A 72,089-nucleotide genomic window follows, 5' to 3' on the forward strand; every position below is an offset into this window, starting at 1 on the left:
ACTGTCATGAAGCTGCTAATCATATTCCGAGATTATTCCACACAATGTACTTACTGCCTACATCCATCGCTGAAATAACAACATTATATCAAGAGCTTAAACATAGCCGTAGCCGTGATGTAGATGATCTAGAAATCAAACCAATCAAATAGGTCATAGATTTAATTGCGCCAGCTCTTACACACATATATAACGTCTCTCTTTCGACGGGGATTTTTCCAAACAACATGCAGGTAGCAAGAGTTTCAGTAATCTACAAGAATGGTGACAAAAATTGTTTAGGTAATTATCGCCCTGTGTCAATCTTGCCTGTATTCTCTAAGGGACTCGAGAAAGTGATTAATTCTCGCATTGAGAAATTTACTAGAAAATATAACCTCTTAACGGACTACCAATTTGGTTTCAAAAAGGGACGCTGCACCGAGATAGCACTTCTAGCTCAGAAGGAAGAAATATTAAACAATTTTGAAAACAAGTTAATGACATTGGGTATACTTTAAGACTATAGCAAAGCCTTCGATCGAGTCAACCATCCAATATTGTTAGATAAATTAGAGCATTATGGGTTTCGTGGCACAACACTACAACTTATTAAATCTTACTTGAGTGCGCGCCACCAATACGTCGAACTAAATAAGCATAAATCTCACCTACGGTCTATTGAATTTGGAGTTCCACAGGGTAGCATACAGGGACCAATTCTCTTTCTTTTCTATATTAATGACATTGTAAAAATATATGAGGATTGTAGATATGTTATTTATGCCGATGATTGCTCGGTGCTCGTTAAGGGAAAAAACATTGATATTGTAAGACAAAAGGGAAGTGCGTTCTGTCACATCTTGCAGATTTGGTGCCAGAACAATGGGCTCATTCTTAATAAGTGTGTGTTGTTTCGCACCCCAGGTACCTTAGCAAATATAGACGACCATATTGCTCTCGGGCCATTCAAAATTAAAATAGAAAAGTTTGTTAAAATTCTAGGTGTCATTTTTTTCAGAAAACATGTCTTGGAATGAACATGTGAAAACTTTATTACCAAAATTATGTAGGGCCGCTGGTGTATTAAGCCAGAACCGTCACACTTTTCCAGTCAGCATTAAAAATATGTTATATTTTGCACTTTTTAGCTCTCACTTACATTACTGCATGCTAATATGGGGAAACACGACAGCATCGAACTTGCAGAAACTCTTCCTTATTCAGAAAAAAGCACTTAGATCAATAGAAAATTCCTCGTTCTTAGAACACACAGAACCACTCTTTCACAAAGATAAAATTCTAAAAATCCACAATATATACAAATACAAATTATTAAGAACCTATAAAAACGCTACATTAGGTAGGGCGGAACTATTCCAAGAATTATCAAATCTCAGGAAAAGAACAATTTCCTACCCATTCCGGTATCAACCGCCATACTACGTTCCCTCCTCGCGCACCCATTATGGGAAAGAAAAACTTGACTACGCCCTAGCAACTACACTAAATGAGCTAGACCGGAAAAGTGTGGGCGTTCTGGCCCTTACTAACAAAACCTTATTTGACCTGTTTGTTTGACTGTATTGTAACTGCTTATGCTTCTAATTGTTCTTGTAATTGTCATTTGGGATCGGACTGTCTGATCGTTTATTTGCTGATATGTTTATATAACTGAATCAAGATAACAAATCGTCGTGTCACTGCTGCTGTACGGGTGGCTAGAGCTTAGTCAAGCTGCACAGATGCAACTTTTTTCTCTATCCCCCAATTTTCGCAGTAACAATGTATTGTCTGCGGCGAAAATAAAACTTGACTTTATTGATTGATTGAACAAAAGTAGCGGGGAAAATTCTCCAACATAATCATTCACCGAAAATGTGGATGGATTCTATGCGGCTGTGTTTAAAAGAACTGTCGCAATAGCTATAGACGGACAACCGAGAAAAAAAACGGACTGCAATAATTTTTATCAAAATTAGAAAGAAGATTAGCACTTTATAGGTTTTTACGGAGCAAAAAGTCTCTTCAAGAATCCGGACGGTCACATTCTATTGTTCTAAGTGCCAAAGAAGCGGCGGATTCACTAGGTGATATCGCGAAAAGCCTTCAGGCACGCTTTTCTTCGCAGTGTCCTCGACCTAAGAGGTTTTAAAGTTCAACATTAGAGTTTGTAGAAGTTACCATGACAGAATTATCCAATGTCCTCTTAACTACTCATAAATTAGCCCCTGGGCTGGACCATATTAAAATTGCCATGATTAAACTATTGTTTTATTGTTTTACTCTTTCCATAATGAACGTTTATTCTTTTTAATATAATTAACTGTTCACAACAATATACATGGATTCAGACCTCTTGAAAATTACAAATATTGTGCTTTTACTTAAATATCAGAACCTTGGATATGCCTTGGACAACATTCGGCCAATTGCTCTCCCATCAAATCTAGTCAAAATAATAGAAAAAGTAATCCATGCCCGGCTCAATGAATTTACTTGTCAGGGTATTAGGTGCTCTAGATAAATAGGATTTAAGCCTCAATGTTCCATATAGTCAGCTCATCTTGATTTAGAAAGCTGAATTCGACTCGCAGGACGATCAGGAGAGGTGTCAGCATAGGTAACTTTAGATATTGCAAAAAACATATGACAGTGCCAAACATGGAATTTTAATTTCTAGATTAGTAAACTGTGCCGTTCCAGATCATTCAGTGGTCTGGATACAAGAGTTCTTCACTGGTGGACAATTATTTTGTTTCAAGGATGGGATGACATCGGGTACATATAAACCGACGTGAGGCGTACCACAGGGATAAGTTTTTTCACCGATTTTTTATATCTTCTTATCTTCTGTCTCAGTTAATCAGGATGTGCGACTCTATCTCTATGCTGATGATATTACATTCTTCTCCTCATCATGGGATATCAATACGTTATACGAAATTTTGCAATCATATTTGTCTGAACTCTAGCCCTGGCTGGATGGACTGTCTTTTTGTCTTCACGTCAAGAAATGCTCGTTACTTGTGTTTCCATTGTCAACTCCCGTTTTTATTTCTATTAATTATCGAAGCAACACGATACCCCAAGTTGGCGCTTTGAAGTACTTAGGGATAACATTTGACGGTAAGCTAAACTGGCAGCCCTCAGTCGAAGCAAATGCTAGTAAAGGAGAACGTGCAGTGGGATTGTTGCGCTCATTCAGTAATGAAAACACGGGTATGCGGAGGGCTAAGTTACTGATAATCTCTAAACGTCAACCACATTCTTGAATTCAACTGAGCTCTTTTTTTTCAGGAGTTGCAACATACAAGCTCTTTAATACTACTGGAAAGGCAAGTACTGCGTCTTTTTCGGGGGCTGCCAAGTTTTATGGCGAAAGATTTGCTTTATCTGGAGGATGGAATGATCCCGCTTGAGCCCAGATTTAAGCAACTGTTACGTCGCAACACCACTAAGGCGTTAATTGGACCTCTCCAACGAGTCAAACCACCACTAATCCATCAGCACCTATCCAGACGTCAACGCAGCGTGGACACGGACTCTTGACGGGTCCCACGAAAGGCTATCACCCCACTAGTACCTTGAAGACAAGGGGAAAATAACGACGGCGACCTTGAATTTCCAGGTTGCTTTCTTGCCCCATATTCAAAAACACCGGGCTTCGGCGGCGGAGTTACCGCGGAGTGTTGCGAGCATGGTCGTGGTATCGCAACGGAGTCGAGGATGGTGATTTGCTGCTGGACAGTCTTCAGATTCCCTAGTCGACTCGCCTAGGGATGACGACGGTATTATAAGCGGATACTTTTCGAGCAGGGGACAGAGGTTCCTAGTGTGAACTCAGACGTCTAACTTGCCCCTGCATGGAGTGGGCTTCCGTACTGGAGCCGTGTAATTAACTCAATAAACCCTTTTTTCCTACATTTTTTTCAACCTGACGCAGCAGTCGATGGGCTTGGGAAATTCATTGGCCTAGCGCCACCCTAAGCTGCAACACAACTTACTGTCATCATGACTTTCCTAAAGCTTTACGATGCATCCCCCTTCAGCTCGTGCATCCACTCCCCCCCCAGACACACACGTTTTCATCACTTCTACTGTTTCATTTTTCGGAACATGTTGGCGGAACTATTTTAGCTTGGTTGTTTTGGTTCAGGCGCTATTACCAAAACTTCAAGTCAGTCGACCTCATATAACTTCGCCCAAAAAATATTCGTTGAAGGTTAAGTTGACGTTTTATTATATTTTTTCAAAACACGCATAACGTCTTCGAGCGCATACTTGAAGGCTCCTTCAAGGTCATTTTAGTCAATTTACTTTTCCCCTTGTTTTTTCTAGGGACGCAATACAATTTTCGAGGACACCCGAGTTGGCATATTTTCCAATCAGCTTAACTGGTCTTTTGCGCTCTCTCTGACTGATTACATGAAAATATTTCTTACAAAATTTCTGGAAATTATCCTGGCCTCAGAAAACTGGCTATACAAAAATCTAAAGTAATAATTGTTACAGCTGTGCTTTAGGTCTCTACACATTTAACTTACAATAATCGGTCACACCTGCTGAGTATGTTTTCGACACTTCTTCCGGACTGCTTGACTGGGTCCGCGGGCAAAGTGGAACCTTTTTGAATGAATCAGCTGACTCACTCGCATCGTCACCGCCAAATGGTTCAGTCTTAAATGTTCTTAAAGATTTCTCTTTTATAAAAGGAGCTAGATTTAAATTTCTCACTAAATTGTAATGAATCATCCCTACTTTTCGCAGATGATTTTTGACATCTAAAATTTCGGTGGCACACGCGCAAATGCCTTTCACGCCAATGTGAGGTGACGTTATCAAGCTTCCGCTGTAGAATTCCCCGGCTAAATATTTACCTTCATAGATCTGGCTTATCTATAACTAAACCTTTGCTTTTTTTTTAATGAACCAGAAATTATTGATAATTTCTTTCTTTCTTGCCGCCGCTTCTCCCCTCTTCGCCGAATGTTCCTCATATTTACAACAGGCAATCTGGGTTTAGCACTTGCAACACCAAACACTGTCCTTTGGTGGCTGTCAATTAGGCACAAGCCATTTGTCGATGATTACTGCTCTACACAAGCTCATTGAAGCGTCCGGAAGGTTACGCTGCTGGGGTACCGACCGTGGGACACTTTATGTTAATTTTTTTCCTAACTTTATGTATGGGTCCTCTCAAAATTTGTGTTATTATTGAGTTGCTCAATGCTTAATTCTGGATGTTTGCCTTTACCCTTTTTGGTACGTTGTTGGGTGTACTTTGCAATCAATCCAGTGTGGGCAATTCCCTTCGTTGGTAAGCGCCGTGTTTTGAAGAAGAAGAAGAAGCAGCAGCAGCAAGCAGCAGCAGCAGCAGCAAGCAGCAGCAGCAGCAAGCAGCAGCAGTAGTAGTAGTAGTCCTCCACTACGGGCGTCATTTAACTCAGCCTTTTATTCTTACGCCGGCTTCCGCATACGGAATAGACCATTCTTTCTCAAAGAGTGTGTTGCAGTAAGAAACAATACATATTGTCAATGAGGATGAAAATGTTCTTCGATTACTCATGGAGTGATTTGTAGAAATTGCCGGAAGGAAATGTTACCTGTAGTGTAAGTTTCTTTTCCTTGAAAACTAAAAGTGAAAAAAAGTGATCTTCTCTCATTCCGTCAGTGCATAGTAGAGCTTTCCTGCCGACCACGTACACCACGCATATGCTACTACAGAAGCCGTTTTCTAAACCCGAAGATGCGGGATCAAATCCCGCCCTTGGTGGCCGCATTTCTATAGGGGCGAAATGCAAAAACATCCATGTACCATGCATTGGATGCTTGTTGAAAAACCCCATGGGGGTCAAAATGAATCCGGAGACCCCCATAATACGGCATGCGTCATAATTATATCGTGGTTTCGGCACGTAAAACTAGAGAACTTAATTTTTCGTACGAGCTCTTGCACCTACGTGTGCAATGCGCATATTCTCAGACAAGTAATGGGAGCCAATGATGGAATTACATGCAGCACTCATGAAATGATAAGCGTTGTGCGTATAGTGCAGCATGTAATAGCTCGTTGACTCGGTATTTAACTCGAAGGTAAATATGAACCCCCGACCACACAACAAAAATACAAGACGTTCCAGCTCCCATGTCTGCAGCGGAACCGTCTTGTATTTTCGCTTTCTTTTTGTGGTACAAGTTCGTTTTATACTTCGAATAATGATTACTCCCTACAGAACGAGCTTTCGTCAAACCCTTCACTACCCCAATTTCAGGCCTCATCAGTCGCATTTGCATTACAATATGCATGCAGCATCAATTCGCGCCTGCTCCCTCCGGTTCGTTCATCGCCAATCTTTACATATTGAGACATCTGCGTAATTTTCCTACTTTATGACATCGCTGTTCTCCTTCTGATTCTTCTTCATAATATTACTTACTATCAGTGCGAAATCTTAAGTTGACCAGAGTAGCGATCGACGCTTCTTGCGGCGACAAATACGCTTCGATTATAATTTCAGTGAAAGCTGGACATCTGTCGGCTTCGGCTCGCATATAGTGGGCGAGATAATCAGGCCCAATCTTTTCGGTGGCTTTGGTTTTCTGTCTACCGAGAGTCAAATTGAATTGACCGGACCACCGGCACGTGTCCGCATGCAGCTCTTCGTCAAATGCTCCGCATTAGGTCACCGAATGTTCTACAGGAAATCACGTAACTAGGCCAAATCATTGACGTAAATAAAAGGAGGATGCAAAGCGCGCTTCCTCAGTTGCCGTTGCTGAAATCAGTTGCTACGACAAGAAGTTGTCCCACTGGAAGTAGAGGTAGCTCTTACGCAGAAAAAGAAAAAAAATACAAAGAGGAAGAGGTGTCTGCAGTGAAATATTAAAAAAAAAAAGACATGGGGGCTTGTATGTTTCTTTTACTTGTCTGGAGCTCTGAAGCCGGTCAACCAAGCATTTTGGTTCCCGCCGGCCCGGTTTGACTCGATAAAAAAGATAATAAAGAAAAATAGGGCTTGTTCACTTAGGGAATGTTGTCCTGCTCGGCGATGATGCCTAGACTTGTTTCGGTGGTCCGAAGAAATAAATATATAAAAAGATAACTTCGGGAAATAATGAGGTCTTGTACGGAATGAGATGTTAATTTGCCGTAAATCAGGAGGAATAGCATTATGTCCATAAAAGAAAAGAACCAACAAACAAACAACTAACCCACCAAACAAACAAGCAACCAGACAAACAAGCGAGGAAACAAAACATACATTGTGTATATACGTTATCTACGCTCGCGGGTGCTAAAGGGAAGGAATAAGTTTTTATGACTTGTCAGAGCTGGTACAAAGACAACGAAGATTGAGAACGTGCGTGCTTGGCGCAGTCAAGGTGAGCGTGTTATGGTTTATCGTTTTGGAAGAAGCTGAAAACGTAGCAGATATAAGGAAGTATGCAGCAATAACACCTGAATTAAATTACTGCGGTGAAAGCGATTAGAGGATCCCTTTTTGTACATTACGTTTTCTTTTTCGCTCGCATTTTTCTCTTCAGAGGACACAAACAGAAAACTGTTATGAATTTTTTTATTTAGATAGCACACAAGCATAAAAATGAAAGGAGTACCGCCAGCCTGGTGGACAGCAGCTCGTTGCAAAATAAATATCGAAAAACATTCCTTTGGTATAACGAATGAAAGTACGCTTCCATGCAGGCAGATAATATAACGATGAGCTATAAGTGCAAAGTATTACAAAGTGTGGCTTCCATACGTATTATCTCAGTGAAAACTAATAGTGGAGCGTCGTGCTCCATTAGTAGTTTTCTAAAGAATAATTGTTCAAATAGCATAATAACAAGCGCAACATTTAACTTTTCGATCGGAGGAAAAGGTCACGGGTCGAATTAGCGAAGTTGTTCGTTCATAACTGCTCTTTGGTTTTTACCTGCCACCTTCGTTCATCATATATCCAGCATCAGAATTGGCTCAGGTTTTCTCTTACGAGCAATTATAATAATACGCTCAATTCTAATTTAATACTTGCCCTGGTTCTTTTCTTTCTTTTTATTCGTGAAGTTGCGTTGCTGATGTATGTAGAACTTATTTTTCAGCTATTTCCAACGTCTTTTTTGTTGCATTTGCATAACAGATCCACATCGCTCATTGAATATAGCTTTATTCGAATTGCTGTAGCGTCTGTGGATTTCATAAATGCCGCACACGGAATAGCGTCAAATGCATATGCGTGATATTACAGCTGTATTTTTTTCTAGCCTTGATAAGGGCGGCATGGGGCAGCTTAGCGTCGCTCACAACCAGCCTTCTGCGCACTCCTGATATAAAGGTTGATGCGACACTGGAGGAGCGCCTGCCACGGCTATGTGCCCTAGTCGGCATGATTTGTGTATATAACCACGAAACAGCGCGTTCCTCGCACTGCGTCGTCTTCCGAAGCGAAAGGCCCCACACATTTGCCAAGCACGAAGGAAAGTGAATGTGAAACGCGCTATGGGGGCGGTTACCGCCTGGTAAGCGAAGAACCCAGCGTATAACTATAAGCGGTGAAGTGAGGCCACTCGTCGCATGTAAGCACTCGAGCGGGCATCGCGTGTTCTTCGGAGCAACGACATCAGACGTCGACGCGTTATCGTAGTACACACTCCCTTCTTGTTCACGAACGATTCGCGGCATTTTTGTCTTTCCTTTCCCTTCCTTGGTTCAATTTTTTTTTTGTCGTGTCGTGCAAGCTCGAGTCGCTTCGCCTGCAGAAAAGAAGCGCGGAGAGGATGGCGCGTGAACGCCCGGGCGTTCTTCATAACGCAAGCGCTGCGTGTCGGCAAGGTCACGGTCTCGGCCTTTTCCATGCAAATATTGGATAACCTTTCTTCGCCTGGGAGACGTGACACTTCGACACACGCGCAGGTCTCCCTGTCTCGTTTCCTCCTCTTTCTTTATGCTCTTTCTTTTTTAAGCGTCTCTTCTCTCGCTCGCGACACGCGGCATTCACGCGAGGCACGCCGACACGAGGCGAACGCGACAGAACAGGAAAGGCTTCTCTGCCCTCCGCCCCCCCCCCACCCCCTCCTCCCGAGGAGCTGGGGATGGGGGCAGGCCAGCTGCAACCCGGCCGACCTACATCTCTGCGTCGCCGGCAACTGGCAGGGCGTGCGCCGGCTCGCGAGCGCGTCTTGATGTGAACGAACCGGCAGCCGCCACTGCGGTGAAGCCAGCCACCGCCAGCGCACGGGCGAAACCGAAACCAACGCGCGCTTTTTTTCTCTCTGCTACGAACTGCGCGCTGCATCGCGCACGTGCACCTACGCATGCGCCCTCAACTCACGCACGCCGGCGCACACAAACATGCTCCTCACGCTCACACCACGCACAGGCTTGCCGCTCCGGTTGCTCTCGCCTGTTGCTGCTTTTTCTCGCGGTGTGTGTGTGTGTGTGTGTGTGTGTGTGTGTGTGTGTGTGTTTGCGTGTAGGGGGAGGGGGGGATGCCTTTTGGTGTCCCAACGAGTCAGGAGATGCCAGCCATTTGTCGCGGTGAAACCATTAGATACTTATTCTGTGCCGCCTTGCTAAGAACTTTGTTTTTATTTCTTCTTTCCTTCCAACGGCGTATGATTCTACGTGATATTCTGTTTTATTGATTGTTCCTTTTCTCTCGTTCCTTTTGGGGTCTCGCTCCGCTTTCTCGCTCAGGACTTCATGTCGTTTTTTTCTCGCTCTTGAGGCGCAGCTTTGTTGACAACATCGAGGGTGTAAACCACCGACGGATAGCCTTGTGGACGCGCGCGCAAAAGCACGCCACGTACCATCGTCATGACCCCCCTCCCAGGGTTCACGTGGCTCGAGGAGTGCGAGGGTAGCATGTGGCACACGGCGACAACCGTGCGTACCGTGTCGAGTTCACGACGCTTCCCTGGATGGCGCGAAGCGAGAAAGTTAATATTAGAGAGGAAACTAAGTGCGAGAATCGTCACACCGCTTAAAAAATAATATTAAACTACTAGTAATAACAACTAAAAAATTCGAAGGCACCTAAGCACTTCTTGTGAGGTGTCAGTGCGAAAGCATTAATGCCCAATTAAATGGCGCTGAGCGGTCGTTCGAGTTTTGCGCTGCCAGTAGTGTACCATAGCGGTACGTGCTGCCCGAGCCAGCAAGCAGCAGCAGCATGCGAAAGCATTAATGTATAGACGCCGCTGAGCGGCCTTTCTAGTTGTGAACTCGCGGGCAAGCGAGCGGGTTGAGGCGATTGGCGCGTTTCGATTTGGCCTTATCGAGGCGCAGTTAGAACGCAAGCGAGAGCTTGCGCAGACAAGGAACGCGGGCATAACACAAGCCTCTAAGAGTGAGGGTGACATGGCGTCGTGGCGATGCCCTCTCCCCTAACGCAACACCTGGCGCGCTATTGCGGCTGCAGGTGTTCCCAGTCGTCCACTCTGTTCCATCCAGGCGAGCTCTTACCATGGCGTCACAGCCAATCGGAACTCCGTAGAAGCGCGCTCGTGACGTGACGTCGAGGCCAGGGGCAATGGGAGCTTAGGTGCCGTTTTGCTGCTATAGACGACAGACGCGAGGCTTTTTCGCTCAATGAGTCCTTTCACGCTTTCGCATCAAAACTGTTTTATCCAGTTTTCTGGAACTATTTGACTTTGAATGAATGAATGAATGAATGAATGAATGAATTCTGCGATATTACGTGACAGAACCACGAGTTGGTAATGAGGCGCGCCGTATTGGGGGACCCCGGATTAATTTTGACCATCAAGGGATCTTTAACGTGCCCCCAATACGCGGGACACGGGCGCTTTACATTTCGCCTCCACCGAAATGGGCCGCCGCGACCGGAATTTGATTCGGCGACCTCGTGCTTAGCAGCGCAGCACCATAGCCTCTAAGCCACCGCGGCAGGTCTTTGACTTTGTTTGCTTCCTGAAGTAGACCGCCCCAATTTTCTATGTGGTAATTCGGGAATCTTCTCTGGAAATATTTGTTTTCTGTTTCGGAAATGAAAAAAAAAAAACAGAACAAATAACTTGTTTGCTATGTCTTGTGTGGCTAAGTGAAAACGCGTGGCCAGCATCAGCTGTGCTTTCATCGTCTCATAAACCGAGATTACTACGAAAAAAAAAACGACAGCAAAAAAGAAACATTGCCGTTTTCTTTTCAAGAGCACGTTCGGCGACTTGTCCATTAATTACAAGACGGCCGCTGTCGTCAAGAGGTGTCTGCAAGTAGAAAAATTAAGACAGTAATAGGTAGTCGGTATCTCCAATAACGCATTCACATGCATTGACACCTGTCGCCGAGGAGTAAACCAAAAATAAGAAAGAAAGAAAGAAAGAAAGAGAGAAAGAAAGAAAGAAAGAAAGAAAGAAAGAAAGAAAGAAAGAAAGGAAGAAAGAAAGAAACACTTGGAATGTGACAGCAATGCATTTCCCTACAGGTCGTCGTGAATTGGTGTTGTAATTTGTCCTCTCGTTTAAACATAATAAAAGAAACAAAGAAAGAAATAAATGTTTGCCGTGAGAAGCGCGGCGATGTCTCCCTGTACGTTGGGCTCGTCCGTTACGTCGCTCACAACGGGCTCGGGGCCGTGCAGGAAGGCCGACGCTACGCACACGCGCGCGTTCTCTTTCTCTTTGTCTCTCTCGTTCCAGCGCTGGCCGACGGCCACAGCGAAGCACCTGCCTGTGGCTTGGCGCGCACGGCCGCCCGCTCCAAGCGAAGTAGTAGTAGTAGTAGTAGTAGTAGCAGCAGCGAGTGGCGGCGTCGGGAACGAGAGAGTTTTCGATAAACGAGCTTGCCCTAAATCTGAAGCGCCGCAGCGGCCGCCTCTCCGCCGTGAAGCATGCACGCAGCATCCCCTTCCACCAGAGCGGAGTCGGAGGAGGGGGAGGCAAGTTTTCTTTTTTTAGCCGCCCAGCATCTTTCTTTGACGAGTTTTATTTTCTTGGCTTCTCTCACACTTTGTAATTTGCTTTACCGCCCCCCCCCCTGCTTCTCCTCCCCCCTCCTGCCTCAGGGTGCCGTAGCTGCGCCGCAGCAGAGAAATTCGCCTTCCCTGGCGTTCTCGCCCGGTATGAAACGGGCGCGTATCGTCCTATTTCGGAGCAGAACAAGAGAGCTTGCAACCACCGCTCATCGCTCCTCCGTGCTCAGCGCTCTTCGTTGTCGTGTGCTCCTCGACTCACCCCGGTGCGGCAACGTCCGAAACCAGGCGCACCGCTGCGCCATCGCTGTACGGCTCTCCCATCCCACCGGCATCCTCGCTTGCCTGCACAGCCGTAGTCGCGACACGACAGCCGAGCAACGTGTGCCTGCTCACACTGCGAGCCGCCTTTCCTACCCAGCTTTGGAAAAAAGGACGCTTACTTCTGCTTCAGCAGCGTGGGTTGGAGCAGCTATAACTACCGGGACTTGTACGCACTCCGCCATAGACAGACTAGATCGCCTTCTGTTTTCGCCGTGACTGTGCTTCCCTTTGCTGGTACCGTTTCTACGAATACTGCTCCCTGTTCCACCTTATCAAGCAGACGGGCAACGTTGCACTTCGAAACAACATGAAGGTGAGCGATCTCTTTCTGTGGTTCGAGTGTGTGTCGCAGTCACCATGATTTTTGCCTAAGTTTGAAATACATGTAGATTGAGGAAAGAGGCGTCAAAATACGGTTGAAGCCCAAGAGCGCGCGGACAATGACGTATGATGCTCTACTCTTGTTTTCGAGCCACTGAAACATGTTTCTACGGCGTCTGAACCTCCTGGTAATGTTTAAGAAACTAAGAAACATTTTTCACTGGCGTTATTTACGAGTAATCTCTCGTACTTTCTCTAGCGACGAGGAATTGTGTGGCATGCCCACAGCTGCATTTGTCTTTGGCGTTCCTAGCGCACACGCATTCAAATTGGTGTAATAAAGAGTCGGTCCTTAAACTGTCGAACTAAGCAGGCCGTCTAGCTCAGCAAACGGTGTTTGCAAGCGCCTCTGTAAGCCAGAACGACTGCTTACACGCTAACGAGGATCTAAACAGAAATCAAGGCATTAAGTTATACACATCATGTTGCTGGGTGTTACTACCAATTAACTGACGGCATGTCATTTCAATAGAGACGTTTATTTACGATTTTTTTTTGAGGAACGACATAATCCATGTCAACCTCTCTGTGTGGGTCTTATACACTGCTGTGTTAGACGGACGAGAGATGATGCACCTTCCACCGAACTTGTTTCTCACGGTAAAGGTAAAAAAAAAAAAGAACACACACACACACACAGATAAAGCATCAGAATTAACAAATAGCTTACGTTGATGAGTCACCAATTATATTCTATGAAGTGAGGTTACTGTTTCATGCTCTTGTAAAGTAGTCCTAAAGTGCGTATATTTGCAAACAGCATTGCAAACTGAAACTTTGCTGTACGTGTACAAACAGCCATCGGCTTTGCACTTGGTAATGTACTACGGGCACATTTTTCTTAAGTAAGGTTGTTTTTTATGTTAGTATCATGAGTGTGAAGAGTGAAGAAAAAGTACGAAAGATGCAAAAACTGTAGTTCCGGCTAATGCATTGTTTCTGAGTGAGCGCAAACGAAAGCGAACGCACCTGCACAGGCAGGTGTAGCTTGCGTGTAGGTGCGCCGCTGTCGTTCACTTGTCAAGGATTGCTGTTCTGTTCTTTCGCTAGAAACTCACACTAACAACCCCTGCAAATACATTATTCATGAGTTAGTCTTTGAAATATAGAGTCCCTTATGTCGTGAATCCATAGAGGTGATCCGTTCTGTCGTACTAGGAACCAATACAGAAAGCATGCACGCATGTGTGAAGCACCATCCCTATGAGACGCCGTTGTAACCCCAGGGCTGCTGGAGGATTACCCCTCAAGGACTTTACCGTTGATGTCCTTGTCGTCGTTCGCTACCGGTCAGACTTCCCAGAGAAATCTTTTCTATGATGTGAATGCTGGGGCCCTATAACGTAAAACTATTCCAATACATTTCTATTCCAATTTCCTGACGTCAAATTTGCGTAACCACCGACGCAAGCACCGGGCGGTCACCCGCAGGGTTGTCTGAACAGACCACTCAAACGCTCTCCTCGTTCATAGGAGGTCCCTTTTGTTTGCTTGAAAAACGAATAACATTGCCTACACTGAGCGGCTTGTCGTATCTAATTGGCTGACAAGATGCAAGGAGAACGCTCAAGTGGAGAGGGATTCGATGGGGCCGAGCCACTGCACTGAAAATCGATAACCGTATGAAGAGGGTGGTGCCGGCGCCTGCGATTGGTCGGCTTTCCCTTACTTAGCTTGTGGTGGCTGGTCGAAAATCGCGGCGGCATGCAACGGAAGCTTAAGAATGACGCTAAAACTGACTCCCAGCAAAGAAGAGTTGGCAGAATGAGGTAGTAAACGTGCCAAAAGTGCTTAAAAACGTTACACGGTCACGCAAGAAGTTTTATTATGTGCAAATACACCCATGCTCTCCGGCAGGTGCGAGTAGCCAGCGTCTCAGCGATCGGCGGCAGCCATCTTTTATTCCTTTCGGAACGGTGCAGCCTGTGGCTATTCCGAAAAAATTCTGTTTTGTTCGGCATATTAATGCATATTTATCGCGTACACGTCACTTTGACGCGGTGAGTTTGTATGGTTTTGTGACGTCGCGTGACAGGCAGATGAAGTGGGTGCAGCCCGAAAACTTTTTACCAATAACCGAGGGCTAATGGCGAAAAGGGGTTGAATCAGAAATAACTGTTTTTCTTTTTCAGTCAAATCATGCATAATCAGAGTATACACATCATATCAGATGGGGAGGTATTGCGGTTTTCGTGTCGTCGCGTGACAGACAGGTGGAGTCGGGGTGGTCGGAAAAAGTTTTCGACCAATCGCGGAGGACTGATAGCAGAATTGGAATAGAAAAGTTTGGAATAGTTTTACGTTATAGCGCCCCTGCCCTTCATTTTTTTGCATCGCGTCGTGTCTATGTAAACGTTGGCTTTATAAGCTACTGCTAACATTCACTATAAGATGACGCTAAGGTATTATTAAGCAAAAGAAATTCCGGCAGCTAGGTTGTTCTGCAGCACACGTTTTTTGTCACGAAGAAAGAGCGACAGTTCAGCTCAATTCAGCACAACTGAACGCATTGAGTGGCATTTCAAGTGGCTCTTAAGTTGAACGTCTTGATAGCGAACAATAGTTTCACTGCAAGTCAGCGTTTTGTAGGGCTTTCGTGTAGACAGGCTTCGTAGGTAGCTGCTGTCGTGTGTACACACCCCACTTAAGGCACCTATCTAAAGGGTGCCTCAGCTAACGTTAGCCAAGTTGTTCACCTAAAAAAAAAGATTTAAAATACACGGTGCAAGATAAAGTCATAAGACCTACGAGGTTCAGTCGCCAGTGGTCTGAGAACCGAACACCGTAGGTCTTAAAAATCTATGTTGTACCATTTTATTTTTATAGTTTTTTTATGAACAGCGTTGATAACGTTGACTGGGACACACGGTATATTCTTCGACGTTCATAATAACGTTCAGGAGAAACTGATAAGCAATGACGGTTGACATATTGACGGTCACCTGTGTGCCGACTGAGGGTGGCTCTAAGAAAACCTGAAACTAAAAGAAAGAAAAAACGAAAAAGAACCCCCTGACATTCGCAAGAATAGTTGTCATTGACCGGTCGCTTTCACTAACATTTCGTTGTTACCCTTGGTCGCCACCTGTTCTAAGAAAAGCTCTAGCGAAAGAACTGCTTTTCAATACGAGCCTAGGGCCTGTATTCGCAGCACTTGCATAACGCTAGTTGAGTTTACTCAATGGCTGGTGGGTGATGAAATGCCCATCACTGATGCTAGCGACCGGCGCAATAACGAGACGATCACCACAGCGATGACCACACGCAGACGAGACTCACGGGAGAAAAAAAGTTTGCAAATGCGGGTCATTGTCATTCAGAACTCTTATAAGAACACTGCTTAAAAGTGGAGCTGCAAGCCGCGGAGAGAAGGACCTTCTTCTTGCCTCTTCACTATTTTCTTTTCTGTCAGTCGGGACATCTACCAATATATTAGCACATACTTCACAAACGGCTGAAAATATAAATGCATATAATTGCATTTGAGCTCATCTATGGCAGTCAAAGGATGCAAGCGATATCCTTCTTAATACGGTTTTTAGCTTTCAGCGTTTAGTTACTGTTGCGTCTCTTAACGAAGCGTTAACGGCAACAGAGTGCCACAGGGCGAGTGAATGCTTCAAAGAGGGAATACACGTCCCATCGCCGGTGCGAAGGAAACATGAGGTGTGCGTGATCGAGCCTATGCGGAGGCGAGCGAGATAACATGTCAAAGAGCGTAATAGGCCACTCAGCCAACGGGAAAAGTCAGGTGGATGGGCAAACTATTTCAACAAACACCTATCAACGACAAAAAAACAAACGCACAAATAATCTCAGCTAGGAAAAGAAAGGGGGAGAGCCGGGTGAGGCGTTAATCGGGGCCGGGAATCCTGAGCGCGCGCGGAGCTGCACGTGCCGCGGCGCCAGGCGGTCTGCTCCGCGGGCGAGGCAGCATCGCAATCAGGAGCATCGGCACGCCGAGTGCCCCGAAGGTTAGTTGCGTCGGCAAGCTATGCGGGCCGCCCGAAAAAAAATCGCGCCTTCCCTCCGCCGGACCAACGACCTCAAAGGAGCTCAATGGCATTCGACGTCCCCCCCCCCCCCCCCCCCCCCTTTCCCGCAACCATGCACGTAGCCAGCTGTGGCGTGCTGCTCCCGTGTATGCTATAGAGAAAAGAGCTGGGTACCTCGGGGCACCCCTGGCTCCGTTATGCGAACGTCGCGTCTCGAGATGGCCGCGCAGGAGGAGGGCATCCTCCCGCTTGCCTGGTGCGCGGGCGCCGAGCAACGAGGCGAGTGAAATGCCGGGCTGCCGGCGTACGACGCTACGGCCGCGCGACCGGTGCTCGCGGCTCCAGCGTGCGTTTACGAGGAAGGAACAGAGGCAGCAGGCATCCCCAGTTCTCACTACCAATTAGTGACCCTAGTGCAAACCCTAGCGACCGATGTCGTGTATATAAGGCTATTGCCTCTGACGTATAGTATAGCACGTATTTCTGCTTAACTAGATAAGTTATACTTAGGACCAGGCAGGGGCAACCTTTGTTGAGAAGGCTCCCTGATAGCAATCACTTGCAACCATCGCCTCTTCTATATCACATGGTGCTTAATGCAGCAAGAAAAAAAAATAGAAACGTCGAAGAAAAGGAAAGAAAGAAGTGCCGCTATTCTCCTTTCTTTTTTTTTTCGAAGCTAGGTGAAGCGCGCGAACATGAAAACATTTCATAAGACTACTAATAGCTTCCGTTCATTTAAACGTAGTGTCCTGTCGGTGTGTTTGTACGTGAGCTTCTACACTGCAAAATCAGATAGACGGCTTTTGTTCTAAAGTATTCTCTTAAACAAGAAGTGAACCGTATCGGTATAATTTAACGAATAATTTCAGTCTATTATATTTCTCTTTCTTATAATTGATCCCTCTCGATGCCCTATCCTAGCAATAACGTAGGCAGGGCGCCACTCGGACCATTAACGAAGCGAGAAAAGAATTTTTCACAGAATTTTTAGATTATCAATTCTATTTCTAGCGTGTTTAGGGGTAACGTAAGTTAGTTACACCCCTGAGGTTGTTGCATTGTGTTACGACTTGAATGCCTTTACGCAGCTTGACTTCCACAGCTATATTTACGGTTATGGCTAAAATTTATCCTCCTTCTTTTTTTCTCCGAAGGCGAAAGCGCAACAGCACGAGCCAGATGTATATGTTCTTCTATTCCATACAAATCGGGGGCGATGTCATAATGGTAAAACTAAGCATAATTAAGGATATTTTCTTCAGCATAAGTCGCAAAACAAGGAGGGGCAATAAGATGGGGCGGGGTGGGGGAGGGGTAGGCGAGGTAAGTCAACGTTCAACCGGGCTATTGTAAAACGTCTTGTTGCAGCACCTGCTTCCTTTTCGCTGTCAGACCGGCGTGTTCTTATGCTACGATGTGCATCCTCATAAACAGGGTTTCCGAGCTCACGATGAAGCTTTGACGACCTCATCGAACGGCGAAATTTCGCTTCTGTCTTCCGCGTAACAAAGGAGATTTTGACTTTCGCTAGTGACACCGTTCTCAACTTTTCAAGGTTTACTTAGGCATAAGACTGTGTGTTCGTGGACGTTTCTCGCGCTTGTTCTGTGTTTCCGTCGCTTCGCAACTCATGTCGTCCCTATCACCCGCAGTACAGCGTGCCGAGACGTGCTGCTGGGAAATACTCTTCAGCTTCCATTAACGAGCGTCTTTCTCTGTCTGTCATGAAACAACGCGGCGCTGTTTGTTTTGGTTCCTCTGATAATAGAGCTCAAAGTGCGTTGCGTGCACCGCTGACCGCAGTGGCTGCAGTTGTGCCTCTTCACCTATGCGAGAGATGCGTGGGGTGTCTGTACGTTCGTCGCTGAATGCAGCACGTGCTCAGAACGGGAGGTGTCTGGGGGGGGGGGGGGGTGGAGGAGGGGCTGAGATCGCGGGCGGCGGTCACTACATGCTGCAAGACCCCTCGGGCGGAGGAATGCCCCGATTTCGCGGTCCGCCGCCGCCGCCTTTATTTATTTACTTACTTTTTCTACCGCTTTTTGATGGGTCCGAGAGACGCCCCGGGGCGGCCGCCTAACACGAAGAAGATGGAGACGAGCAGCCCCGTCTGCTTGCCGGCGGTGAACGCGTGTGGCGGCGGCCGGGGAGAACTGACGGTGAGCTGTTAGCAGGAGAAGCCACCTCAGCGTGCGCGTTCACTGCGCCGACACGCATCGGCGATCTCTCAAAAGAGTCGGCGCCCCACCGCGTGCTGCTTCGTATGTATTATACGGCGGCGCCCGCCCGTGCGACCGTATAGTATACGCACGACGGTGGGATACAACGGTCGTGAGAGTGCGAGCGCATGGCAGAACATAAGCTGCAGCCTCGTTTATATTAATGGGCGCACCCGAACCGCATACTTCTAAAGCAGCGTGGCGGGTGCGATTTGAGATTGAGAACATGCGTTTTCTCGAAACCAAGGGGAAACAAGCCGACAGTGCGCTTCGAATTGAGAATCGCACGACGCACGGGCTTGCTCGACAACTATTCGCGCGCGAGTGTGCGCTTGTGTGCAGGCGGAGGGGTGAAGATGCTGTAACCATACGTCGGTCATTGCGCTTCACCACGATAACGAACTAAGTTATGCGCGATGGCGCACGCGCCTCGCATAATTAGGCTCCGGCACGTTAGGTGTGAGAGTGGGGGGGAGGGGGGGAGAAACGCGGGTGTGTAATGCGCATCTAATCAAATCTGCATGGAGACGGGTGCGCGCTGGAGCGAACATTACGGTGGTAATGATGACGCAGCCCTCTTGACGCGTGTAGAGGCTACAGTCGATGCAGCCCGGGTGGTCTCGGACGGGACCGGCAGCATCCACGTGCACGCAACACTGCGTCGGGTTGCTTCAAGTGCGTCTAGTCCAAGACACATATTTCATGTGCGTAGTTTCTGTTGTCGCGGCGCTAGAGAGATGCTGCGGGCGAAAATGCGTAGCCTTCTGCGCGTAGTTCTAAGCGTGAAGAAAGAGTGTCGTATAGGGCGTGTGGATTGTCCTCAACACAAGCCGTATCACACTCATTCTCACGTGAACCGGTAGCTCGAAAAACGATTCCCAATCTTCCCTTCTTCAATGTCAACGAGCAGCAAGAGCAAAGAGGGGTAGTTATAGACGTGCAAAAAATACGTCGCAAAGTTTTCGCAGAGGCTGTGCAAATTGTTCGCATTTCACAATAATGTTCCGATTAGCACCACTAAACCACGAAAATACAGTGGTATCGCAGCACACTATTTACCGACAATCTAGAAAGCTGTCGTGCTGTTTCCTGCACCAGATGCTTGTGAGACACTGTAATCGCGCATAAATAGCGGCTGTTTCTAACAGCGTGAGAAATGGCCCCCGGGCCATGATAAGTGCATCTTTCTGTGAGGACTTCTAGTATTCGTGCAGGACCCCCATGCTGCCAGCTGACTCATCTCCGTCGAGTACGATAAGGCAAAGCCTCGTCTCGAGTCATGCGGTAAACGTGCTGCCGAACGTACTTCGCGTATGCACATTAGCAGGGGTCATTGTCCGGCTAGGCGCGATTCGCAAGGCTTAGGGCGGTGGCAAAAGAAGACGCAGGGACCGCTTCCTGTCATTTTGTTCCGACTTTTCAAGCGTCTGTCTCACCTCGAAAAGACACGAACGTATACCATAAAGCTTAATTTAAAATTCGGCAAGTATAATAGTCCCTACCGTACTTGTGGAATTTTAGATTAGACCTGTTTGAAGCTATGGCCAAACAGAGAAGGCAACTTTGCTTCGAGGAGTCCCGTGCGCACAGCAACACGCGTCACCGGCCGACCGTGAACAGGTCTTCGGGATGCGCTCGTTCTCATCCGAGTTCTTCAGAGAACGCAGTTGGGTAGACACCCTTTCCAGGCCAATATTACGCATGGCTGCGGCGCAGTTCGCTCGCATGGAAGAGCAAACAATGGCTCCTCGAGAGGGGAAGCCCATTTATTGTGCGCACCACGCCTGCAAGAGAGCATGCATGAATTCATTAGCCGCTCGTTTGCCAATTGTAGAGCAAAAGTCGGCTTCTGTGATCTACAGAGGAGACTGTTCGTGAAGTCGTTTCCTGGACATGCTGAAAGGTAGCGTAATACGAGTTCGTTTACCCCCCGCGATTGCTTAGAGGCTATGAGCCGCTAAGCACGAGGTCGCGGGATCGAATCCCGGCCATGGCACGGCGGCCGCATTTCGATGGGGGCGAAATGCGAAAACACCCGTGTACCTACATTTAGGAGCACGTTAAAGGAACCCTAGGTGGTACAAATTCCCGGAGTCCCCTCCTGCGGCGTGCCTCACGATCAGATCGTGGTTTTCCATGTAAAACACCATAATTTAATTTTTTTTGAACAAGTTAGTTTCTAGTATTACGCCTAACGGTACCGTACTGATCTACTCAGAAACGAACATATTTAGGAGTTAGTAGCCTCTGAGACGGCGACGATCATTTCCAACTTGGTTTAGGATGTGGCAGCAGCAAAAGAAAGACGGAAAATAAGCTACCTTACAGCATAAAATTTGTCAGCAATGTCTTACGCGTTGGAGCTGGAAATATACTTCTACAGTTGCCGTGTTCAAGCTATAGTCGTAAAAGAAGCACATAACGTAGATGTCGCCACCCCCGTCCATTCACGTGTCTTTATCATGCCGCAAATATGTGGACGTCACTTGTTGGAGATGTCGCAACAGTAGCGAGAGAAATCTGTTGTAAAAATAGCGCACAAGCTAAAGAAATTTTCGCAGGAATAGATCGGCACGTATCAACGCGCCCTTGCGCTGTCGAAATTCGTTATGCCTTTGTGCACTGCCCTTTCATTGCTTCGGAGGATGCATTTGTAACATGAAAGCATGCAGAGTGTTTTATGTATAGCACGCACCTTTCTAACCAATCATATACGCAACTTTTTTTTCCTATCATGTTAAAGACATATTGCAGTTATGTTGGCTTACTATATAAGAGAGGTGTCAGAATTCAGGTGTTCCCTTATAGAGTGGACCGTATCTATACATTGCCATCGGAGTTAACTAGCATATTGGTCTCGTCTTGTTTCGTCCCCGTGACATTACAAACGCACGGCGTTTCACCGAAGCGCCTCCCCTCAACACCGTTTAGTAATCGGTGACATAGTCCACTTGCAGCGCGCTAACGCCGCTCTGCGCTTTATTTGCCTCCGCGCCCCCCTCTTCACCGACAAGCGGCATTTGCGCGCAACACGTTGCGCCGGCCGTCGCCGTATGCGTTCCTCTCTCAGAAACACTCGCACTTGACGAGCAAAGCATCTCGGCCGTGCGTCACTGCTGCGGCGCAGGCCGGCGACTGTGCAGTAATTACGCAATTTGGCGAACCGTTGTATGTAATAACGCGGAAAGTATAAAAGGAAAGGCCGATCTTGGAGGCACCCCGGCGAAGCCCGCGCCACCCGTGACCGCATTCCGAGCCCGCGGGACGCCTGCACTGCGAACGATAGCGAGCGTGCGAAGGAGTTCACTGCAAGGTCAGCGCGGGAGGAGCAAGCGGGGTGGCCGGCGAATCCGCTCCGGGGTGAGCACAGGAACGATGGCCCAACGCGCGCCTCGACCGGCCCCAGGGCAGGAGAGGGATTCTGATGTTAGGTTCGTTCCGTTATTTATCCTCTCAGCACCGGCGCTGGCGTGGTAGTCAGACCTCCAAACGGTAGCGTGAATCGGGAAGAAACTGTGGCAAGCATCAAAGTGTATCCCTTTCAACCTCTCTCTCTCTCTTGCTTGTTATTTCGCGTTGCTGCTTTCGCATTGTAGTTGGAGCCGTCAAGTCTAGCTCGAGATCTTGAACGCTTCGTATCGAGAAATAGATAGGTGTTCTTTTTTCCTTAAAGAAAAGGAACGCGGTAACTGTGCCCAGTGGAAACTTGAGAACGAGGACTGCAGATAAAGCCCGCCATCGCTGCCTTGGCTATACAGTTCATCCATGTAGCGGCCCTTTCAGAGAGCAGGTTTTCCTTGCGTGGCCCTTCTCTTTATTTTGTCGCGCCTCGTCCTTTCGTTCGTAACTACTGTGTACTGGAGCAGCGTGGCGAGCAGGTTAGGTTACCCAGAAGCTAAAAGGGCCCGAATTACGGGGCGTGCGCCCCGGTGCACCACGCGCGGGATGTGCGGGGAAGCATCGGGGCGTCATATTATCGCCCCTACCATCTCGCAGTGGAGGGAGACCGAAAACGTGTCATTCGGAGCGCTCTCTCGCCCTCTGCGTGTGTGGTGATACCGAATAATAAAGGAGCTGGCGACACGCTCATACAAAACACAGGAACAAAAATAGACTTCGGCCTTCGTGCTGGGCGCTATAAAACGTGTTTACAGTGCAGTGGCTGGCTAGGGAGAATCACCCTCGATTCTTCTTGTGAAGGCTCCGCTGTCTGACGTAACCTGCACGATGGTCGCACGGACTTTCGTCGCTGTATATACGTTTGCCGCTGGTCGTAAATGGTGTAGCTTTCCTGATGTTCCATATGAGTTTTACGCCGCGATACTGAAGTAAGTTCATTCTCGAAACATCCGAAACACTTTTCACTATTTTTTCTTTTACTTGGCGGAACAGAAGAGCTATGCCGTGTGGTGGCAGGTTATTTCAGTCATAACGCCGGGACAACACAGCGTCCAAGACTGATTGATGAATGCTGTCTGCATTATGCTAGTGCTGTTTGTGCCCATTTTTCACGACCAACCTACACATATTCAAATATACGCAAACAAAATTAATCACATGGTACCAGCTATTGATGTGACAAAATTGATAACTTGCATTATAGATACTTCGATCCAATACTATAAAAAAAATCTAGTTGGACTGTCACAAAAAAGCTAGGTGTAGTTGTTGCATGCGAAAAATGGTAGCGATTTGTGTTATGAAACGTAAGTGTTGGAGCATACACTCACGGTTTAGCAACTGACCGACGCCAAATTCAACCCAGTGGTTGGCGGACGCTTTCAGCAAGGGCAATACAAATAACGAGTCATAAGATGCAGTGGCCTGCTGCTACTTCCCCTAGTGTTTTATGTCGGAAAGAACATGGTACACATTATTTTCGTATTACAGCTCCCGAGATACCATTTGTCTAGTATAATCTTCTATTTTTCTTTGCAGTGGTCGGTGATAAGAGTGGCACCTAGGTGTTTACACTCAAGCAGCTTGTCAATTTATTGCAAGAAACAGCCGTTTCTCTCTGCCACATAACAATGATCTTCATCTGCCTTGCTTGCGTTTCCTTTTTTGAAAACGCCGCGCCCGCTACTTTCATGTCGGGAGTGCTATGTCATGTTGATAACGCGCATGCCGTTCGTTACTGGAAAGTACGGGCTCGCCGCGTTAAAGAAAGGAAATGCGGACAAGACAGATGACGATTATTGTTGTGTGGCAAAAGGGTGTAATTTTGCTTAAGAGTGTACCAGCGTGACAAGGAGAGACGAAGGAATGGAGAAAGTGAAACGAGAGATAAAATTTTTTTTGACTTCCTACTCTGACCGACGAGGGAAGTTGAAAGATAAGAAGGAAGTAAACTTCGAGCATCGGTGCGTGATCATAGCCGTTCACGAGCACAGCAAAGGATTTTAATTGACGCCAATTAATGCTAAAGCCACTTGTGCAAGCCTGTTGCCCTTCACGAATTGTAACAATGCCTTCGTTGTCCACTGCTGCGACGGCTTTTGAGGTTGGCAACCCAAAATTGTTTGCACTGACAATGATCTGTCATCAATGCGTAGTATCGCAGTCACAAGCTATCGCCTCTGTACATTGTATCGCGGACAGTCACAAAGAATATATAACCTGCCAAATATATAATGATGTGCTAGCAGGGAAAGCGAGATATACACAGAGAGGAAAGGCATGGAGATTAACCATAAGCATGCCCTGCTACCCTGCACATGGGGTGGGGGAAAAGGGGTTAGAGAGAAGGGAGGGGGAGAAGGAGAGGAAGAAAAGCAATCAAGTGGTATTGACATTGCAGGCACCCCCGTATATATTGAGATTCAACTTCATATTTTCATGTCAGTTCGTACTTGTTCAGTTACCCTTTGCATTCGAAGCGAGAACGGTTTTTATTTTTGGGCACTTAGAGAGTTACCACTCTCACTTCAATTCTTGCCCTGAAGCAACACATCCTACATGTAAGAGAAGGTCGTCGTACTGTGATTTTGGTGTTGTTTAGGAAGGTCACCACTTCCACTCAAAGCAAAGCATTCAAAAAGTGGGGATCACGGAGCGTCGCCCGCCTTCCCCGCTAACTCAATGTATAGTGTTGCTGCTCGAGGTGGCGTTAGGGCAAAGAATCCACCCATCGACGAATATGTCCGGTAGTAGGAATGAAATAAAAAGGGTTTATTTGACATTAGTTACACGGCTCCAGTTACGGAAGCCCCACTCCATGCAGGAGCATGTTAAACGTCCCAGCTCACATCAAGACACGTCGGCCTCACCGCACTTAGTCTCCGCTTTTAATACCGCCGTCTTTCTTTGAAGATTCGACTAGGGAATCTGATGATTGTATCGCGGCGAATCGGTTGCGATACCACGTCCATGATATCGCCTCGTCCCGCAGCACCTGCACATACGATGGTATGGAATAGGGGACAGGATAGCAACCGGGAAATCCAAGGTGGACGCCGTTCTTCGCTATAATTTGACGTTGGTCATTTTCATCATTAGTTAAGGCTGTCAGGTAGTGTATGTGTGCGTGTGGGGTGTGGGGGAGGGTTCCTTTTGTGGGCCCGTCAGCTGTCGGCGTCAACTCTGCGCTGACTTCTTGGTAGGCGCAGATGGATAGGTGCCGTTGCCTCGTGTCAAACGTCTAATTAATGCCTTTGGCCGTGTTGAGACGTAACAATAGTCTCGGCTATCCTAGTGGCGTCAAGGCTCAAACCCTGCCGGCTTTCTGTTGTCTAAGTAGCGTTGCCTGAAGTAAACGCCAAAACCTTTTGCACCATTAAGGGTGCTAGTTTGTGCCATGGTTATATAACAATCTCAGCTTTAAAGGTATAAAAATATACTGTACAGGAGAGCGAGCTCAACCTACACCTGTGACTGGAGAAGCGATAGCTAAAAACTGTCTACTGATTCTGACCACCTCGCGCGAACCGAAATATCTGACGGAAGAGTGTGTCAGCGACACTCAATAAAATTTATTTCATGTAGTTTTCGTATCGTCTGTTGCACCTATCATCATGTTTACGTGCCGGAAAAGATCACCTAAAAATAAAAATTGTATTTGCCTTCATGAACGATTTAATTTTACCCTCTAAGGGTGAGGGTGTTAGCCATGGGACAAACAAAACACCCTTATACACCCACAAGGGCGTTAAAGTGTTTATCCTGTTGGCCTGCTAATTGGGTCTGGTGTGGTGAATTTCGTCAAAGAATTATTCACCAAGGAAATTCTCACTCATGTGTGCAATTAAATCCAGTCATTGTTTCCCTCCCGCAAGTCAGCGCATATGTGGTGCTTCGCTCTCGCGAACTCCATGTAGCCGCCTTGCAGAGGAAGCGTACAACGATGTATTCGTTAACCACTCCACTATTAGCGTGGACGGCACTATTAGATTCGTCGGACGATCCCACCGCTGTCAACCAGATGTAGGAATTGGCGGAGGATCTCGCCGCTGCCACCATTTGAAGGAGTTGAAGGTCGTAGAGAGGAACTTGGGAGGAACTAGGTGAACAGGGTTTATTTACATTATTTACAGTTTAAACAAGTCATACATCGACAGCCTAGCGTGACTCCCAAATGGAGCCCGCAAGACGAAGCATACAGCAATCGAGCACGCAGCTCACGAGTACATTTCGAGCACAGAGCACGACAACGAGCACCCCCTAGTAGCCGACAATCGCTGCTTATAAGCACTCCGTTCGACGTCATCGTTCGACGTTATCGCAGACTACACGCCTTTTTGGAGGAGGAGGGCTCACACACACGTGCCACACAGGTTTCAGTGCTCTCTCGAGGGCAGACGACCTTTGCAGCGCAGTCGTCGTGGTATCCATTGTCTGGCGTCACCGTAGTCAGCTAGTCACGCCCGACCCCAGTCGGCGCCGCTAAATTCCAGAGCTGCCTTTTTCCTGTAGTCGCCACGTGTGTCAGCAGACTGTGACGAATCCTGGGGCCCCCGTACCGCAAAGCAGCCTTTTGCCAGGGAGCTCCCCCTGCCGCAGAGAGACCATGACGACCGGCAAATTAACCAAAAATGCACGGGGCGCCAAACGTGACCAGCCCTGCTGTCGTCACCGATCCTCCAAACGCGGCGCGTGGTCGGTTAGCGTTGTCGTCCTCGCTCGTTCTCTGAAGGGCGCCGCCACCGCGGGTCGGTCGAAGCACGTGCTGCGGGCTGAAATAGCTGGCACGTTGCCACCCCGGCCGGCCATTCCTAACAGCACTAACTAAATGTGTCATCTGCCGAGTGCTTTCAGCTGCTCCGCAGCGCTCTGAAATTACGGTTTGACGCTTGCTTGGTTGAAACGTATATAGCGTCAGCTATAGTTCAGTCTGCACCGTCAGCTCTTTGAGAGAACACTCCGATGTGATCCGACATTGGTTTCAAATCTGGCCTGTCGTCACACGCCGTCGATGATTGCCATCGTTTGAAGGCGCGTTTTTTGGTGACGTTGAGGCCGGGTGCTTGCAGATGCTACCTGTCAGTGGTATAGTTTCTCGCAGTGTTATAAAAAGTGTTATAAAAGCACAATAATGTTCGACTGGGAATTCTGCTCGACTGCGACCGAGAGTGGCTCCGCATTTTGCTGTTTCGATGCAGACAACTAAAGCGACCAGCCAAATATACACATATGACTGGCTAGTAGACTGGCAATACGTTTTTCGTAGTGAGAGATGAAATAAAGGTTTATTTACAGAAATTATTTCTGCCGGGCTTTACGAGGTCCAAAGAAGCAAAGTTCGCGATAAGCATCTTCAGCGTTACTAGAACAATAATGGCTAAGATGGCACTATTCCGACTGTATACCTACTGTGGCATGTGATTATTTTGAGAAGAGGTTGGCTTGATGCACAGACTGCCTGAGGTACCTTCATCCGTGACACTACGTTCACAAAATTACACGCCCTGGCCTTCGCTAGCTGACCGAGAACAGCGAGAGTGCGTGATTCTACATGACTTGGGAGTGGTGGAATATGTAGACTCTTACAATTTACCCACTTGTGTATAGTGGCAGCTGGCCTGTGTGTCATGTATTGTCAGCGCACTGTAAAAGAAGATTAACGTTTGTGAGCTTATCTGTTTGAGGGCGTTACAGAATTAGCTTGCTTCAAGCAGGCCACTCAGCAATTCAATTCTCTCATCTATCAAACATTACATAATGTTTTCTGTAGATTGGAACCCAACGTTTACGAGTACCGGGGAAAATTGTACAAGTTGCCATCCGATCCAGGCTACACTGAATTTTGATCGTTACCTCAAGTAAATGAAGCGTCACCATCTAAGTTTCACGAGTGTGCTCTCGTGAGCGGAAATAGCCGACAATGAGTTGCTAGCACCAATTCTTCGCAAGAACGCATCTTTTACCGCGATAGCAATTATACGGACACTGCAAGCGCATTCGTGCCGTAAGTGCCCCGTCGGCGTGCTGTAATGGAATTTACGTCGCATGCGCGGCGCGCGTGTGAAGGTTTAGGTGGTCTTGAGAGCCGCCAGAGATGCGCACTGCGTTTGGCTGCAGGCGCCCGGCTGGACGCACTATCAGATATCGCTCAATAAGCTCAAGCAACAGAGCCAGGGCAGTATTCCGCCTTCGGCTGGTGGCATGAACGTTGTGAAGGCCAACGCTGGCGTTCCTCCGGAGCAGCTGCGCGCATGCGCCACACCATGCATGCATTATAGTCTCAGTGGAACAGATAGTAAACGTCAACGTACGAACAAAGCGATTTTTTTTCTTTTTCTTCGGTCTCATCTTGCGCACCATCGAGATGCCACATCTTCAATGTCGTTGGCGGCGCTCACCCCACCCCCCTATCATTGAGACACGACTGGCATCTATACACCAGGGCGTTGTTTCTCCGGCACAGGAGCAGTTGCCTCGCGCGCTGTGTCGCGCGAACATGTCGCCTCCGCTTATTGTTAGAACACCCGTCCGAGAAGTTTCAGAGCTACTCTGAACGTTCCTATCACTTTCAATGCTTCGTCCTTCTTACGAAACTGCCAATTTTTTAGGACCACAAAAGAAAATTTGTGCCTAATGCGTAGTTGCTTTGACAAGGACAGTAAGAGATGTTGGGACTTGGACTGGTCTGCTGGGGTCACATTTTTCGTGTAACTGAAACGGTTGACTCTACTGAGTGCGCGTGAGTGTCTGTAGTACATTGCACGTAACAGCATATGCGAAGTAAGAGTTTGATCTTTCATTTCGCTGCTAATTGCTCTGAGAGTGTGTCGTGCGTGCCAGAGGCAATTTCTCAAACACCCGAATGTCGTACTTTCGTAAGCTACAATTCCCGCAACATTGACTTGCCTCTTCTGAATACCCCATGCTTTGAAATGTGAGAGAGGACAGTAGATAGAAAACAGTTGCCATTTCATGTTTCTTCAGCGTCCTTGCATGCACCCCGAACAGGGGGTTCGACATTCATATGCAATATATAAATCAGCCAAGATCAACGTTAAACGTAACGAAATTAACAAAGCTACAGCTGCGGCAAATACTGAGGATGGATGAAAAAGAAAATAACAACGCCATATGTACAATTGTGCAGACTGATTCTTTTGCTTTGAACATATTCGAATGAAGACAGATAACAACTCCGAGTTTTAAGCAAAGCGAAATATTATCACTGCGTGATACGTTGGCAAGCCCTACAGCATTATCTAATTCTATAATAGGTAGAGCGACTAGTTGCTACAGCAGGCTTCAATAAAAAATTCCCACCTTCCGAATTGTTGGTTACTTCGTAGAAGGAGAGAAAGGAAGGGTGGGGGTTTTATGGGAGTTCTATGCCCTAACGCAACACTGGGGGTTGCATTGCGGTGCGAGACTGTGCATTACGGTGCGAGAATGGAAGGCCCCGGATTGATTTTACTCCCCTTTGATGCATACGTATAAATCAGTGCACACGAATGTTTGTGCATTCCGTCCCCATCGAAATGTTAAAACATGAAATTATGGGGTTTAACGTGCCAAAACCACTTTCTGATTATGAGGCACGCCGTAGTGAAGGACTCCGGAAATTTCGACTATCTGGGGTTATTTAACGTGCACCTAAATCTAAGCACACGGGTGTTTTCGCATTTCGCCCCCTTCGAAATGCGGCCGCCGCGGCCGGGATTCGATCCCGCTACCTCGTGCTCAGTAGCCCAACACCATAGCCACTGAGCCCATCGAAATGTGGCCATCGCGGCCAAGTATCGAACCCACGAACTCGTGCTCAGCAGCAGAGCACTCTTACTGAGCCACTGCGAAGGGCCCTTGCCAGATAAGTCTCGTAAAGGTCACAGATATTGATGTGCCTTTACTAGATTAAATGCTTGCTGAATGTTGTACGGAAACATGATAGCGATCATAAAGGGTTTTATGGTGCGAGGGTCAGATATGGCCACAGAGCGCCAGTACTGAAACATGAATTCTCCCCCTTGTAATAGCAGTTACCATTCACGTGGCACGTAAGCGGTGTGTGAGGGGAAAACCGCCTCACAATTTTACTGTCTTCCACTGAAATTGCGCTTAAAATTGGGTCACGCGTTTTAGTACGGATCACGGGGACATCGTGGCGCCGCGTTGAATTGTCAGCCAAATGCTTTGGGTTTTTCAGTATTTGTTTTGTGGTCACCCTATTACAGGTTTTGTTTTGTTCATATCCTCCCCCCCTCCCCTCCCCCCTCCCCTCCCCCCTCCCTATTTCTCATGCCATATTTTTCATACTATACAGCTGACTGCACTGCACAGCCACAGCCGGAGTGACGCCGGTGCTGTGGCACAGGGTATTAAATGCAGCCCATGTGTACATGTGAAAAAAAAAAGCGAACTTAAAATATACTTAGCGTATTGCTTCATTTGAGGATTGTAGGCAGCCCGTATGGAGCACCCGTTCTAAGCCGCCGTGGCATAGCAGCCCCATCTGTCGAAGGCCATGTCTCTTATCTTTGCGAGCACACCCGCGTGTTCTGAAGGAACTGGTAGACCAAGCCCAAACTTTTCGTTATGTCCGGGACGTTCGAACCTTGGAAGTCGTGCGAGAACCTGTATGTGGCACAGCAAACCGCACCGACGTACGGCCGCCTAACCCATCAATCCCTGCGCTAGTACGCAGGCTCATCCATTGCGCAACGATCTTGTAGACAGGTTCTGTCTCCGAAGCGCCCGAGTGCGACAATATTGCGACTCCGCGGGAGTTGGAGCGGTGTGTGTCGTGTTGGCACATCCATCAATCGCCAGCAGCGTTTAGCTTCCCTCAGTACACGTACCTGGAAGACAGCGTAAAAAGACTGCGAGCGTAAAAAGGAAGACGCATCACTCGGGGATTTTTCGGCCGACTCCCCTGGATATTCGTTTGCATATACGACTTTTAGGAGGGCGCACCTTGCCATCCGAAAGTGGTCTGATACCTGATAACTCTCAAAACACAAAGTGTTTAAAATGAATACTACAATATATGCAACCACAGGTCTGCCCACTCCAGTATTATGAAGCCAAAATATCAAAGGAGTATTTCAGCTAGAGACAGAAGATGTGTGTTTCAAAGTTTTTAATTTATTTTCTGTTAATCGCATAGCTGGAGTGTTTGAAACTTTCTTAACATTCAATTTTTGCCATTTCATTGTCGTGGGGTTCTACCGCGATTAAGGATGAGTTCCTTTGGCTGCCACGTATGTCATGACAGTTCTTATGTATTACTTTTTCGAAGCTTGCAATGCATTGTTATTTATATACACTGTAACCCACCAACGCACACACAATACATAAATAAGAAACGGAGGACTCACATAACGCTATTACAACGTTTCAAGGAACCTCTGCCAACTATGGAAATAGATGAGATATTCACGTGATCATGCTTTATTGCGAAAGCTTCAAATGGCCCACTGAGCGAAAAAGCCGGCGTCTGTAGCAGCGAAACGGCACCTGAATTCCCATTGGCTGCGACACGACGTCACGTGCGCCCCTCGACAGAGCAGAGCGGGCGAAAGGGAACAGCTGCTGCTAAGTTGGCGCGTTGGGTGTTGCCTGAGGAGTGAGGGCATTGTCGCGACGCCACGTCACCCTCTCTCTCGGAGGCCTGTATTATCCGCGCGTTCCTTGTCCGTGCAAGCTCTCGCCTGCGTTCTAACTGCGCTTTGGTAATCGCTGTAGAGAAATTAATGTATAAAAACGCAATAAATTTGAAAGGAAAAACGTTGGCGGTAGTAAGCTTCGGATCTACGACCTCACGCTCACAAGCCGAGTGGCTTACCTACTGGGCTTAACCAGCGCCGCCTACATAGCAGGCTTATACACTCTGCTTTATGACATGGTCCTTTAACCAAAATTTCCATTGCCCAGCCCGGCGTGACGAAAGCGATTACGTCAAAATCACCGCGGCTTACTCGAGAGCGTCCCCATTACATCCTATGGCAGTCGGACAAGGTAGCATTACGTCCCGGATCGACGTGCGCCGGCCTTGTGCTATCTAGGAGGCGTTGGCCAAGCGTCTCAATGCGGTGGCTTGCCCGCAAGGAGTTCATAACTCGAAGGATAGCTCAGCGGCGTTCAATTGGACATTATTGCTTTCCCATTCACAACTCATACAACGTGATTGGGTGTCCACAGATTTTTTTTGCTTCCGAGCTTGAACGTTTTCAGTGCTCATCTCGCATTAGATAAACGCATCTCCACAAGTAAACTTTTCTATTTCTGTACGTTGTGTCAACTTCGGTGAGCTAATTAGATTCAGCATCACACATCTGATCATAGCCACATTGAGAAACGGCATTTAAAGACGAACCACTCCCTAAAAATAATCGCGACACTGGCCTGCAGCTCATATGCCAGTGCAAAAGTTCTTGCCCTTATTGGTAGTTTTAACTTCATGAACAAGGCATTCTAGTAGCCAGAACATAAGTCGTTAGATACCTTAAAAAATGCCAATTAAAAATGCCATTTAGCCGACAGCCTACCAGGTGTGTGTCAGGCTAATCTTTTACTGCTTTCTCTTATGTTTTGCCTCACACTGAAAGCCTTCACCAGTGGAGGAGCTTGAATTACTACGTACAACGAAAAGGACAAACCAGTCGACTGAATCGCAACTTAGTTGACGTATTTCTCGCGTGAGCTGACGGCCCTCCCATATTCGGTGTGCAGTTCTTCTACCTGGCACTGGCCCTTGTGGTTCTGCTGGCGGCGACCCAGAGCGGTGTGATGGGCCAGGACGAGCAGCTGCTCATGCCCTGGAACCAGTACCGGACCTCGCCGTTGCTAGAAGCGCTGCGCGGATGGATCAGACGACCCACCTTCACTTTCACACGCCCGAACTTCCTGCCGGCACTCAGCGCTAACGCCATCAGGCTGCGGCCAGGACTGCAACAGGTACGCAAGAGAACCAAACAGGGTGTTGGGAGAGAGTGTGTGTGTGAGAGAGAGCTTTATTTACAGAAAGGCAGAGAGGTCGGCTTGTGCAATAACTTGCTCGGGCCTGCTACTCTACACTGGGGAAAAGGGACAGCGAAGGGTGTTGGGGGAGCCCGTGTACAAGCCTTCGCGAATGTCTAGCGCAAGGAGTCTCACGATCGTAAGCAATGGAAGCATGGCAACGCATACCATAAGCAAAAAGAACAGGTGCATGACTTGAGTGACACTACGTTTCTCCGCTTTTGGGTGGTTAGGGCATAAATAACTGAGCAAGCAACCTTTAAAATATCGCAAATATCTCTTGCGAACATTTGCCGACATTGATCTCAAGGTATCAACACTTGTTTGGGTGAAAGTTCTATCCGCGCATCAAGGACGACAACGATGAATCGCTGTGCTTCACTAACTCAGTCCAACTAATTTAACATATCCCGTACTTGAGCTAAAAATTTAACGCATGCAGCTGCTGTGCGACCGGCGGCAATTGACGCAGCTTATTCTGATCGGCGAAGCAAAGATTTTGCAGCATTGCAGTGACCCGCAGCCTGAGCTACGATTTAATTCATTGCTCGGCGTCTGATGTTTTCTCGTAAAGCTTAGGCCGCGGGCACCTGCACCACTCTCGACTGTTGCGACAGTTCGCTCGAACAGGAAAATTTTGAAGTTAAAGATTTGGGGCGGTAATCGCCCTGATGAAACAGGGCAAGTGACATAGACCCAGGTAATAAGGCTTGGAACGCACGTCAGGATATTTGCCTAATGGTTTTAGGTGCTTGGGCGGCGGTGCATAGCAGAATCATAACGCCGGTGAGTGTGTCACCTCACCATTCAACCGTAAAACGGGGCAGCATGCCAGGCCTGCGACCAATATTCGATGAGCTGAAGTCATTTACCCGGGGCTTAATTATATCATCTGAGAACTCTACTGCAGCCACTATGCGTGAACCGGCGGACCCTTTGCTGGGAACCAAGACGCAGCATTTATCTTGCAGCTCTGTAAGTCATCATACACATGAATTATAGGACGCTCTTGAATGCAACATAGAACCACGCACAATAGATGTATCTCGCTGCATACGTAGGAGTGGTCAATGTCAAATAGCTCGACAAGTCCAACACCAACTTTGCAAAGGTATGCCAGTTTTCAGTATGATGCCCAAAGCAGAGTAATGGCAGCCTCCTAAAATGTGACACATTTTTCCTGAAGGCTGATAGGAATTATGGTGATGCTTGTCTTCAAGTTGCATCGGTAAGTAATGGCCTACGTGAGCATTTTGCTCGCTTCATCGAGTATTGATAACATGGTGGCTTTCGGCGCACGACGACAAAGCTGGCTAGATAATGTAACTCCCAAAGCTTGTTGAGTATGTACAGGCTGCTGCTGCCAAAAGCTCTAATTCGGACAACTGTTAAATAGAGAGGAAGCATTTCTTTCTTTTGGCGCATTGCTATAGTTACTCGAAATGTTCATTGGGGATACGATAAATAAAAGCTATAAGTTTCAAACGCCTCATGGACAATATAGATTCGTTAGCGTTGATTCTGTGGCATGTGAGTAGGTCCGATGGTGCAGGCGAATACAACTGAAGAAAGTTTCGCCTTGAATTTACCTGTTGTACTTTATGATAGCTGCTGTTAACGAAGCCTGTCATTTAGACTCATGGACCATCATAATTATTTGCGAAAGCCACGCATGGTCATTTAGCTTTCTCAGATTTATTTCTAAGCATATGATTTCACAAGGATTTAAAATAAAACCAGCGCGACACGGCGCATCTGCTGTATCATGCTAGGTTACCTACTGATCGTTGGCGTTGTTTATTACGCGATTAAATTACTAAGGCAGGCTTAAACAGCCGGCTATACCGAAGCGGCGCCTCTTGCGTTCAATGCTAGGTAGAGGACAAAACGGAAGAGCGTGGAATATTAGCGGCATCGAATAGTACTGTCGTATCCCGTTAGCTTTTTGTGTGCCGTTGAAGTGTGTTCTGAAGCGCGGTACAAGCTGTAGTAACCAGCAACAAATTCATCCAGGAATATTTCCGTTACAAGCTCATGCTGGGCTTCCGTGCACCGTCCCATATTTTCCCTTTTATTTACTCCTTTACACGATCTTTACAGCAAGGTATGCTGCTAGTGCCTAACGAATGACGATATTATAAAAATACTGCTTTCATCCTACTAAAAAAACGAAAAAAAAAACGAAAAGGAAATGAAATTGACTCGCCATCCCGGCCCTGCAAAAGCGGATGTCTAGCGAAGCTGTTAAAGACCACCACTAAAACTGCTGAGGGAGCTATGCAATGCTTTATTGCCCAATTCCTACTCCGGCGCATTATTCAGGTACAGGAAATGGTGGACGTGGGGACTTCCCCTGTGCTGTAATTCCACGGCAATACGACCAGCTGCAGGAAGCCGCCGCTGGTCGTATTGCAGTTTCTTTTCCCTTTTCGCGCCTTGTATTCACGCTGCTCCTCGGGATTCCTAACTATGCGTTGCCTACGCATAGTGGTGCTGTAACAACAATGAAATCAGTCGCTAGGCTGGTTATTTTACATATGTTAGGCTAGTTAGGTCACTACCACGTCACAAGCTGCCGTCGCCGTGGCAGCTTGCGCAACAGTAGTCTTTACAGGGAAACGTATGTGGGGAGCGCACGGGCTTCACATTGTTATCAGGAGCGCCTTGTCATCAATGATGTGGTTCGCGTGCTTATTTTTTATTCAAACAAATCCTTTTCTGGTATGATGCAGACGTGATGTCAAAGAATGTATGCGCTTTGATGAAGGTATGTTTTTTTCGCGAGGACAACGCCGAGAAAAATGCCGACCAACTAGAGGCTAACCGCTTCGCTGTAAAATAAGAAGATGAGAATTTGTGTTTCCAAGCTTGTGATCTCTAGTGCAGCTGCAGGCTGCGCTGCTCTGACGCCTCAGTGCGCGCAACACGGTGTGGCCAGCAGCAGCACGATGCGGTTACCCACAACGTGAACGTTGGCGTGCAGGTGCTGCGCCCCATGCTTCAGCGGCCGGCCATTCAGAGCATGATTCGGCCAGCTCTCAACCTGCGGCCCGTCATCGCCACCGGCATCGCCAACCTGGGAAGCCTCATCCGGCGACCTTTCCAAAGCTTGGAGGAATGACGCACGTATAGGCATAGCCGGGCATCTACGTTTGAAAGCGTCGTATACTCTTCAGCATTCCGTGAGGTAAGGGAACAACTTCCCTGCGGCCATTGATTTGCTGTGCCTCGTGAGAGGGTTTTGATTGCTCTCCCACCTGACATGAATATACGTACAAGCTGCGCTTGACATGCTAAACATGGGCTATTGTACATCCTGAAATGTTTTTAAAATGAATGAATGAATGAATGAATGAATGAATGAATGAATGAATGAATGAATGAATGAATGAATGAATGAGCGAGCCGGGGGAGTCAGTGAATATGGGTGGCAACAGTTAAAGCTGTGTCTTATAGTATGTGACAGTGTTAACAAAAGGCATGGTATGTACGATCGTTCGGGATTAATAAAATAGTAATGCCTCTAAAAAAACGACAACAACAAAAACAGAAAACATATAGGAAAGCTGACTTCAAAATCATAACCAAGGTATGCATCCCTGTCGTATTAGATGATTAGTCATCGCAGGAAAAAAAGATATACTGAGCACGTGTAGTACATTTATTTTCCCGCTGGCACCTGTAAGCATTGATGGCGTATCAATGGGCTGTGACAACACAGTTAAAGAAAAGAATATAATCACTGGAACGATTCCACCGGCACTGAGCATATTTACTGTGACAGCAACAGAGCACTCGCAGCGGACACTGCCACTTTCTTAAAAATTTCCTTGCAATGTGCCCAACGTCGTCGTCTTCCGCTACAGTGTTGTCTGCTGTGGCTGCTGAAGCACATGCATGCACGGACCTCACAACTGTGGGAGTATGCGTCGCTTGTAACAAACCACACTAGTTACGAAGAGTCACTGCTGCGTGACAGTTCAGCGGTGATCGCGTCCCACTCCCAACGGGACATTCCCATGGGTTCGAACTCCAGTGGCGGGTAAAGTTTTGTTTTCTGTCGCCGTTTACGGCGAGACTGAAGCTGAGAATGAGGAGGTAGTTTGGGACGAGACAGTGTAGCGGAACGCGCGCCCGACATATACAGCCAGCCAAGTTTCGAGCGTTTAACTACTGTGTCAATAAACGTCAGAGAGGGGAGCAGTCTACTGCATTAATTATTAAAGAAAGTATTGTGGTATGGTGCCCGGTGTAACGAGGAATCTTTCCGGGGAACTGGGAAACATAGCGCGAAATGACTGTATAAAGCTTTCGAGCACTAGCGGAAGGAATTTTTATGAGACAACTTGGTTTTTGTGGTTCCAGAGGTGTGGTCGCATGTTTATGGGGCCCGTTCAAGTATACGAAAGTGGTGTGGAGCGATCAAACCTTTGTTCAAACTCATGGTACGTCAGAATACATTTAGTACCGTTTCTGAACTCCCCGCGTGGGGTATATTACATAATCGGCTAACAACGCAAGTTGAGTACCGGACAAACTATCGCAGACAATGTCGCTGTAAGGATTTCATCCAACAACACTGAACTGCGCATCATCAACGAGTGGTGGCTATCTCGAGTGCATATTTTATTCCTTGGAATAGAGCAAGAAACTATTTCTACAGAAAAATGCTAGCGCCCCAAATGTAAACGTTCTCCGTAGTCCGATCACCAGGCTTTGTTCTTTCCACGGCCATTGCCCATGCGGGAGCAATTTTCCTGGAAATGTTGACGCGGTGCATTCAATATCACAGGCTGAAATGTGTGCGCCATTTTAATCGCTCGAGAAACCAACACGCCCACGCCGGCGTTAGCGCAAATAACCACCTTATTGTGCCACGAATGTAGGCAAGTCACGTACTCTCGGCGAGACATGGTCACAGCCGGCGTCTTTCAGTTCCGGCTTCGTTTTTGTCGTGAGTGAAACCGCGCACAACATAACAGGGGCATGCAAGCGGGCCAAGGCTGTAGAAGGCGTCATCTGCGCAAGAGTGGCCAAGTTCGGCTTAAACTATGTGGGCCGGCTTCGGCAAAAGTATTTCGGGCCACGCAGGAAAGAATTTAGCCGTTTATTCTCCTCAGAGCTACGCATTAACCGGGGATCGCGGGCAGACCTCCCCGGTAGAACGAGCACGACGCCGTTAACGAACAACGGGGAACGGACGCGAAAACAAAGCCAAGAAGAAAGAGAACGCGATGTCCTTGACAGAGAACGAGAACCATCGAACGAGGACACACACCGCGTACACACGGGGTGGTTTCCCCCGTCGTTGCGACGAAGAGAATAGCCTTGTACACGCTGACCGAGACTTCCCGAACGTTCACACGTCATGGTTCCTGGCGTGTAGCTGCGGGGGGCCTTCGGTGCGTACCATGACGAAACGAAATTACGCGTGGGCCAGGCGAAGGCACTTGGATCTGCCTGCTCGGAAGCAGCGGTACAGTCACACACTCCCCGTGCACAGGCGGAATACGAGAAGCGGATTTCATCCGCGCGCAACCGGAGCTATATACTATGTACCGATCACTATCAGACCATTTTCCCCTTCGTTGTGATAAAGAAAAAAAAAACGAACTTGGATGCCACGTTTTGGAGCGCGTGCAGCTAAATGCGCAATAGAAGAAAACACGTTCCAACACTACTGCGTCACCTCTTGCCTTGTTTTTTCCCCTCATTGTACACTGACTGTTATCCACTTCCCTGCTCTTGATGCCATGGGGTTATACATGGCCCTTCTTTTGGTAACTGTGTAACTGAGGCGCTCGAACACTCCGATGTGGTTGACAATGCAAAGAAATTGCCCTGTGTTGTGGACCACTCGACCACCGTTCTGAGAGACGGAGCCATGTTAATCATACCGTGATATTTCTTGGTTGGTAATAAGTGTGCCGAGAAACTATAATTGATTGATTTGTTCAAAGTACTGAGCAACGTTTTCCGTGTCGCCTTCTTCGGACAGGTTCCGCTGGTTTGGAGCCCCACTTCACGTCTCATCAAGCTCGAAGTAGCTTCGAGCGGTGCAAGTTGCAAAACCATCTTCGCATCGCTTCCTGCTGCCACTTTACCTTCGTCATCGCAGCGCATATGTACAGTTCGGCGATCACTGGGAGTGCCACTGGACGGACCTCGGTGGTTGATCGTTTTTGTAGCACCTTTTTTTTTTCGTTACACCGCGCCACTCACACTCAGCGCGTATTTACCGACGGCGGGACCACACTTCACCGACCTTTTCTCCCAGATAACAGTCACACCACTAATTTATTTCTTGAATGAATAAAAGAACATATGTATACATACAGATTTATCACAGCACAATGTGTCCGCTTGCCTCAAGTTACTACAAAAATATAATTATCTAGTGCCATGAAAATGGTTTAACGAATGGTGTCATGGTTTGTCCTTTCTTTTGATCCCAATACTCTCACAGCTAAGATAATGAAATATTGATACTAGAAAAATATTATGTAAAAGTGAAGCGTCAGCAGCGTGTTAACTAGACTAACGAGCATATAGCTGCCTGTATTGTGCCTGAATTTTTTAAGATCTTTTTGAGAAGCGTGAGTTGAAGCACGTACTCTTGACATTGTAAAGAAATATCCTAATATCTTAAAAAAAAAAACAAATGCTGCATGGCGTGTGGCGCACTATGCCGGAATAATTGGATTGCTCTTGCGACATATACAAAATTGCACCGACACTGCTTTCATGACATCGCCCTGTTAACCGGACGTCTCATAAGCTCATAACGAGTTCTGGTGTCGGAGTAACATCCTGTTATTACCCATGCAGCTGTCACTCGAACAAGCATTTCAGGACTCAAAAGTTGGCGCTTTGTGCAGGAACGAAGCGTGGTTTGACCAATCAATGGTAAAATATGAAGGTACACTCACGCATCGGGAGCACCTAAGGGTTAAGCGTCCCTCTGCGAATTGGTTAAGCGGTGGTGCAAATTTGCTTTAACAGCAACTGCTCTTTGCAATGTGGTGGTGATAAGGCTTCAGGAGGCAGGGTAGGCTTGGTAATCTAGGGCGGAAAATGTTGTGTCTGAGTGCCTATCTCGGTTTCACAACGTGTCGCCATGTGTCCACCAGTTCAGTCTATCGCGGAAACATAAGAAGGCACCAGACTTCGTTTCACGCTGTCCGTGGTAATTCCAGCAAAACTGGTAGTTGCTCACATGCACGAGGAAGCTATATGCTATCGAGCAACCTGTTCCTTTAAGCGCAGAAGCACTGGCAGGTCCAGATGAAGTGTTCCGCGCCGCACATTTTGTTGCACTCAGTGCAACATAAGGATGGGGCACACCCAACCTTAAACGTCCATGCTGGAGAGTAGGCCGATATTGTTTGTACTCGGCATTGTTAGTAGGCTGCTGTGTGGTGAAGCCTCTTCACAAATACTAGGCTGGTGCAGCAAAGTCCAAAATGATTGAAAGTGACGAGAACTTGCCTCTTTAGGGAGCTCGCGACATAACAGCGGTATCATCGTAGAAATACCGGTAATTTTGAAGGTCGGTGCGTGAGTTAGCGAATTCTATGGCGGCAAACGTTGAAATAAATAAATCCATTCCTTCAGTACCGGCCAATCACTCCAGAAAACACTTGATTTGAAAATATTGCCAGTGCCGCAGCTAGCACTGTGGAAAGAGGCAGGGGACGGAAGAAGGGGTGCCAGCACAAGGTTCTGGCCTCGTATATGGCTAGCCCGATTTCTGTGACAAGCAGCCAGTGTTCCGCGTCGCAGGCCCGATATCATCGGCCATACCATAGAAACGAGGTCTTTATTTCGCCTGGCCCCCGCCGGAAAAAGCAAACGTAATCGCTAGCGCAAGTAACCAGTTCACTTGCCGTAAAAACAAAGGACACTCCAGAGCGGCCGGCTCGGACAAATGGTCTGCTGCATTATGCCAGGGGGCAATGTAACTTGCACGAGGCCACTGACTCGTATGCGAAATACCTCCGCCCAGTCCGGATCTCTCCGACGCAAACCGCTTTCTCCTCGCAGGCACAAGAGTGAGCGTGTGTGCACGGGAGAACAAAGCTCATCCTTTAAGGAGAGGAAACCCTTTCTTGCTTTCGGCGTCCGTGCAGCTCTCGTCACGAAAGCGGCCGCGCAGACCATGGGCATGCCGAAAGGGGAAACCGGTTCAAGAGCGATGAGAGCCGTAACAGCTGATCCTCTTTGCGGCAGCTCAGCCAAGCGCTGCCCTTTTAACTCCTCCTTAGTGACCATTGGCCGTCCTCGCGGCGTCTCGTGTTTTAAAACTTGCTTCACGGCTGCTTCCGACGATTCCGATTATGGTCTACGACTGGGAAGCATAAGCCCAACGTGGGAACGCGAACCAGGAATAGATTACGTGCCGCTCGTGCAGAAAGAGGCGAGGGGGCAGTTCATGAACGAAAGTTTGACAAAACGCGGCAGGCCGTGACCCCTAGAGACATCGTCCACGAGGAGTCATAATCGCTCTTTCGAGACGAGCTGGAACACTCAGCGAGCTCTCGGGTTCTATACGCCTCTAAACCGAGCAGCACGAGTCGGTGACGCGCGGTGCGGGGTATATTTTGCTTCGGGTAAGTATGCTACTGTACAACTTCCAGATGTGCCGCGCAACCGGCTGGTCAGTGCATCAGCGCCATTTATCTACCTGTACACATACCATCGCCCCCTGCCTTCCTTAACCAGGCTTGTTGTGGCCATAGGAGCACGATCTAAAGGCACTCTTCAAAGCAACACCTCACCACCATCCTTAGCGAGGAAACTGGAATAGTGGCTGATACAGAATCTTTGAGCCACTCAGAGATTTCATTTCCTTCCAACGTACTTCAACTTTCGCAACTTGGTCCATGTTAGCGCTCTTCAAATCAGCTTTTTAAACATCTTTTACGCTATGGTCACAGCGAACACAAAAGCTTCAGTTTGTCAAATTTCGGGCGTTGACCATTACAAAGAGATGACGTGAAATGTCTATGCAATAATAAGGGATTTCTTGAATATAATTGTACATTACCGTCTGTCGACATTTCATGATTATTAAGTGCCTCGCCAAAACAGCTTTCCTGAAACACCGTGGCAGTACCGCACCAAGTCAGTTCTAGCTAGGTTGTCAAAGCCTGGGTGCATAACACTTCTAGTAGTAGTGAGCGACAAAATGAGAAACTGAGGGGCTTGATATTTTGTAAGACACAGTTTCAGTTTAAATGAAACGCCCACCAAATAAGTTTATGGACCATGTGATCTGAGAAAGAGCTGAATATATCCGCAACCTCACAATCTAGCCTGGTATTCGCATTTCCAGCCTCTACTGGTATACGCTAACAACATTATGATAAACAGTTTTACTAACTACTGATACAAGCTACTCAGAAATTCAACGTTTTCTGATATCTTATAGTCCTCAAACTTTTTTGCTCGACTGTCCATGTAATAATGAAAAGGGAAATTAAAGCGGACGAAAAAAAAAAAATCTTGCTGCCGATGGGAGCTGAACGCACATTTCAGCATTACACGAGTGATGCTCTACGATTTGAGCTAGGCGACGGCTGTGCTCCCGAAACTATTCGCCTGCGCGAGTACGCAGGCGAATAGAGAAAATGAGTACTCGAATCAAAGAAATAGAATCTGCCAGCCAGCTAATCCAACAACTTTACCGCTGTTAGCGCGAACACGTATTTCCAAACAAATACGGGGGCGGAGGAAATGGGCGAAAGAAGAGAAAACAAAGGGGAGCATGAAACGAATGAAAGATTGAGAGAGAACGGCGAAAGAAAGTCGGGGAGTTCAACCAGGCGCGTATGGTTCACTACGCGCATCAGGGGATTACGGGGTGAAAAGAAAGAAAGAAAGAAAGAAAGAAAGGAAGAAAGAGAGAAAGCAAGAAAGAAAGAAAGAAAGAAAGAAAGAAAGAAAGAAAGAAAGAAAGAAAGAATAAGCGCAATATTAAGACTAAAGGTGGCCATGGAGGCCCGTCGACTTCAGGAACTGCATGCCACACTGCATGCCACAGTTGTATGCCACCGTAAAGGTAAATCCCTCCATGGCCGAGCAAACACCTTAGACAACTACCTTAGCCACCGGCTGCCACTGCGTGACTCCGGAGAACTTGTTAATTAATTAATAAGAACTTGCGGCTAGTCTGCTGGAACGTGTACATCACCAGTCTCTTGGTTCATGTTGGATTCGAGTAGAAGCCGCCAATATTCTTCGATGGTAAGCTTTTATCAGTCGAAAAAAGGTTTACTGAATCGAAGCATTAAGAAATATCATAATTTCGTTAATTAATAAAACATGTTGTTGGGCTCATTGATGCATGTTTCTTGAACGGAATTGAGTGCCGCAGTAAGTACACGGACGACAGAAACGACGTGGACAGGTGGTGCAACTGTCCCGACTTACTCGAGAGAAACGGCAACAGGTTACTCTTAGTTTGCAGGCAATAACTCGGGAAAATTTTTTCTCATTTATGTCTGAAACCGGGAACTAATTTGCTCTAAGGGCAATCTCAACCATACCTAAAATAGCTGGTGATGAATGAAAATCACCTTGGCAGCTGCCATGGCAAAACATACCAAAAGGTGAAAGAACGTGTGTGACGTACAATAATCAATATCTGGTTTCGTAGGCTGGTGAAATGCAAAGAGGAGTTAGAGCCCATAAATGAAACAAAAGTTGTTCGGATTCAAGAAACTTTGTAGCAAGGGCACTAAGGGGCCAGTCGGATATTGAATTCAGCGGTGATCGCTTCAGACATGCCAGCAGTTATATAAACGAAGGTAAGAACCTTTTATAATGCAGAAACTAAAAGATAAGATTCTACCGCAGATCCAAACGAAAGTGGCATCCAAGGAGAGCGCATTTCGTTTGTTTTCCTCAAAAGCAAGAAGTCCTGAACGACGATATCGGCTCTGTAGCATGAGCTCTATAGTCGGACACAACTTTAGAAAAAAGGGGAGGCCCCACCCAGGTGACCGAAGCGCGAGATCCGATTGCTTCCGCGACTAAATTAGTGCCCCCTGGAAAAATCGTGCTCCTGAAACGCGTAATTCTCGGCATTAATGAAGACTTTTGTATTTTGATGACTGGTTTAGTATAATAGAGCTCTCATATGCTACCCCCCCCCCCCCCCCCAGCACATGCCGGATCTCGACAGAAAAATAACCCCGTGCCTTCCACAACGCTGCCCGTCGTCTGCTCTTTAGCTTCATTGCAAGTGACAAAAGTAGAAAGAGCAGCTCTGCATGGCTTTTGCGCTTGTTTACATGTACCCGGCGTATCTACTACTCGTTTTCCAAGCTTAAAATGAATCAGTTGCTATTGAAAGAGTACTTATATAAAACAATGCATTTATCGCAACCATTACAAACCTGGGCCGAGAATACGGTCGAGGCTGGAAGGTACAAAAATGCTTCATTCATCGTTTTAAATAAATACTCTTGGTATTAAATAGCATAAAATTTGTATTTTTTCTTTTGTGTTTTCACAATTTCACAGCATGTATTCTACAGCTTGCGTGTGCAGTGAGCACTGGTGGACAGCAATCAATCGACGGTGCTAAACAACGCTCGAACACCGTCGCTAGACGCTCGGCTATCTGACTGCTAACAATGATCGTTCACGCTAAGTCGACGGTGACAAATTTTTGCGTTGAAAGCTTCTTCAGCAAATATTTTCTGTAGAGACGCTCGTAGGTTTGTTTCATGCGCGCACACTTTTCTCATTTCTCCTGAGAATGGTTTTGCTCCATCACCTCACCCCGTCCGACGAAAAACGCAGTGAAACAGTACACGAACGCACTCGCCGCTAACAGTAGGCACCAGTCTTCGGAAAACTTTTCTCGTCGTAACTTCACTCGGGAGCGAAATAAAACAACATGGAACAAACACGCAGGATGTGTGTTAGTAGCGGTCGCCGCGGGATCCTGTTTTCAGACAAAGCATAGCGCAGCGCCAGTGATGTTCGCTGCAATCTTCCTTCGCCGGATCACGGCTCAGAGTAAGCGCACGCGGCAGAAATGCCGCATCGTAAGCTCGTAGTAATATTTCCCGCATGATAGATCATCACAAACAGTTCTGGAATTCACTTTGACGAGGGGCTGAAGCACACAGCTGACGCGACCTCGCCCAGTTCGAAGCGCGGGCGGCCATCTTTTCTGTCGGCGTGCTCACCGGCCGTCCGGCTGATGACGTTAGTCCAGAGTGCGCGCCCATTGGTGGGTGCTCGTGTGCCTCCGCCTCGGAGGAGTAAACGCCCCCTTTTTTCTAAAGTTGTATGGGACTATAGTTCCGCGATAGTTCACGATTGAATAGTGGTCGCGGTCAGTGGTTATAACACAAATGGGACATAAGTACTGCAAGAAAAATTAGGAGAAAATCACAGACATGAACGCACGTAGCACTGACTATGCTTTCCCTGCGTTACCCGTGTTCACGATTCAGCGTTAGAAACTTCCTCTTCTGATGAGAAACACTCATATCAATATATGTCTCAAGCTTGCGGAAGAAAAAAAAATCATACAATGTAGCGATGACTCACCTGGGCTTGATCAAATTATAAATGCTCTCAGGCACTGGCCGCGGACCTGCCACCTCGGTACCACAGTGAGAAAAGGAACTCGGATGAAAGGTGCCTTCTTCCTGCGGGATATTATTTATGGGGAACTTGCGGTATTTTCCGAACCGCGTCCGCGAATAATTGCAGTGTAAGCACAGGTTACGTTTAGGTTACCGACACGAAGCCGCAATAAAAAAAGAATAAAAAAGAAAGAAGAAGAGAAGAGAAAGATCATGTCGCTTTGGGGCAACGCTGAAAGCGGCGCCGTTGAAAAATCACGTCTCATCGCGCTCTCACGCTGCGCAGGGAGCGTCTGCGCAGAATTGAGAGCGAGCTGATTGACGATGCAGGGGGTCGCAGTGTTGAGGCCCCTTCTGTTTTTATTTGTCGCGCTAATCATTCTTCGCGCTCTCTAAAAGCGCATCCCAGTGCATGGTCGGTCACCAGTGCGAGTCGATGCTCGCATCCCACTGCGCACCCGCGCCCACGTTACTTCACCCTGGGTTGTTTTTTTTTTTCTCCACCGGACGCGCGCAGGGCAAACGACAAATGGGCCAACCGCGCAACTTGTCCTCCTCCTTCATCCTTTCTTTTAATCACTTCGAGAACACTTGCTGCCCGCGGTGTGGCTTGGCAAGCACGTGAAGATGCGAAACGATCTAACTCGAGGACGGAAGGAGTTGCGAGAGCCGCGCGACGATGACCGCCCACATGCGTGGCAGTGCAGAATTGTGCATGTATGAATAAATCCCCTCTTCGAAAGAATAAAAGAAAGCGCACGCAGGAACTGAAAACGAAGTCTGGGCACGAGTGCTTTCGTTACTTGTCCTATTGCTAGTGGGACTTCCCGGGGCCGGCACAGACCAGCTCTGGAAGAAATAAACATCACCGTAGCTTGCAACAACTCTTAGCCTATTTATAAATTTCGCAACCGAGAAAACCCGAAAAAAACAAAAACAAAATGAGAGGCAAAAGAATCAGCATGTGCTTGGTTTAGTCTGAGTAAATGGAAATAAATGGCTACACTGCCATTTGCATGTCTTCATCGTTGGGGTGCGAAAGAGAAGAAAATGAATCTAAACAGGAAAACGAAGGAAGAAGAGAATAAAAAATACTACATATAAAGAACCACGAGGTCAATGTTACAAGAATAAAGCGTTTAACCTGGTGATCATAATCTTTAATGCAAATAGCATTCTTAACCTACTCATTTGTATAGCCTTCTATATATAGTCTCATTACGCGCCTCTTTAATGGAAAAAAAATCCTCCAGATGATTTCTCCTCATCCGGCCGGAAGCACACCAGCCTGACTCTTTAGCACTGCGCCACGAATGCTGTCGAGCAGCAAGGAATTGATTCTTAGCACGCACGCGCATCTCACGCATCTCGGAGGCCACGCAGAAAGACGGGGACTTCTCGCACAGTTCGCAGGCGCGCTGCTGGAATGCGCGGAGTGTGCAAAGGGCAAGAAATGAGTAATGGTGTCAGCACTAGACATTCTCAAATGCCGTTCTGTGCTTAAGATTGGATATCTTGTCGGGGTTGCAAGTTAACCAAAGATAAATAGACCAATTAGCTTTGGGAGCCCACGCTAAAACCACACATGAGGCAGTGCGAGGTGACTTGGGTTTAGCCTGTTTTGAAGTCAGTGAAGCGCAGAGCAAGATTACTTTTGAAGGCTCCGAAATATGGATCAAAATAAATGGGCAGCTATAGAGCACAAGTATCTGTGCCTGAAAAGCGTGGAAACAGAATGGAGCAAGAGGTCAAGAAAGTTAGCAACCAAGTGCAGGGTAATTAAAAGTGTAAACTGACAACCCGGAGTCATCAAGAAGAAAGTGATAGAAACAGTGACACCGAATTGAATACAAAGAAAGGAAATAAAAATGACCATGGATGTTTACAGCAATGAGAAGAAACAAATTAAGAGAAAATTTGCACGATAACAGAAAAAGCAGTGCCTTGCTATTTGGGGTTCGAGAGAACATACCGGATCAAATACTCGCAACGACATGAGGCATGTGTATGCTGCAGCAAAAATGCCGAGACTCGGCACACCCTAATGGAATGCGAAAGGATTCACTCAGTGGAATGCGTATGTAACATGCACCTTACAGAAGCGAGTGGACTTAAAAAGGCCAGAAGCATCAACCGGTCAGCTGTCGATATACGCAAGAGATGTCTAGAGTATATAGTTGTAAAAAATAGCAGGGAACGACCCGATGAGTTAATGGCATAGGTAGCGATACAAGGAAGGTAGCAAAGCTTTGAGGAAGAGAAAAAAGTTTAAGTTTTATACAGAAATGCTAGAATGACAAGCACGTATAGCATACCGGAATAACTCAAGCAGGCTAGGTGGCTATTTGTCCCCACCCCGTTTCAAAGGCGATGCCAATAAATAATAATAATAATAATAATAATAATAATAATAATAATAATAATAATAATAATAATAATAATAATAATAATAATAATAATAATAATAATAATAATAATAATAATAATAATCATCATCGAAGAGCGAGAGAGGACCCCGGCTGATGTACACGGCGGTGGCAATACATTGTGCCGCTGTACTGCCCGAATGCTGATCGCATAAATGTCGACATTCATCGTGAGATCGGTTCCACCGGAATTTTCTTTTTTCAGTCATACTGCCCGGGGCTCTCTGTAATGTAGAATAAATGCGGAAACATTACTGAAAGATTTTCAGTTATGAAGTAACCTTTTATTACTTTTTCTTTAAGAGCAAAGAAATACATGAACAAAAAGTCACGGCAGGTGTTGAAATTTTGAGGAATGCGCCAAAAGGTAAGTTTTCTTAGCAGAAACAGAGCCAACGAAGCCCCAAGTCGTCAAAATGAAGTTACCGTGAAGTTACCCTGAAACAAGCGCGCCAATAGATCTCAAAGCCGGAGACGGAACCGCGTTAACGCTCCTACGTGTTGCCCAAGTTTTCTGATTTCTGCTTCCCATAGAACTCCGCAAAGGGGCACTGCTAAGACGCGCTGTGTAAAGAGAAATTTCTGAGGGAGAAAAAGAAGGAAAGCAGTAAGGGTTATACCAAGAAGAAGGACTAAAAAAAGCGGTGCTTTGAAGACACTTGTAGTGTAGTCTGGTTCACCAACTTCACTATGGGAATGGTTGGTGAAACTGGAATTGGCTTCAAAGTAAAAAGAAAAAAGAAAAACAAGGAAGATGAATCCAAATACATTATTCCACATCACATAAAAAAAGAACAAGGCGAATGAACGTATCTCTAAAGTAAATAAATCAACTATTGAGGTAAACTCGTACAACACGCCACCATCCTTTGTCACAGCTGGGTAACAAAAGTAAGCCTGGACTGCTCTAACGCCAAATATGTTGCGTAATTCGCCTTTCATGCCTATGTAGCGAAAACTTCTTGGAAACGAAGATTCGAACATACCAATTTGCCCACTTCCAATGAGAAAAAAAAATAATTTCCACGCAATGGCTCTTCAGTGGTAGAAGCGAAACCTTCCCTTCCTTCTTTGTTCTTGAGGTAGACATTTTGTGAGCTTCAGAACGCGTCTAATGCCACAGCCTCTCAATGCAGTCGAGATACCTGAAGTTTGTCTCTCTTTTATTTATTTATTTATTTATTTATTTATTTATTTATTTATTTATTTATTTCGCAATACTGTCAATCCCTTTTGGGATTTTAGAGGAGTGGGCATAAAACAGGCGATACACTCAACATTAGTTTCATTGGCTTCAGTTGTGAAGCTCTAACAGCACGATAATAAAAAAAAAGTACATGTGTTATAGACAAAAGAGGCAAAATAAAGCAACAACAAAAGCATTTCCAGCTAATAAACACAATGGGAGAAGAAGCACTGAAGTAGTAGAACACAATTTACAATGTCAATGCAAAAGAAATGAAAGGAAATGAAATTTCGCGTTACACGAACAATATTCGGTCTTGGGTACATCCGCTACTCCGTTCCACGGCTGGAGAAAGTGGCGTCATTAGGCTCCGTATATAGAAGTTGTCACTGTTGATGGGACAGTTGTCTAGCAATGTTCAGGAATGTCGCTGGCACTTGTCAAAAGATGTCCTTGCGACGGAACACAGCTTTATAACTGCTATAGAGTGCCCGTTTTACATTTTGTATCATTGCCTGAAGTTATTTTAAGCATGAAAACAGATTCTTACCAACAGTCAAAGATTCCGTTTACATAATTCACAGATTCGCCTGCCGTCTAGGGTAGAGTGTCCCTCCCACACGCACTCAGTGCTTACTCTCTCCTTTCTTTCCTCTTTCTATTCCCCTTTCCCCCGCCCCCGTTTAGGGTAGCAAACCGGATGCTCTTCTGGTTGACCTCCCTGCCTTTCCTATCCTTGTTTTCTCACTCTCTTCGCCTGCCGTAGTGGGAGGCTTTTTGGCATGAAATTTCATTTCATGGGTTTCTTTACAGCGCCTGAAGTTGCAGTCCACGGGGTTTCTGGCATTCCGCCACAGTGAAAACATGGCCAACACGTCGGAAGTCAAATTCGACACGTCGTGCTTAGCAGTAGTATAATGCCATGGTAAGTAAGCTTTGCTAAAGGATATCACTTCCGAATCCGGGCCGAGGACGAGCCAGAGCTACCGCACCCCGTGACAAGCTACAAAGAAATCACGCAAATGTACAGAAGAGGCAGATGTAGGCTTCCCCGTCCGCATCCGCAACTCAACCGAATGCAGCAAACGATCGTGCGACGCTCGCAAGCGGGGTCGCTAGCGCTTCCCGTGCTCTTGCACAAGATGTTCCCAACAGAGCATGACACTTCATGCCCTTTTTGCAGACGGTCAAAAGGCACTCTAGCACACATCCTTGCAGAGTGCACTAAGCTCAAGAACCCCCCACCATCCCTACCCCCCACCCTCCCCAGTCCCAACCCCCCCGAGCGATGGGAGACCTTGTTGTCCAGCCCCGACCTACCGACCCAGCTCGCGCTGGCGGCTAGGGGCCAGGAACTGCTGGACGCATATGGGACCTGAGAAGAAGGTTCCACCCCATCTGGTGCCAGCGCGCACCAACCGTCACTAAGGGCTCAGCACAAAAGTTGATTCTCTCTCTCTCTCCGCATAAGTGAAACAAAAGTGCGAAGATATGCCAATAAACAAGGTCTTTGCACACTGAGAACATTGATGGGACAGTAATATATAACCTTCGTCATGTTTTATTACATAAAATGCTGCAACAACTTCTTGTCAACGTTTTTTGTTTTCAGTTTAAGCAGTTAACGTATCGCTGCCACTGCCACAGCCGAATAAGCACAATCATGCACCAGTTGAGTGTCCATATTTCGTCGATGCACCATTAGGCATCCGATCTTTCGTATAACGGTGACCATCATCGACAGAACACAGGCTTTAGCTCTTCCTCGCACTGTAGAGGCCAGGGGGTATAGAGGAACATTTAGAGGCATTATCGTGTGGGTTTTATTGACGGCAGGTTATCACCTGCGAGCGTAGCTTTAGCTTGGCTACATTTTAAGATGTTTTTACGTTGTACGTAAAAAACAAGCAAAAAAGACCAGAATGGCAGGATGAATGGACATTGAAAAGTTGCATGGGTAAAACCAGCCACGCAGATACATACAGAGGGCAAGCTGCACGATTAAAGAAATACTTGCTGCCATTTCCCTGAGGATCAACAAGCCGACGAACTTGCGGACCCAAGAAATATGAAGGGTGCTAAACTGGCTTCCGAGGTATACGCCAATTGGTCGTCTGCGGAACTATTCACCAAATGGATGACGCAACGGTCGGAGACAGCGTAGTGCCTTCGCCAAGTGCTTTCCTCCTGGAGAACTACGGTACTCGACCGCACTTGCGCTTACTGAAACAACTTTGGGTAACACTCAGTAAGCACAGCATACGAGATGGGTACCATAATGTAGCGTCATAGTCATCACCGTACATCATCATGTGCCATCATCAGTCCCGCGCATTTCGCGTGGCTCGAGTCGCGAGCAACAAATATAACGCGCTCTCGTTCTCGCTCTTGGTCTTTAGAAATAAATGAAAGGATGACAGCATTCAAACGCCAGCCTTTCAGAGCGTCGTATTACACTATCTGATTGCTATTGCTACAGTAATGCTGTATGTTGTGCTGCACGTTGCCGTAAACTATCAGGGCTTATTGACCGGGAATAAGCGCGAATGGCGTACTAAATCTCCGAAAGTTTCCGCATAATGAAACATGCTGGCGAATTTATTGCAGTATAGTGCCCTAGGCTTCTTTTTTCCTTGCGTAGTTGCCTGCATTATAGTTTCTTTTTTTCTAATTTCTGTTACTTCTACTGGCTAATAATATTTCGCTCGTTGGTAGCTTAAAATAAAAGTAGGGCGTAAAGGAAGGGATAATCTTTCAATAATATTAAAAACGTATTATTCCTTTGGTGACTGACATTAGTTAAAAAAGTATGGGTTGACATAAGTTGAGCAAGACTGGCGCCAATAAAATTGTATTGAGTATGATCACTGCTGAGGAGAACTGAAGTATTTCAGGAACTTACAATGGCGATATGGGTGCACGTTAAAGAACCTCATGAGGTTGAACTTTTAACCGTGGGCCCCAATAAATTGGCTCGTATTCCGCTTGTTGCGTCGGGACGTTAAACTCCTTTAGTCAATTAATTGATTGATTAATTGATGTTACACATGGCGCTATAACAGCATTGACACATATACGGTACATGTCTGTCATCTCAAATCAGTATCAATATGTTTGCCGCTTTCCTGTATGCTCATTTTGAAAGATGTAAGCATAAGGGTTTGAACAAAAAGCCAACGCGAATCGAGCGTATGTAGGGTCTCGATTCCAATCACCTGGATGTCTGTAGTGCTTGCAGCACTCAATTGATTGGAAACGTGTACCTTCATGTTCAGAGCCACAGTACTGGAGTACAATGTACGTACCTGACGCTACGGAATAAATGTTGTCTTCACTGTGTTCCCAGACGCCAAAGGTGGAGGAAAATGTCGGTGTCGAAGGTGCAGCAACACCTGTTGCTCTACGAAAATTTAAGGCTTTGCATATCCAGGATGTAGTACTCCTACTTGGAAGGCGTAGAGCGGCAACTTTATCTCGAGGCACCGTCCAGTAAGCTCCATGAGGCACCGTCGATCAAGTTCTCGCGCAAGTCATTGCAGTCTCTGAAAGAACTCGCCTCCCGCCTCCCGCAATGGTATTGCTGGGCATTGAGGCAGCTGATGCCTCTTGCAGAAGCAACGTTCTCGCATACCCCTAATGCGAATGTACCGAAGAGCGAAATCAGACACACGTGATAACTTTCGCTTTTTGTGATTCCGCCACATGCTGCCGGCATAACTAAGTGGTTTTGTCGAAAGGAAGCATTGGATAAAAACAGAATCTGCTAATACGCCAGCATGGCTATTTAAGGCGGGGCATATCGATTCTCCGAACGGTACTACATGCAACGAGACAGGAGACATCGAACGCCCATTCTACCAGACGCTCTTCTTGAGGACCTACAAAAAGAAGATCTCTCATATACATGGTCGGAGCCCTTTGTGATTACCGAAGGGTCCGTTATAACTTGAGACGAAGCTTCACATCTTCTTACAGCATTCCTAAGAGAGTTTGGTTAGCTGCACTTTTGCGTTCAATATGACCTGAAACACCTGTGTCCGTGGCTTAAGGGGCTCCAAGAGTGCCAACGGTGCCGTCAAACAGAAAATTGCAGAAAAAGATGCAGTTCCAATTACTGGTATTATTAAACCAATTTTTCGCACGTTAGCGCAGCCGTGCAGTCTTGGAGCTCTTTCGACCCCGAGCACCCGTGTTGGAGCTCTTATTGAACGCAACTGTAATAGTGGTAACATACCCCAGTGGCACTGCAAGAGTCGCCTGGGCGGATATATTGCCCGCCTCGATCGCCAGGCTGAACCCACGTGTTGCTAGAAACCACCACCACCACCACCAGAAGCGGTGATTCTTGCAAGTTGGATGATCCCAGAGGTACTTAGAAGTGGAGTCACATGGTTTCGTGCTGTGTACGAACCAAAGGATATACACAACTCGTTCGTGAAGAGCGTATTGTGTAGTGTGTAAAAGTGCATCGTTTGTGCTGTCTTCGCTGAGTAGTACGTCTCCTTCCGTTAATGGTCGCTGTCATACAAATGCCTTCAAATGCAGCATTTTGCACCTGTGAATAACACGCTGATAATACGAAATACAGAGGCTATAGGTATGGGGCCAACGATATGAACGGTAATACAGAGGCAACTGAGCTCATCAGGTTTCTGAAGCTTTGAGCTACAAATCAGCCTTACATTTACACGTAAACTTTTTTCTGCTACATTCAGAGCGAAAACACATGCAAGTTGCTTATGATTTTATGCAGACACATATATAGCTCCTAAACCAAAAAATATTTGGAAGAGAGCGCATTCATTTAATGCGACGCACCAAAAAATTCTTTAAAAAATTTTCTGAGTGTTTGGCACGTCTCGCGAGTCATGAAAAAGTAAAAAAAAAGAATAAAGAAAAGGCAAACAGGAGGATGCTGAAGAAATTGTCTGGAAATAAAGGAAGATAACAGCTCATATTTATATCAAAGAAATAAGATGCAAATTGGAAGAGTAAAGTTTTGCTTACAGCATAAAGGACTTTTTAGTAAAGTAATACTTCATTCGGAAAAGTATAGAAGGCCCAAGCATACGAGAGACACAATTCTGTCCGCATTAAAAATATGTTAATTTTTTTTTTGCGTGCAGGCGATAATAATGCTAATCACGCAAGTGCAACGCTTTACGAGGGTCGTTGCGCAGGCGGGCTCCGAAGAGCAGCTCCAGCACTTGGGTTGATCGGGGCTTTTCGCGCAATTGTCATTATTCGCATCCTGCCCCTTTCTAGGGAACACAACCGAATTCTCGGGCCGCGCACCCGCTCGGCAGCGCCCGCGCCGCCGAATCGCAGCGCGCGAGTTGGAAACGAGCGGTCGGGACAATCCCCGACTGCTCCTCCTCTCTTCCGAGTGTTATTAACGGCGCCGAGGTGCGTCGAGGTGGAGGGGAGCTCCCGAACCGACGACGAGATCACGGTGCAATGGCGCTGGCCGTGCCAATACTATCGGAGCGAGGAGGACAACGACTCGACTGAGGAGGAGAGAACGCAAGGAAAGGCGAGGCGGCGTCCGTCGGCACCACCTCCACCGGCAGCAGCCTTGAATGAAAAAGACAAGAAACGGGTGAAAGCCACCTTGTATGTGCGTGCGCGCGTGCATGTGCGCGTACGAGTGCGTGCGAGTGCGATGAGGCGGCGTGAGCTGTATATAAGAGCCGGGGTAACCTCCGAGCGGACACCACAGACCAGCGGTTCGAAGAGAAAGGTTTTGCTCTACCCCAACGCGGCACCCTCGGTCGAGTCGACTTTCTTCGGGTGATCTCACAGACCGACAACGCGATGAAGGCAGCGGTAAGCGCAGCGGATTGCTGGCTATATCTGTGTTCGCGTCCCGCTTCTAGAACTGCCTGGGCACGTCTCGTACACTGCAGCCGACACGACAAGTGAAGGAACGCACTGGCGCGAAAAGTTTCATGTTCGTGCACCCGTTCCTTCACCGCTGCAGTTTACGAGGCTCATTTCAGCAGCCGAACTGAGCTTTACCTTCCTGGATAAGAATGACTTAACGACAGCTCTGTCAGAGTAGGAGTCGCAGTCGGTCGTCTTACGCCAGCTTAAGGACCTGCTCAAAGCAAACTACTAGTTCGTTGTGGGCAGGTGAAATAATTGCTTAGAAAGTTGAATTTCACTTTGTCTTTGTGGAGTGCCGTAAACTTAACACGAATACTGGCGCGCTTATTGCCTTATATCCAGGAATGCCAAAAACCTGAAATACTCTAACGAGTAACAGAAATGCTTGAACGGCCATGCACCGCGATAGCAGCGTGTGATTCAAGAGCAGGCAGACGATCTTCGTGCGGCTCAGTGGTACTCCGCGGCTAGACGTCAGAGTCGCACCATGTTAGAGGTAGAACATGAGCCATACCATGGCTACCGTTCGCAAACATGTCTCAGAGCCTAAACAGGGCTTTCTTGAACCCTGGTGAAAAAAAAAAAAAGAGCTCAGCGCCGTCAGCTAGAAGCCTCTGCACTACAAGTATCACCCGAGCAACCAAGGCTGGTCGACGTGAACTATAAATGTCGGAGGTGTGAAGAATGGTTCCTTTTCAGCCATTGCGAACTTTTAAAAGATGCGTTTCTTGACCTGCCGCAGTAGCTCAGTGGCTATGGCGTCGCGCCGCTGAGCACGAGGTCGCAGGCCGCGGCGGCAGCACTTCGATGGGGGCCAACTGCAAAGACGCTGATGTACTTAGATTTAGGGGCGCGTTAGCGAATCCCATGTTGGTCAATACTGTTTCGTAGTCTCATAATCAGATCACGGCTTTCAGAGTTTAATCACTTAATTTAACATGTAACTTCCCAGTTCGTATGCCGGGGTATCATACGAAATTTACGATATTTTTTTTCGTCATTCCTAACTTGCTTCTTTAATCTCCTTATATTTCAGCAACGTTAAAGACAGTTTATGAAAAAATATCTATCGCCAGCATCTCGCTGTCTTTTGTGTATCCTTCGTTGGAAGGCCTCTGGTCAAAATAACATCTCCAGTTATCCTTGCGTTCAGAACCTTTGTCCCGTATATCGCCGGTGGATGGAGGAGTTAAGAAGGCTAAAAATGTTACTGAGGTCCAACTGCTCGACGGGATTATTTCAACAATGCACTACCACACAGCAAAATGTTGTACTGTTTGTTTAGTGATCATTCCATTCTAATTCACCTGTAGGAAACATTTAGCTCTACAGAGCACTGAATATTTCAGTGAACGTTCATCATACTTGAGGGCAAAATATCATCCCAGGGGGTTTTGGACACTTTGTCATTAAGTTTCATATGTCAGCTCGGCGCAATGTCTGTTAAACCATCGTAAATCCCCATAACACATTTGTAAGAGGAGGCAGCCACTTATTTTCACGGTACTACAAGTGCAACACGGTAGGAATTAAAACAAGCGAGCAGGGACCGGCGCTTTTGGATTAGTATTTGATTTATCATCATCACCACCTACCTATTTTATGTCCACTGAAGGACGAAGGCCTTTCCCAACAATCTTCAATTCTCTTGCATCAACCGTGAATGCTTAGTCATCTCAATTGTAAGACACTATCGGCAGCAGAGCGATAATATTACATGAATAATTTAAGTAAATCACGAAGAATAATAGCAGTAACAATCTCCATGAAAAACAGGCAACCGCTTGCATGCTAACATGCAAAAACGAAGGTGTTCTGACCAAATGCAAGATTTCCTACATTTTTTATGAGGTCCATGCTAGAACACCATCCGGAAGTAGCAAGTAAAACAGTCAGCACAGCTAGTACAACCACCAGTTCATCTCGAACAATTCAGAATTACATTATAGCCAACGTTCACGACAAAGTAACTGCGTCTACGTGGGACGCAGGTGTTGCCTGTTTAACGGTAATAATAACTGACCGAACTTTATCTGAAAAAGCTGCCGTTTGGATAGGAAAGAAGCTGCTGCGCAAGGCTGCGGTTATTGCAGGGCTTCTTTAAGTTTCACATCAGCGAAATCTTATTCCCACAGTGTTTTTTGCCTTGTGTTCATAGCGTAACGCATCTACCACGACGTAGGGTCAATCAACACCGCTCCCCCCCACCCCCCCCGACTTTTGTGCTCAGAATCAGGAACGCAACGCCATAAGAATTGTTCACAAGGATGCGCGGGCAGCAAGTTCAAGCAACAACATTTAGTCCTTTCTTATTGGAGACAGGACCAAAAATACTTAGCTTGAACTTTCTACTCGTAAAATACTCGTAAGATACTCGTAAGATACTCGTAAGTACTTTGAAAAAGAAGTACGCGGGGAATGGACGCAGCTTTTTGTAAATGCGAGTTTTCTTTTATTGACTTAGGAGCTGGAACATGGAAATTCTTCGAACTGTTTTTGTTTTTTCTCAAGACATGGTAATGCTATTTTCGAAGCGCTCGTGATGGGGTCATATTGCAATGCTACAATGCTACAGCTTCTAATGAATAACGCACTTCGTTCATCGCCAACGGCCTTGGATGAAACGCCAGCGGAACGGCACGCATAAAGGAAGTGTTTTGTTAACGCCGTTCTGGCTGGTGCGCCAAGATGATTCATTTGATGATCCGAAACACCGTTAAACGCGCTTCCCATAACCCCACCCACACGCTTTAGAGTATGGGACACCGAAGGTCATTCCACGACGTTAATGTTATGCAACATGGAATCACACGCCGCAGACAGCTATTGGCGTCTGTTTGACGTTACGAAATACCTTAATCCTCTTGAGGTTCTCATGTAATAATGACCGGACAGTTTTCTTTCCTAAGTGATGATGGCATCGTAATAATGAATGGCGGGAGCTACTACGGTGATCGCAAATTGATGACCGTTTTATGTTCTCACTTGGAGCGTAGATCTTTGAAAATTGGCCAATAGTAGCTGATCATTTATATGTCCGGGGACTGCAAAGATTTACAGAAATTCACTGCTAAATCTTTACGTTTAGCGAGTGCAGCATTTGGGTTCACGTAATCGCCTCCGAGATGGCACCCATAATTACAGATCTCGGAAGCCGCGTTCACGTAGTTAAAGTTTTGAAAGCTGTCAGAACATGCCGCATGACGTTGCAGTCTTCCTCTTTTTATCTAACCTTTTCCTTTCCGATACTAAGCGATAAGGCCGCTCATGGCTCACAGTTATAGGCCTATTTGGAAGCAGAAGCCACGTTCCAAAGAAAAAAATAACATTGAACTTCCCTAAGACGGGCAAAAGGGAAGCTATCAACAGCGGTGGAATAAGCAGTCTCAGGAGCGAACGTTTCGACAAGGGGTCTTGTTCTCGTCAATTTCTGCCGTAACGAAGACAAGAACCCTTGATAAGACGATGGCTCATGAAACATCCCTTGTGCTGCCACCGATGATCCCTTCAGGTCTCCATCTGCTGCCTTGTTTGCCGAACGCAAATTATTTTACGTAGTTCCACCACCTTACTGACTGAACACAGTGACGTGACACATGCTTGAGGAGTTGCTCACAGGCACTCGCGTGTCATATAAGTGCCGTCTCAGTTAATTATGGGCAAAATTCGCCCCAACCGAAGAAGGGAGTTATAGGTCAGAGCACAGATGCAACCAAATTTTGGCCTTTCACCAAGCGTTGTTCATCTATATTCCTTACTGCCATTCATTTAGACGACGTTTCGGGTGGTTAACAGTGGCCACTGGCAGCATGTGGCGGGTCAAGTGGGATCCTGGAACTTATATAAGTAAGCTGTTGGAGGAGAGAAATGCCAATGTGTAAGCTATAATTTGTAGAGAAAAAAAGAGCATAAGTCAGGTCAGGAACCATTATACATCATCAAGATGTAATTTATTCCAGAGTGGGCCTTACACTCAAACATTATTTTGTAGGCCATGCTTACACGTGAAGGAACATAGCCCCTATGTAACTACTGCGATGCATGCGTTATATGTGTGGATGCGTAGTTGCGTTCCTTTTTTGCGAATTGACCGTGAGTTCTAAGCAAGAAGTATAATATTACATCTTGAACCGCTCTATCTTGTATTATGAATTGATTGGCATGACTTTTACACAACTCCTCAATTTAATACCTAATGTGTCACAACCAGTTATCTTATTGATCTCGTGTAGCTAGATTGCCTTCTCGACATGAGGAGTCATCATTAGTTGTATTTAAGTTTACTATGATTTTATTCATAAGTTTATTTCGCATTTGCGCGAGACGTGTCCATTTTTCGCATTGCATGCTGCTAATATGCTTTACATTCTCAATTTACACAGTTATTCTCCATGTTAAGTCACCCTGATAGCACTAATCCAAATGACTCATAATGGGGACTGCAACATACTTTCAAATAAAATCAAAATAACTTTCAAAGGGAACCTATCACCTGTGTTTAGGAAGTCACCAAGCACAAAATACGGACACTTGTCGAAGAACAACACGCAACACATTTCTGAAAGTGTAAGGAAGGTCAATACTGCAAGAAGCTGTCGTGATGGCGTTTCTTCGAGGGCTGCTGTAGTCGAAATAATGCGTAGAGCACAAGACTATTATATCACACTGCGTTGAAGGTTCCAGTTTGTCAATATACCTTTTGCACTGAAAAACCCGCCCATTGCCGTTCATATAGTCGAGGTTTCAAAGGGGCATTGCAAGCAAATGTAATTGGCCAGGAGTCTTATAACGCTGTCTCGTCCGTTGCTTCCAGCTGGTCCTCGCGGTCAGCTTGGCCGCCCTGGCCCTTGTGTCGTGCGCCGACGAGCCGGAGACCGCTTCCACCGAGGCACCGGCTGCGCCCAGCACTGAACAGCCGGTCGCCGAGCCGGCTGTCGACGACAAGGATAAGAAGACCGAAGGCAAGGAGAAGGTTGAGGGTCGCGGTGGAATCTTTGGAGCTGGATTTGGCGGCTACGGACCTGGCGTAGGCATTGGATACGGCGGCCTCGGCTACGGCGCTGGTCTTGGCTACGGCGGTTACGGCTATCCTGGTGTCGGCTATGGAGGCCTCGGCTACGGCAGTGGTCTTGGCTACGGTGGTCTCGGCTACGCACCAGGATACGGCGTGGGCTACGGAAGTCTTGGCTACGGACGCCTCGGCTATGGAGGTCCCGGCTACGGCGGTCTGGGTTACGGTGGGCTCGGCTACGGTGGGCTCGGCTACGGTGGTCTCGGCTACGGCGGAGTCGGCTATGGGGGTCTGGGCTATGGTGGCCTCGGTTACGGTGGTGCTGGCTACGGTGGTTACGGAGGCAGATACTACGGCTCCGGCCGCGGTTACGGCCAGGGTGGCTTCAATTACGGCGGCGGCGAGGCCCAGAAGCGCGTGTACGGCCACACTTCTACCTACGGTCAGACGTCCACTTACGGACTGCAGGCCAACGCCGGCAGCGCATATGGTGCGGGACACCAGGCTGGCGGAGCTGGCTACGAGAAGTCGGCCCAAGAAGGAGGAGCGGTCGGCGGACAGTACGCCGGCCAACATGTCGCAGGTGTCGGAGGCCCCGTTGTCTGAAATCCACCACCCGCATAGTAAGTTGGGAATTTTGCTCTTCCTCACTTACAGGCCCAATTTAAATGGTCATACGGATAGTTAGGGTGTCTGAAAAGGCACCATATGTTTGTATGCTACTCAAGTGCATGCGGAATGTTGAAACTTGTACAGATAGGGTTCCCTAATGTGGTCCTCTGTGTTGCGGTTAGTTTATCGCCTTTACATTGTACGTGTTGTGCGTACATGTGGTTGTGTACGTTGGAAGACTATTAGGATAAAAATGCCAATTAACCAATTACTGCTTGGCAGACTAGACTAAAACAATCTATGAGAACATGTGCAAGTGCTTAAGCACGGTAAAAGCTAAACCATATCAATAAGAGCACCTTGCAGCAGATCCAGATATTCCTAATAGTGTTTAGTTAGCTGACTTGTACGCTTGTGATAAGCGCGATCGTAGATTTGAACTTCAACTAGATATTCCTAATAGTGTTTAGTTAGCTGACTTGTACGCTTGTGATAAGCGCGATCGTAGATTTGAACTTCAACTGCGCCAGATAGTATTGCGTTTTAATCATGACTATTCAGCCAGAGCAATAGAACGCCTAGCGAATCATTGCCTGGATTCAAAGGAATTCAAATAGGCATTTAGTGCAGATAAAGTAACGCCCTAGTCACCTAAGTACCCAGAAGGCTTCCGCTGAATTTATTCTTTATTCGTAAACAATATTGTCAGAATGTGCAGTTTCTTCTATCACTGGGTAATTAAAATGCACTTCAGATGTGATATCGAAATGATGATGAATAACTGTGTATATCAATTTTTAAGAGAGAGGAAAAACAAAGAGGGAAATGAAGGGAGGTTAACCGAGGACGTGCCTAGTTGTATACCCTACACTTAGGAAAGGGAAATAATCTTTAAGAAATACAAGAAGTGCTATCCAGAATGTCGCTAAATACCTGAATGAGCATTGCCTGATAACGTATCTCGAAACAATTCGTGCGTGTTTTGTGTGTGCATGTGTCGGTAAATAAGCGATTCTTCCCGTTTTATTTTCCCTAGGATAGTAGCTTGCCTCATCCTGCTCCTATCGGGTCTGCGACGGACAAAGAGGAGCTGGATTCTTCACCAACACTGCCTGTCAGCGGACTTCAATCATCTTTTTAAAACAAACTCGCTTCGAAATGAAATTTGGGCATATCACGAAAGATAACGCGTCACAGGAGGCCGGTCCATATTTCGTGGTCGCATGAAGGACCTTGTCCGACGGTGAATACTCTTGTTTGAATAAATGTTCCTGTTTTCCATAAGTACTGCATTTATGAAGGAATCATCATAGGACGCAACGCAGAAAAAATCGTCACGTCTAAAAAAAAAGAAACGGACGACTGCCGTGCACATTTGTTTCTTGTTTTTTCGTTTAACATATAGACGTGACACCTGACTATTTCATTTCTCCGCATGGCTTATTCAAGTGCATTGAAATGCACTTATGTCTAAAACACCCCTGCAATTCTAGATTCACTCCATGTAATCTTATCTGCCTTTCGCGAAGCAAAAGTGTTAGATGCCCTAGCGGGACGCACGAGATGCAGAATGGACAAAATCCGTGATGCTTGACCAATCGACTAAACTCATTGCGCCCTACTTTTGCCGATGAGTTTAGCTGCAGCTTCTAATCAAACATATTGAAATTTAGGTTCATTGCTTACCTCTCAGCCGCCATCAAATTATCAACTGTTTGATTGAAAGAAAAGAGCTCAACTGTGTCAGTCGTCCATTTTTTTTCTTTACTGGCGCTGTAGGTTTTTGATGGGTGTACGCAAATACTGATGAACATTTCTTCTCTTTTCTTCTCAACTTTCACCTTCTTGTCCCCCATTTTCCAGTGCAGGGTAACCAACGGGGATCAACCTGGATAACTTCCCTGCCTTTCCCTTACCACTTCTCTCTCTTTCTCTCTCTCTCAGGGAAATGTCTGTCTGGCGTCCGCGACGCACACAAGTGAACTAAGGCTCACGAAGCAAACACTTCATTAAACCTTTCTTCAGACTGGAGCGAGAAACGCGGCAAAGGCGTCTGAACCTGAACGTGATAAGGAACTTGCCTGCGAAGACAACCTTGCGCTAATATTTCCGTAAATTATATGTCAGTCATCATCAGACATGGCAGCACGGCCTAACGGGGCCGTGGTATGGCAGTGGAACTGCCGGAGTTACAGGTCTAAGCGCAGCAACATCCAACTCCACCTACAGTCCCTGCCCACAGATCAAACGCCCACAATCATAGCGCTTCAAGAAACACAAGGGCACGCAAAGCTCCTTAATTACACATCTTTCGAGATAGCCAATGCGACCTGCAGCAGGGTAGCCACATTGGTACACCGAAATTATACAGCTACGCTCCATCCACTTGATATTCCGGACATCGATGGAGTGTTCATAGAACTCCTTCCCCCCCCCCCAACACAGACACGACACCAGTTTGTTCGTGCTCAACACCTACAGCCCCCCCAAGGGCCCTGCATCCCCGCTAGTAACGACGATACGTAAAACCTTAGACATTTGCGGAAGGAACCCATTAGTAATTGTGGGCAACTTCAAAGCAAATACCACTGCCTGGGGATACAGAAAGAACTGCCGGAAAAGGAGGGGCTCTCGCTCCTCAACGATCTCAATTTTCCCACAAGGATCGGCAACAGTGTCCAACATAACACAAACCCGGACCTTACTCTCACTAAGCACATACCCAATGGTACATGGCTCAATACGCTAAACTCATTGGGCAGTGACCACTTTCTCCTTAGCACTCACATCCCTACCCGCACGCTCTCCAAGAAACAACGCCGCCAAGTCACCATCACTGACTGGGACAGGTTTAGAAGGATTAGAGCAGCCGCACCTAAACCATCGATAACCTGGACACGTGGGTGCAGCAACTAATGGCAGATGCCACAAGGGCCACATCCCAGGTACCAACCGCGTCAGACTCAGAACTCGCAGACAGTAGGCTATTACACATTTGGGAGGCACACAACAGTTTACAGAAACGCTGGCTAGCCAATAAGCACAATCGCAAACTCAAAACCCGAATCGTGGCCCTTGTCAAGGAAATAGAAGAGCACGCAACACACCTAACACGCCAACAGTGGGGGCAGCTCTGCGACCGCATGAGCGCGAACTGGGGCCTAAAGGACACGTGGTAATTCCTGAGATGCCTGCTAAACCCCGATAATAACAAGATCCAACAGCGCAAGAGTCTTTCGCGGTTGCTGCACAGCAACCCAGCGGAAGACAAAGCAATACTGGACTCTCTGCAAACCCTGTATCTGGCGGACAGCACAAGGTTCCTCTTACCTCCTTACACCGGCCAGGACAATCCAGAACTAGATGCAGACATCACTGTCTGGGAAGTCCGCGCAGCCTTACATAAGCCCAGAACCACATCCGCTCCAGGGGAGGATAACATCACGAACAAAGCCCTTCGAAACCTTGATGACAGGTCGATACAGGCGATAACCCAACTCTTTAACTCGCACTGGGCCGCAGGAACCCTCCCACCACAGTGGACCCATCCAAAGATAACCTTTATTCCCAAGCCAGGCAAGCCGCTAGACCTAAAAAAACCTACGTCCGATTTCACTCACCTCATGTCTAGGTAAGCTCTTCGAACATGTCATACTAGAAAGACTCCAACGGCATATGCAAACACATAATCTCTTCCCTCACACAATGATTGGCTTCCGCGGGCATCTATCCACGCAAGATGTCATGTTTCAGCTCTCTGAAGAAGTCCTGCACCCCCGGCATGCCAAACGCAAAAGAGCCATACTAGCACTCGACCTGACCAAGGCCTTTGACAATGTGGAACATACTGCAGTGCTGAACGCCTTATCCGATCTACACGTAGGCGGGAGAACTCACGCCTATGTCACAGCCTTCCTACAGGCCAGGACTGCGGTCGTTACTGTGGGAGAACTCACAACAGACAAGCTCCAACTGGGTAGCAGAGGCACACAGCAAGGGTTAGTGCTCTCGCCACTCCTCTTCAACCTTACTCTCATTCCCATGGCCAGAGACCTGGCAAATATTCCCAACCTATCGCACTCCCTGTATGCAGATGATATTACCTTGTGGACCACTACAGGCAGCATAGGCAACATGGAGGCGACCTTACAAGCACGGGCCGATGTAGTGGTGGAGCGGGTTATGGCAATAGGTCTCGCGTGCACCCCCACCAAGTCGGAAATTCTTGTTCTTTGCCCCCCGAAGAGTCGCACAGACCCAACTCTAACCCCCAGCATCCGTATCCACATGAGGACGTACTCCATTCCAGAGGTCACACAGCTACGAGTGCTTGGCATGGCCATGCAGAACAACGGCAGACATACGGCGACCTTGAACAAACTCACCACCACAGTACATCACACTATGCGCTTGATTAAGCGGATAGCCAATAGACACAATGGGATGAGAGAGCATGACTTGAGAAAGTTAGTGCACGCCTTTGTCATAAGCAGAGTAGTATACTCGCTCCAATACCTACATCTCAACCGGACGGAAACGGAAAAAATGGATGCCCTTATACGTCAAGCGTATAAGACAGAACTTAACCTCCTCAGGCACACGCCAAACGAGCGCCTCCTTCGCATAGGGGTACATAACTAATTTGATGAGCTCACGGAGGCCCATCGCACAGCCCAAATTGAGAGGCTGTCCTCTACCACCGCAGGTCGGCACCATCCTGGACAAACTAGGACTAATCCCGACTTCCAAGGTCCATCAGACATGTCCTTTACCATCGGACATACAAAACTGAATCACTGTTCTCCCCCTGCCTAAAAACATGCACCCCGTGCATCACGAGGCACGCAGGTAGACCAGGGCAAAAGCCCTCTACAAACAACACCAACACGACCACCTCAATGTGTGTGTCGACGCCGCTAGCTACCCACAGAAACCAGCCTATGCTGTAAGTGCAGTGTCACATCAACTTGGTTACATCACAGCTGCCACAATACAGGCGCCCACGTCCATAGAGGTGGAGGAGGCTGCCATAGCGCTGGCCATCTCAACCACCGCTGCCGAGGTTATCCTTAGCGACTCCAACACTGCAATCCGCAACTACTCCAAAGGCCGAGTTCATGAACCGGCACTGAAAATTCTCAATCATCAGACCCCCCTCAGACCAATTAAGTTCATCTGGGTGCACGCGCACGCAGGCCATCCAGGCAAAGACATGGCCCATTCTATCGCTCGAGTAGCCGTCAACCGAGCCACGCCGTCCAATGACCTGGATAACGCCAGAGACCGATTGGTCGACTGTCACGAGATCACCCTCCACTACCGCGAGATGCGGTTGACATATCCTCCCCCAGATAAATCCTTAACAAAATTCCAACAAAGTACCGGGCTCCAGCTTCAGGCACAAACTTTTCTTTCTACGGCTTTTCTCGCCCTGGTTCATCCAGGCCTATATCGACAGGAATGTACACTCTGCGGCGCGCCTAGAGCCAACTTCCATCACATAATGTTCTTATGCCCTGAGCTCCAGCCACCCTCTGAGTGGAAACTCACCGACGTCGAGCGATGGGAGACCGCGGTTTCTAGCTCCAACCCAACCGACCAAATACGGCTGGTGGACTGGGCTTGGAGGGTCGCCGAGGGCCACAAACTCCCGGACACCCTACGCGCTCCTGAGCCCCCTCACAAGTAACGTTGTAAGAAGACTCAAGTAATAAATGTTTACCACCACCACCACCGTTGTTGATCTTCTGCTGCTTGGACTTCCAGAGGAATGGAACGGTCGAGGGCAGGGCGTTTCTTGCGTCTTCATACTTGCACAAAGAGAACTTCTATGCATAGCAAAAAGACAGCACAATAAAAGAGCACTATACAAAGTGGCACGATCGTAGTGTACATGGTGTCCCACGTAACTTGAGCCAAACACTAAATATATGCAACTGCCACGTAGCTGGACAGAACCAAATAATGTTGTTTGCCGTCGCTTGGGGATGCTCAGATTATTTTTTATGCCCCGTAATTAGAGTATTAGTCTTAATATTTTAATCAACTTCTCAAACATTATTATTAGTAGATGAAAAATGTCAATGACAAAATTGTAGAGCAACATGAAAAGATCCCGATACAGCTTTCTGTTGCTCAATATGTGCTACATAAGAGCGTTTATCCGAGCGTGAAAGATGCCAGCGAATACACGCAAAGTGCCCCAAGCGGCAAGATGCACGGCAATCTTGCGTGCATTTGCGGGCTTCTTTCCCGCTCGCAAAACACTTTTATGCAGGACGTATTGAGCAACAGAAAGCTGTATCGGCATTTTTTCATGTTGCTCTACAATTTTCTCGGCAATTTTTTTATCAACCTGAAAGATAGCCGCTGAAAGACAAAAACATGTCGCGGGGCACTAGCCCCACCCTACATATTACCAAGAGCGAATCTGGTGCAATAGCTCGCAAGTTAGCGCGTCCGGCTCTCATCTGCACATTGTCGCATTGGGCATGAATTAGATCTCAAGAGGCGGTGGTGCGCAGGCTTTTGTTTTGCTTCGACTAATGCGCTGAGGGCGAGGATGAGGAGGGGGCCTGACAACGACGGTTTGCAAACGCAACACGAAAAGAAAGCGTTCGTTGAATACGTGTTATTTCAGTAACGGTTACCTCTGATATTAAAGATAGGAGATTAATAAATTCTGCTGGGAGAGAGAGTGAGTCAATATTTATTGATGTCAGCAATCACGAGGGTGGACGCAGCCTCCCTCCGCCTAGCCGACGGCCGAGATCCCCTGGGTCTCAGCGGCTGCTACGGCTAGCTGGACGGCCCAGCACGGCTTGCACGAACATTTAATAACGAAAGTAATACCAAATTTAAAAGCGCGTTCTTGTGTGGACTATACGTTGTCTATGGAACCTTTAAGAACGCGTTCCTAAATTTGTTATTATTTTCGTCATTAAATGTTCTTGCAAGCCGCCCCTGGTCTCGCTGGTCTGAGCTGAGCACCAAGGTCTCCCATTGCTGCCGGGTTTGAATTTTGCGGCCCTCGAAAGGAGCCACCTTCAAACATGCCCATAGAATATGTGGCAGATCCGCCCTACCCATAAATAATTTACATTGATCATTATATTGCCCTGGATAGAATGTGCGGCAGGCCACCGGGTTAGGATACATGTTCATTTGCAGGAGGCGCCAGGCTATACCGCCTGTTTCTTCGTTAGCTCTGGATGAGGTGGTGCGTACCGGTTCCTTCCCAGCCGATAGTTATCGGTGATTTCTTTGTAGCTGACCATGCGGTCTCCACTCGTTCCCGGTTGGACCGGCTCACTTGCTCGGCGAGTAAGCCCTCGAGCTACGTTGTGAGCAGCCTCTTTGCTGGGGAGAGAGCAGTGCACGGGCACCCAAATAATTTGGTTCGTCCCGCGATGATGGTCGCTGTTATTGTTTAGAATTTTGAGCGCCTCAGGCGAGATGCGTCCTTTTGCGAAATTACGAACTGCGATCTTTGAGTCGCTTATCATAATTCCAGCTTTATTGGAGGCCACCGCTAATGCTATTTCGGATTCCTCCGCTACTTCGGGGTTGTCCGTTTTCGCGGTTCCGCTAGCCAGGGGTTCTCCGTCCGCGCCTACCGCTATGACGGCCATCCCTTTGTGTTCTCTATATTCCGCTGCGTCTACGTAGGCCACGCCCTCTGCATCATGGTATTTGCGCTCAATGTGGCGCACCCTCGCCTCTAGTCGCTCCTTGTGGTGCTCCGGGTGCATGTTCTTGGGAGAAATTATCCTACAGCATTGACGAGACTTGTTATCCCATCATCACCATCAGCATCATCATCATCAACATCAACATCAGCATCCTGGTTACGCCCACTGCTGGGCAAAGGCCTCTCCCATACTTCTCCAACTACCCCGGTCGTGTACCAATTGTGGCCATGTTGCCCTGCAAACTTCTTTATCTCATCCGCCCACCTAACTTTCTGCCGCCCCCTGCTACGCTTCCCTTTCCTTGGAATCGAGTCCGTAACACTTAATGACCGTCGCTTATCTTCCCTCCTCATTACATGTCCTGCCCATGCCTCCCATTTCTTTTTCTTGATTTCAACTAAGATGTCATTAACTCGCGTTTGTTCCCTCACCCAATCTGCTCTTTTTCTTATCCCTTAACGTACATTACACCCATCATTCTTCTTTCCATAGCTCGTTGCGTCGTCCTCACACCGATGATGTTATTACATCAGATGGCCATAAAAGCGTTATTGCACTTTGCAATCCAGCGGCTTGTGTGAACGCCTATAATTTGAACGTTCTTCCTGTTTCGTTATTTAAAATTTTATCTTCTCTGTTTCGGTCCTCTTTCCAACCCCCATTTCCACCACACTAGTGCAGGTGGGCTAACCGGAAACTTACATATGGTTAAACTCCCTGCGGCTCATCTATCTCTGTCTCTTTCATAACGAAACCGAGAAGAAAGGGGGTTAACCGAGGGGCCCGATTTTTTATTAATCATATCATAAGAATTAATGTATTCCCGGTCACGGCGCCCGCATTTCGATGAGGGCGAAATGCGAAAACACGCGCGTACTTAGATTTAGGCGCACGTTAAGAACCCCAGGTTGTCCAAATTATTCTGGAGTCCCCCACTATGGCGTGCTTCATAATGAGGTCGTGTTTTTGGCACGTAAAACCCAATAATTAAATTTTTTAGTAATGGACAACGTTTGTGTCTGTTGACTGTTAATTAAATTTCTGACAGGTGATTTACCGTGCTGCTTAGGCTTCGTCTACTGTGAGTTTTCTTATCGCAACCATGATTGCGAGAGCAATTCTACAACCGCGGAAGTTCCTAATAACGTAACTATATTTCAGGCATTTGTAATTCAATGGCAGCGCCTCGCACACACGGCGGTTGGCCAACCCCGCTGCTTCAGTTTTATTCTCGCATTTGCTGTCATCTGGGCCACGTATGTGCTGACATGTGTGCGCGACGCGCTGGGAAAGATTACGAGACTGTTGCATCCCCATATTGTCATTGTATTCTTAATGTATAGTCGACATTCGCCTGATTTTTTTTTATTATTGACATAGAAATTGTAGGGACACAAATTCCGATGATGCGGACGTGCGCTGCGGTGGATTGTGGCTTGGTGAGCGCTGTTCCCGCGCAGCTGTTGTGTCGAAGGTCGCGTAAACTTGGCTCTGGAAACGAATTCTGGCTGGAAGCTGCAAGAAGCGATCGCTTGTCGCTGCTACTTCGCTTCATCACATCAGCGTTCCTACAGCATGCTTACCGTCAGTGAGATGTGTTCATATTTCGCTTTGCGCACGACACGAAGTCAATTTAACAAGGAAGCGAAGGTTTACTGTAATTTACAGTGGCGACAGCACGTACAGCTGCTTAATTATAGCTGACTGGTAATTTCCTGTCGCAATCACTGCTTCGGCTTTCGGACGAAACTGCGACATTATTTACTGTTATGAGCTCGCTTGACATAGCTATGCTGATGTATAGACTAGGAGAATTTCTTTTACCTTTGCACAGAGTTGAAATCATTACAACTTCTTGTCTGATAACTGTTAGTTCAGAGACTTAGTTACCACACGCTGCACACAGCGTGTGGTAACTTCCTTATGGGCCGATGTACCTGTGAACTCTGGGTTAATTTTTGTCTCTGTCACTGAAGTCCACAAAATGCCCCATTAAATTTCTTAGTACATGTGAACTGCAATGTAGTTGTCTGCGATTGCTGAGCCAGCCTGCAGTGAGCCTTAGTAAAATGTTTGGTTGCCAAGATACCTGTGATCTTGTATCTGCTGCTATGGAAGAACAGCCACGCTCTGCCTCTGGTAACCTCCATCGAGGCTGTCCAATACCCGTGAATATTTAGGATGAACTTGTGTTTGTGTGTGGCCGCTGAAGCAAGCCCACACAAATCCTCTGTTAGCATTTGGTACCGGGGAACTCCTATACTGCATTTTTCTGTCTATGACTGCCGAAGTGAGCATGCTGCAAGCTTTCAGTTAATTGTGTAGTCACCAAGGTACCTGTGACGGCTTCTACAATATTTGGCCCTGACCACGGAAAGGCCCCATTCAGCTTCTGTTTACTTGCTTAGAGGCCTTCAAGCCTATGAACACTTATGGTGAATTTGTGTTTGTGACCACTCCAGTACAGCAAGTGTCTTGTAACTTCTGGTACCTGTGACATCAGTTTGGTATTGTGTTGAAGCAAGTGTCTTGTAACTGCTTTTGTGTCTGAACTCTCCAGTAATGTTCGTGTTTGCAACTGCTTAAGTGATCCTTTAGTAATTTTTTATGCCCAGTGTGTCTATAAAATATTTAGTACTTTTACTGTGTGCGACCACTGAAGCAAGCCTGCGGAAAGTCTGGAGTAGCTTCCTTCATTGCTAAGACACCTGTGAACTTTCCAGCAAATATTGCATTTATGAGCCTGCGACCGTTGAAGTGAGCCAGCCCACAGTATAGCTCTCCTACTAACTTCCTTTGTACCCCCCACCCTTTCAGAGGGCTTTTAAAGTTATTTTACTGGCCGAGTTACATCTGCAAATTATTAGCTGAACTGAAGTGGTCTCGTCACTACACGAAAGTGTCAATGTTTGTTGTCGTGACCTTTACCAGAACTTGTTATGGATGCATAGCGCATTTGCTCTATAAATGGATGATCATATAGTAGCTGTTTGTGTCTATATATGACCATTGAACTAGTCGCAAGTAATTTCATTCATACCTAATGTAGCTGTGACATTTTTAGCATAACTCATGTTAGTGTGTGTAACTACTCAATATGGCCTAGGGAAAGGCTCTGGCAACTTAAAATGGCTAACATATCTGAAATGTTCAGCAAATTTTATATTGATCTGCCTGCGGCCACGGAAGGAAGTCCACCGCAAGCCTCGTGATAACTTACGTAGTGGCCCCACTGCAAATACTTAAATTTTCTTCCTACCGAGTGTCCATTTGTAAACAGTTCAATTCATGTGCACTTTTACTAACCATGGTGCGTCATAACTCCTAATGTCTGAGCTTGTGGGATGAAATTATTGAGTTTTATTTGTTTGCATTGATGCGCTTTACTGGAAACTGCTGAGTGCGTTTGAGAGTAGAACTCGT

At 47.0% G+C, this 72,089-nt stretch overlaps 2 protein-coding genes across 2 annotated transcripts; both read left to right on the forward strand.

The window, feature by feature from the left end:
• Positions 1 to 11,754: 11,754 nt before the first annotated feature.
• Positions 11,755 to 39,696, forward strand: LOC142571467 (uncharacterized). The gene is made up of 4 exons (XM_075679836.1): positions 11,755 to 12,552; positions 32,962 to 33,186; positions 36,233 to 36,436; positions 39,248 to 39,696. Exons 1-3 carry the CDS (start codon positions 12,547 to 12,549, stop codon positions 36,368 to 36,370), a joined length of 369 nt encoding a protein of 122 aa, XP_075535951.1. The 5' UTR covers positions 11,755 to 12,546; the 3' UTR covers positions 36,371 to 36,436; positions 39,248 to 39,696.
• A 15,405-nt stretch (positions 39,697 to 55,101) lies between these two features.
• On the forward strand, positions 55,102 to 62,259 carry LOC142579188 (uncharacterized). The gene is made up of 3 exons (XM_075689161.1): positions 55,102 to 55,292; positions 60,166 to 60,986; positions 62,012 to 62,259. Exons 1-2 carry the CDS (start codon positions 55,281 to 55,283, stop codon positions 60,967 to 60,969), a joined length of 816 nt encoding a protein of 271 aa, XP_075545276.1. The 5' UTR covers positions 55,102 to 55,280; the 3' UTR covers positions 60,970 to 60,986; positions 62,012 to 62,259.
• Positions 62,260 to 72,089: the final 9,830 nt, after the last annotated feature.

This window comes from Dermacentor variabilis, chromosome 1, assembly GCF_050947875.1.
Source record: "Dermacentor variabilis isolate Ectoservices chromosome 1, ASM5094787v1, whole genome shotgun sequence".
NCBI lineage: Eukaryota > Metazoa > Arthropoda > Arachnida > Ixodida > Ixodidae > Dermacentor > Dermacentor variabilis.

Excerpts from the sequence above, each read along its gene's own strand:
- LOC142571467 (XM_075679836.1), top strand. Across the intron at positions 33,187-36,232 it reads TGCGGCCAGGACTGCAACAG|GTGCTGCGCCCCATGCTTCA; the intron begins GTACGCAAGAGA and ends GTTGGCGTGCAG.